This window comes from Pinus tabuliformis, chromosome X (genome assembly GCF_031772625.1).
Source record: "Pinus tabuliformis cultivar Carrire ecotype Pingquan chromosome X, CPIR1, whole genome shotgun sequence".
Taxonomy (NCBI): Eukaryota; Viridiplantae; Streptophyta; class Pinopsida; order Pinales; family Pinaceae; genus Pinus; species Pinus tabuliformis.
The window spans coordinates 437,272,859-437,344,947 of NC_142308.1; the positions used below are offsets into that span (position 1 = coordinate 437,272,859).

General features: G+C 34.6%; 1 protein-coding gene and 2 pseudogenes across 2 annotated transcripts; 2 read left to right on the top strand and 1 right to left on the bottom strand.

The window, feature by feature from the left end:
• The first annotated feature begins 29,297 nt into the window (after nucleotides 1-29,297).
• Nucleotides 29,298-30,848, top strand: LOC149140445 (12-oxophytodienoate reductase 1-like; annotated as a pseudogene). Its single transcript, XR_016264398.1, has 3 exons — nucleotides 29,298-29,476; nucleotides 29,768-29,947; nucleotides 30,147-30,848. The product of XR_016264398.1 is annotated as a 12-oxophytodienoate reductase 1-like (transcript).
• A 1,942-nt stretch (nucleotides 30,849-32,790) lies between these two features.
• Nucleotides 32,791-33,489, top strand: LOC149140446 (alcohol dehydrogenase 1-like). The gene is made up of 2 exons (XM_089449834.1): nucleotides 32,791-33,053; nucleotides 33,200-33,489. Exons 1-2 carry the CDS (start codon nucleotides 33,024-33,026, stop codon nucleotides 33,413-33,415), a joined length of 246 nt encoding a protein of 81 aa, XP_089305960.1. The 5' UTR covers nucleotides 32,791-33,023; the 3' UTR covers nucleotides 33,416-33,489.
• A 30,835-nt stretch (nucleotides 33,490-64,324) lies between these two features.
• Nucleotides 64,325-65,550, bottom strand: LOC149140447 (S-adenosylmethionine synthase 1-like; annotated as a pseudogene).
• Nucleotides 65,551-72,089: the final 6,539 nt, after the last annotated feature.

Here is a 72,089-nt window from a genome sequence, read left to right on the forward strand (position 1 = left end):
TGATGGTAAGGAATTCATCAAGATTGGGTTCAAATGGTGATGGTGGATGAAGACAATAGTTTGTTTCTTATAAGTGAGTAAATATGAAGTGGCAATCACAAATGCCAGAGGAAGGGCATAATGTTGCCATATAAATCATACACATTGTATTGAAATAGGTGATTGTTATAAATATAATTGTATCACTGGTTTGGCCATATTTTGATTCTTTAACATTTTATATTTGTTTTGATTAAATTTGAAATTACAAGTTTGAGTTGTGTAATTTATACAATTTAGGTATTCTAGTGGTTTTTAGGGTGCTTGATACATTTATACAGTAAAAAAGCTTATTTTAAACAACCAAAAATTATAATCTCACATATAAGTGTATCACCGAGATTCTAACATAAAAACCCAAAAACACAAAATAATTAGAAAACATGGTTGATTTGTGTTTATGATCTCATGTTGTTGCAGTCCTTGCTAAAACCTATGCAACTTCGGTAATAATATTATTGGGACATGTGCTTCTACGTAGAGCATTTGTTTGTAATAACTGTACAAGATGATACAAGTGATATTGCATTCCATTTGGATGTACATCAATTGGATGTTTGTATGCTTTATTTATTATAAATTAGTTTACTAGCACAACCACACTAGTAAATGTGGTTGATATATGCCTATTGGTATCATATTTATAAGTCAATTGACGTATACAAGGTGAAAAATGTCACATGTCAACCACATTTACTAATGTTGTTATGTCAGTTGACAACCAATATGTGTGGGGTGAATTCATTAACCATGGTTGAAGAGGGTTGATAAGTTATCATGGTTGACAAGTTTGACCAATTTTGAAGAGGGTTGATCGAGGTTCGTCATGGTCAAATATTAATGTGACGATGTACTAATGTTACATGAATCTAACAATGTTACATTGTTAGAATAATGTTGACCATGGTTGATGTTACATTAACGTTAATGTTAATTATACATTAATGTTACAAAAATGGTTACATTAATGGCTGAAGTTGGTTGATGGGGTTGCCCATTTTTGGTCAAGGCAGATTGTGATTGAGCTTAGTTGACCATGATTGACAATGATTACTATGGTTGACTAGGGATTAAGAGGAAATATTATGGTTGACCTTGGTCTAGCATGATTGACTGTTATTACTTTGTTACATTAATGTTGACTATGGTTGATGCTACATTAATGTTAATCTTCATGTTACCAAAATGGTTACTATGGTGATTGAAGTGGGTTGATGAGGTTGACCATGGTTCAAGAGGGTCGGCCATTGTTGGTCAAGGTAGACCATGGTTGACATCAATTGAACATGATTAACAATTACCATGGTTGACCATGATTAACAATAATTACCATGGTTGACTAAGGATTAAGAGGAAAGATTATGGTTTAACTTGGTTTACCATAATTGACCATGGTTGATATTGTTGGCTAAGGTTGAAGAGTGTTGATTGTGGATGAACATGGCTAATTGAGTTGGATAATGGTCAACCATAAAATATAACAAGGTATTTACATTATACATTAATCTGACAATTGTAACATTATTACAATAATGTTGACCATGTTTAGCCCTTATCAACCATGGCTAACCATGGTTTAAAGTTACATTAATGTTACTGTTACAAAAATGGTTGAAGAGGGTTGACAAGATTGATGATGAGTGAAGAGGATTGACCAGTGTTGATCAAGGTAGTCGATGGTTGATTGAGATTGACCTTGCTTAATTATGGTTGGTTATGATTACCATGGTTGACTAAGGATAAAGAGGAAATATTATAATTGACCCTAGTTGATTATGATTAATTATGGTTGACCTTAGCTAGCCATTGTAAACCATGGTTGACCTTGATTACCATGATTGACTAAGGATGAGGAGGATATATTTTGGTGGAGTAAACATGACCATGGACGACTGTGTTGACCATGGTTGGCCATCGATGGGTATGGTTGGAACACATTTTCCATGATTCACTATGGATGAGCATGCCCATCATGGTTGATCATTGTTTAGCTAGTTTGACCATGCTTGAACGTGGTCGACTAAAGTAGAACTTAGTGACCATGTTTGACCAAGATTGAGCTTGCTTGACTATGGTTGAACTTGTTAGAGAAAGGTTGACTATGGTTAACTATGGGTGATTGTGGGAGCATGTTTGACTATGATTGTATATGGTTAACCATGGATGAACATGTTGACCAAGTTTGACAATGGAATAATATGGGTGGCTTTTACGTTATCCCTTAGTTGCATTACCTGCTTGTGTGAGGCAATTCATTACTAGCATTATGCCATTCATTATGTTGTTCATGTCTAACATGTTTTAAGTGGAGTATGGGACCATGGGGACCACTTGAAGGGTTGTTAAGTAAGTGGATCAATGCAATTAATGTTATGAGAAGATGATGCTAACATAGATCATTGACAAGGGTGAGGTCAATTCTAGGCCCACCCAAAGGTTACCAAAGAATTCTATCAACATGATAATTGTCATAAGAGGATTATTTTGAGATAGGTCTTTCATAATGGTAAGGTCTAGTTGAGCACATATCATTTATTGCTACCGAAGTATTATATTGTATTGACAAAATTCTCATTTATTTTTATTTTTATTTTTATTTTTGAAGTTATGTAGGAATTCATTGCTATGACATAGAGAATATGGTTTTGTAGGGTGTCAAGAGAAAATGAGTGTCAAGTGTTGTAGCTCTTTGAAATATTTGAGGGTTTCCAATAATGGTATTTGGCCAATATTTGACAATTCTAACTAAGGAGAATAAATTACACCTTTAGGCATACTACATGATTCCCTAGTACTATGCAAAAGTGATTCACTTGAGTGTTTTGCTTGACACATTGTAGCAACAAGACAATTGAAAATTGGATGTAAAGATGACTTTGGATGTGCCAAGGGAGCTTTTGATACACTTATGGAAACATGAAACATTAAAAACATATATAGAATCTATCTCATGCAATCACAATGACCAAGTCCCAACAACATGAGTGCCCACCACAGGGACTTCACTTGTATTCACAACATGTTTTCTTCCAAACTATAGTTTTAATTACTAAACAATAAATTGTTGTGTTTAATGATGCTTGAACATGTCTCTAGCATAAAAATAATTTCTCTAAAAATTAGGTGTGTGATGCAAAATAAAGTATTTTGATACCACTTGTGGTGTACCTTCATATCTAAAGTAGAAAATCTACAAAAAAAAAAAAAAAAACAAAACAAAACGAGAGTATTGAAGTGGTAGTAATAAGAAAACATGTATTAATATCTTGAATAACAAACAATGTTCACTTGCCTCTTTGATAAAGAAATATTCAATTGAATAGAGCTCCAAATAATATTAATCATTTGACACTTGATTATATAGATTCACCTTAAATTTATTTATAACACATTTTAACTACCTATTGGAACATATTTAATACATATTTCCACTATACATTAAATAATGGATTATTCCCTTAACTAAAGGAGTTAGGGTGGGACCCTAAAAACATTGTCCTCCTGAAAAGGAGCCCCTTCAACCTTGATAGGTAGCTTAAAACTATCAAAGGCTTTTACCAACTATAGGATGTTTGTAAATGAAAATAAAACAAAGGGTAATTATTATTAAAGTGAAACAAATCAGATACTCAAATTTTGTTTATCATAATAATAACTTGGAAGAGATCCATTTTCATAAGTATCTTGGAATTGATTTCATCACAAGTTGTATTGAAACTACAATGTTTAGAAAATAATCAATGAAGGTTGGAAACCCTATTTCCATCTTGAGAACAATTGTAAAGATACATTATTTTGGTTTTAGGAAAATAAGAAGGTCCTACTCAATACCCTTGCTACCCTAGTGATTTTATGTGATTGTGAGGTTTGCTCTAGGTTCCCACCAATAAGACTAAGACTATGATTAGGCACTTAATGTAGAAGCACAACATAATAAATTTCAAGAATGAGAGGCTTATTATCATTGCTTCAACCATTAGTAAAAGTTTCCTTGGGCTCAAAATAAATTGGAGTATAGATGTAGTTTCCTAGCTAGTGGAGGAGTCCTCTAAGATAACAACATTGCTAAGGGAATTATCATAAATAATTTTAAATAGAACGTGGAATGATAAGGAGTCTTACATATCAACTATAGTTAATTCAATGATTACCCTCAAACTAAGATAGGTCAAATTTTATAATAGATTTCTAGGCCAATGATCAAATTTGACTAAGTGATTAATCATCACTAACTTATCTATCCATGCTAGCTCTATGGAATCTAATTAATGTCACTATTGTTGTTGGCTGCAAAACATTAGTGATCAACATTGACTAGGTCGTTGATCAAATTTGACCAATCACTCTTTATCCAATTATTGGATCAACATCAACAATTTCCACTTGATAATAATCAATATGCCACATTAGCTCCCATGAATTAGTTTGTGAATGCCTAAGTATCCTTCTGTTGTTTCACTTTACTGCTTGTTGCACATTCCTACTTAACTAATTCACATTTGTGCTAAATTACATTCAACATGCTCAAAATTTTCAGTACATTTTGTAAAAGTTTATATGACTTTAAAATATGAAATACAAAAGTATAAGCTCACAAAAAGGATGGCCTAAGGGGTTATTTCAATCCATTATCACCAAAGAATTGAAGTAATTTTGTATCAACAAGTGTTTGATTTGAATCATTTGGGTTAGGCACACTAGTATATATTAATGAATTTAGGCTAGGGATTTTATCCATGAATATGGCTAATCATCACTTGGGTTTCCCTTCAAGGTTTTTCTTGAAGGTTATAAAAAGGGAATCACAAAATGTTTGCAAATTCCAAGTCATTGTCTTCCCTTTTTAAACTGCAATATCCCAAATAAACCGATGGAAGACCCTTTTTACCTTTAGGTTTCTCGTATAAGTAAGTTTGTGACTTTGTAGACTACTCACTAATGTAAAGAAGTAAAATCCATTGGCTACAATATTTATATCTAGGCAGAGTAGTGCTCTCAATCTCTTAGTGGTTGATGATTGGGGTTTTTTGTAGCTATTAGCATTATTGTGGTAAATGTGCTATTTTTTCCCCCATTAAGCTCTCTTCTCACCCATTCTTCATTGTTGTTGCAAAATTCCTCTTCAACCATGCTAGATCCTTGGTCTTCATCAATTTAGTCCTTTAGATATCCTCTTCTATTCTAGCTCTCTTAACACCTTTAACTCCTAGATCACTTTGAGATGATTCATAAGAGCTAGGTATCCTTGTCTTTCCTTGAAGGTTGTAACCATTCAAGGAGACATTATGAATTTCCCCAATATTCCATATGTTCATTGAAGCTCTTGTTGTTGCCATAATTGTGGCAAAGGATGTAACTAAGTAGTAAATATTCTAGAAAGAAAATGGATTGATGTACAAACTCAATGAAATTTGGCCAAATCTTGTAGATCTATAAAAATGGATTCCCTACACTTAGAAGTTATAGATCAAGGAAGAAAAATATATTTACCCTTTTTTAATGGATTCTTCATATTTATGAAGTTGAGGATAGAGATTGCATCTTGAATTATAGTATGGGGCTTTGGGGACTTTAATATTCTGAGAAATCGTTAAGGAAACAATTAAGTTTTCTTATTAGATTGATTTTTATTTTTCTTGGTCATTACTTGTGATTATCTATTACTTCTTTTAGGATTATTTAGTTCTACTCATCAAGATAATTTCCAAACAATGAAGACCATGCAAAAAATAAAGAGACACTAGAGATAGGCTCCAAGCTAGGGCAAAACCCCTCCAAAGGGGAAAACCAAAACGAACTTCTATTCTTATAGAAACAACTTCAAAGGAGACTTACAAGACCCAAGACCCAAGAAAGAATACCTTTACCAAGATCAATCCGACCACCAACACTTTCTTTCAAGATAACATAATGCCATCAATGCCAAAAGAGGAAGATTCTTTTAGAGTAGGAGTTTTTCAGCCTTCAAACAATGATTGTATTATTCCTACACTTCTTAGACTTGTAGTCTTCCTACATATTTCAGACCTATAGTCATTATGCACCTACCCGACCTGTGGAAATCCTAGTGATCACAAAAATTCTCATGAGAGAGATGATCTAAAGTGGAAGGCGTTCTTCTCTTCTTCACTGACCTTCTACTATTCTCCAAGACCTTTGCACTTGTTTCTTGCTGCATATTATATCAAATATTATTCTCCCAAGTGTATGTATTCAAAGGGTTTAAGTCCTTCTCTTTTATAGTCTTTGCATGGGCTAGTAGGGCCTCTCTAGGTCAACTTGAACATGGCAGGCCGATTTGATCTTGGCGTCTTTCTAGGCCATTCTAAACAATAAAATAATATTTTATTTCTTGTTACATGTTCGCAATGGGGTCTTTTACATATTGACTTCGAATTTGACTCAAGACAAAATCCCTAGAACACACAATGGGTGCTTTGACCTAGGACCAAAATACTTTGAGCATTAAACCCATGATTTAAATAAATATTATTATTTTACAAAAAAGACCTTTCTTTTGACAAGTAAAATAATAATTGCATCATGTCATGAGCCAAATACAATTATGAATATCGATATTAGTTACATTCTTAAACACAACCTCTTAACTAGGGAGGTATTCAAAATTGACAAACGGTACAATGACAATACTCACTTTGAAAAGTTATCATAAGAAGAGTATCAACATACCCAATGCTAGGGATACCAAAACTGCCAAGGTATCCAACACATCAAATATCCAAGTTTCAATGACACTATTTCAAGGATCCATCAACTTAAGGATCCAAGTGTCATTTCCGAGACACTTATACAAAGATCTAAGACACTATCAGGGACTAAGGTGTCATCAAAGCAACATGCCACTATATGTACCATCAGGCTACAACCCTAGTATCAATCCAACTGGATATAAATACCATCTAGGCCTTCATGCCAAGACACCAACCCTTTATAGTCTTTGCATGGGCTATTAGGGCCTCTCTAGGTCGACTTGAACATGGTAGGCTAACTTGATCTTAGGGTCTTTCTAGGCCATTCTAAACAATAAAATAATATTTTATTTCTTGTTACAAGTGCCCAATGGGGTCTTTTACATATTGAATTCGAATTTGACTCATGAAAAAATCCCTAGAGCACACAATGGGTCCTTTGACCTAGGACCCAAATACTTTGAGCATGAAACCCATGATTTAAATAAATATTATTATTTTACAAAAAAAAAAAAAATTCTTTCTTTTGACAATTACAATAATAATTACATCATTTCATGAGCCAAATACAATTATGAAGACCGATATTAGTTAAATTCTTCAACACTCCCTCTTAACTAGGGAGGTATTCAAAATTGACCAACGGTACAATGGCAATACTCACTTTGAAAAGTTATCATAAGAAGAGTATCAACATACCAAATTATAGGGATACCAAAACTGCCAAGGTATCCAACACATCAAAGATCCAAATTTAAATGACACTATTTCAAGTATCCATCAACTTAAGGATCCAAGTGTCATTTCCAAGACACTAATACAAAGATCTAAGACACTATGAGGAACTAATGTGTCATCAAAGCAACATGCCACTATATGTACCATTAGGCTACAACCCTAGTATCAATTCAACTGTACATAAATACTATCTATTCCTTCATGCCAAGACACCAACCCTTAGTGGTTTAGGTATCATCAAGGTCAAACACAACAACGAATCCCTACATGATGAAGATACCCTCCCACACTGATATCTAGACATCTTCAAGGCCAATCTATAATTGAGATCTCAACACCAAATAGGGTAAGGTGTCCTCCCAAGTACCATCATATAAGAAACTTATGGTACTCATGTCTCCCTCTCAACCAAATCAAAGATATCCATCGATCCAAACATGCTTCAAATTTCTTAGGAAGAGATCAACACATCAACTACCTGTTCATTCACCTGAACATATTGTAGCTTCGCGATCCTGATCACTTTCAATATATTGGTTCTTATTATAAATATGCTAAATAAAATCCAGCATCTTCAACCATTATGATGTTTCTTAGGTCATCACAATATCCAAATAAATCTCAATACAAGCTTCCTTTTCCAATTTTTCAAAAAACACCAAATCCAACCTCAACACTTCTCAAATATTTGTTCACAAATAATCAAACAAGAATAACCATCAATATTGCTTTATCCATTCTTCGATCTCCTTCTTTCCTTCATAAAAGAAATACATCCAAGATCCTTCTCAACTAGGGAGGTAAGTCCATAGTCAACCACTTTATTCTTTTATCTACACAAGTACTTTATTTTGCATCATCATATCATTGGAGAACTTCAATCTTTCAAAAAATAATTCTTCATATGACAAAAAAGTCACCTTTCAATCAACAATGTAAACTTCAATTTCATCGAGGTTCTTATAGCTCCCTCTTTCCATCATGCTCATTACAAGGTCATCATCAAACATGAGGCAAGCTTACAACTTTACAACCTCTTGCAAACTATGTGCCTGCAAATCTCAACAACAAGTATAACCAAGCACAAATATATATGTACAAGAGAATGAAATCAATTTTATCAAACTAGGGTTATCATGTTATCATAAAGAGAGCATCTATGGTTATCAAAACTTTGAATAAGAACTTAAACTTTAAATATCCAAAACCTAAACCTAGTTAGCGAAAGAAATCAACTAGGGTTACACTTTTCATGCCCTAGATTCTTACAAAAACCTTTGCTACAGTTTTGTGACAAACCCTAGATACGATAATTAAAACTTTAATATTTAAAGAAATTAGATATCAACAACTAAACCAAGTTAGGGTTTCAATCACAACAGAAACATTTACACCTAGGGTTTCATTTTCATACCCTAAGATATTATATCAAATTCTACAAGGGTTTTGTCATAAATCCTAATTAATCAAACCCTAAAAAGCTAGGGCTTTATCATATGTCTTAGATACCATCAACAAACCCTAAAATGCTAGGGTTTTATAGTGAACCCTAAAGGTTTAGGGTTTTACCAAAGTGAACAAAAGAAATATAACACGACAAGGGTTAATTTAATTTAGAGATCAAACACCTTAGTACAATAAGAATTTTTATAATTCTATAGAGAAACCTTAGACATGAGAGAGCTATTAATTTAAAGACTAAATGATCACACCTTCTTGTTGCACATATTTATACATACCTAGAGTTGCTTCTTTCACAAACCTTGTAGGGCTTCCTTTTGAAAGGCTCCCTCTGCATCAAAGCTTCCTTCATGACTCAAGTATTTTAGAGTCTCCCTATGAATCTAGCCATAATCCTTTTATTTTATCTACAATATTTAGAATATATCTTCCAAGGAAAATATAAGGAAAATGACTATATTCTAGCAACAATGATAAAGCGAGATATATAAAGAAATCCTAATACTTATATTTAGTGAGAAGGTGGAAGCTTCCTCTTGAAGGGATTCCTCTTGCATAATATCAACATTTCTTTATGTAACCGCAACATTTACTTGACAAGTACCACCAAAGGTATACAAGTACAATAATAAATTAGGGATTTTATGGAATCTTTAGAAAGGAAGAATTCCTAGGGTTTTCAGATCCAAACCTTAAGTCTCATGATTTTATCTTACAAAATATCAATCTAGGGTTTCAAATCCAATTCTATACTTAATAAGGTTTCCAATTTCTCCCTAGACTACTTAAAAACCCTAGAGACCAAAACTTAGGGTTTTTATGATGGAAAATAATAAGGTTAGGGGTTTTCTTTAGGGTTTTCAAATATCAACTAGGGATTACAAAAAATTAGATGCCAACAACCTCCAATAATATGAAGATTACATACTCTAAAAGAAATCTCAAAATCCTAATCCGATTGATACCTTAAATGAATAAAGAAAGTATACATACCTCATGAATTACATACCTTAGTCCTCCAAGATTACAAGATGTTTGCTATAAAGGATTCTTCAAGATGTCATGATCTTATTGCTACCTTTAAGAGAGAAAACTTCCAACTATGTCGAAGCCAAAGGAAACCTTCGAAGGTATTGTAATTTCCATTGATGTTATGATTCTTCCAATGAAAGTGCCAACTCAAGATGTTCCTCTTCAAGGTGAAAAGATGCTTGCTTGTAAAAAACAATAGGTCTTATAATTCTGCCTAACTCCTTGCTCCATGTCACACAAAATTCTTCTTTGATGTGCCATAATTTGTAGGAGAGAGGGGTTGTTGTTATGCTTGGTGATTATTGATATATATAATCATCACCAAGGCTAATAACAACCCATCTCTCCCACAAATTATGGAACATCAAAGAAGAATTTTGTGTGACATGGAGCAAGGAGTTGGGCAGAATTATAAGAACTATTTTTTTTTACAAGCAAGCATCTTTTCACCTTGAAGAGGAACATCTTGAGTTGGCACTGCCATTGGAAGAATCATGACATCAATGGAAATTACAATACCTTCGAAGGAAACCTTTGGCTTCCAACTATATATATCTCAAATTTTCTGAAAATGACTGTGGCCCTCTTAGGGTTACTCTAGGCTTAGACCAGACCTTCCAAGTAGGCTTAAAATGCCTCTATATAGTTCGGTATTGTTTCCTTTTCAAATCAGTTTCTTGCTGGTTGTTAGGGCTTTATATTTTTTTTTTCTTTCACAAAAGATATCTTAAACTTGTAATCTGGTTACACTTATAAGAGTGCACAAAACCTTACTATGATTTCAGGATACTTAGACAATGCTCAGAACTTGAGTCTATTTTTCAAGATACTCGGTCTTGACTAGGCTTGTTACTTAGTTTCTTGGACCCTTGAAAAGGTGACACAAATACTCCTTCAAACTTTTCGATCTTCTAGCCTAGGTTTATCACCTAATTTCAGAGGTAGAGTGGCTCATAAATATTCTTCATACTCAGATTTCAAGGAAAATGTATATAATGTCTTTTGGATAGGCTTCAAACCCTTAGTCTTATAAACAATAATGATCCTTTCGCTGCCTATTCCACTGACCTTAGCTCTTATACCATGTTGAGAAATCGTTAAGTAATTTAGTTTTATTATTAGATTAATTTCTCCTTTTCTTGACAATTACTTATGATTCTTTTAGGATTTTTGTGTTCTTATCATTAAGATAATTACCAAACAATGAGTATCACACACAAAAGTGAGAGACACTAGAGATAGGATACAAGCCAGGGAAAAACCCTTTGAAAGGGGAAAATCGAAACGAACTTCTCTTCTTATAGAAACAACTTCAAATGGTACTTCCAAGACCCAAGACCCAAGACCCAAGAACAAATACCTTTAGGAAGATCAAGCCAACCACCAACAATTTCTTTCAAGACAAGATAATGCCATCAATGCCAAGAAAGGAAGATTCTTTTACAGTAGGATTTTTTTGGCCTTCAATCATTGATTGTAATCTTCCTGCAATTCCTAGACCTGTAGTCTTACTGCATCTTCAAACCCGTAGTATTTTTGTACCTCTTGGACCTGTGGAAATCCTAGTGGTCACAAAAACTTCACATGAGGGTGTTGATCCAAGGTGTAAGATGTCCTTGTCTTCTTTGTTGAACTTCTGCTTATTCTCCAAGACCTTTGCACTTGTTTCTAGCCACATATAAAATTAGATATTATTCTCCCAAGTGTATGTCTTCAAAGGGTCGACGTCATTCTCTTTTATAGTCTTTGCATGGGCTAGTAGGGCCTCTTTAGGTCAACTTGAACATGACATGATGAATTGATATTGGGTCTTTCTAGACCATTCTAAACAATAAAATAATATTTTCTTTCTTGTTACAAGTGCCCAATGGGGTCTTTTACATATTGACTTTGACTTTGACTCAAGAAAAAATCCTTAGAGAACACAATGGGTGCTTTGACCTAGGACCCAAATACTTTGAGCATGAAACACATGCTTTAAATAAATATTTTTATTTTACAAAAAAATTATTTCTTTGCTAAGTACAATAATAATTACATCATTTCATGAGCCAAATACAATTATGAAGGCCGATACCAGTTACATTCTTCAACATACTTGAATACCTACACTCCAACCTTTGAACCCTCTTTAGTATCTCTCTCTAAGGCATTTGTGTACATAATATTTCCTATCCTCCCTTTACATTTTTTAGGACATGACTCATTAAATGATATTGGAAGTGCTTTAGGAAAATCTCATTTTAAAAGGCGAGGAGAGAAAATGCCAATATATTCACCACATACATGTGCATATGAACTTAGCCTAACTTGGTTGTTTACCTATAGGACCATTATTGTGATTCGACCATTTAGTGTAGATATGGACTTTTAACAAGTGTATTTCTATAGAAATCAATCTTATATCCAAAGTCTATACTTGGACCCAAAATTTGAATAGTGAAGCCACTTTTGGAAGTAGGGCTTCCCTTGAAATAGGGCAGATTTCTACCAAATATACTAAAATATCAAAGATAGGGAAATCAACAAATATCATTATAAACCCACTTGGTGGGATGGAGTAAGGAAGAACATAATTTGATCAACAAGGAGTCTATAGTGTCCTCACAAATCTATCCAAACAATACTCTATCCTTTTGTGGCACCTCAAGTCTCCTCTAATTACTTGACATTCTCCCCAATCAATACAGTCTTAAAAATGAATAAAAAAATGTTCAGAAATTCTAACTCATTACCTTCCCTTTTTAAAATTCAATATCCCAAATAAACCAATGGAAGAACTTTTTTACCTCTATGTTTACCTTATAAATAAGTTTGTGATTTTGTAAACTAGTCTCTAATGTAAATAAGTATAATCTATTGGCTACAATATTTATATCCATGTGGAGTAGTTTTGTCAATCTTTTTGTGGGTGATGATTGGGTTTTCTTGTATCTATTAAAATTAATGTAGAAAATGTCCTAATTTTCTCATCCATTAATATCTCCTCCCCTATTCTTCATTGTTGTTGCAAAATTCCTCTTTGACCATGCTAGATATTTCTCTTCATCAATTTAGTCCTTTAGCTTGATGATATCCTCTTATATTCTAGTTGTCTTGACACCTTTAGCTCCTATATCACTTTGAGATGCTTCATCATCCAGAATAGCTAGGTCTCATTGTCTCTCATTGAAGGATGCAACCATTCAAGGAGACATTATGGATTCCCCCAATACTCCATATGTTTAATGAAGCTTTTGCTGTTGTCATAATCATGCAAAGGATGTAGCTAAATAACGAATACTCTAGAAAATAAATGCATTGATTTACAAACTCAATGACATTTGGCCAAATATTGCATATCTTCACCAATGGATTCCCTACACTTGGAAGTTGTAAATCAAAGAAGAAGCATATATTTACCCTTGTGCCAAAGGATCCTTCATAGTAGAATTTGATGAAGTTGAGGATAAGGATTGGATCTTGAATTCATGTATGGGGATTTAGGGAAACTCCACTCTTTACTTCAAGCCCTAGATCCAAACTTTCAACCCTGGTTAGACTCTCTCTCTAAGGCACTTGTATACATAAGATTTCCTAGCGTCCCTTTAAATTTTTGCGGATATGACTCATTAAGTAATATTAGAAATGCTTTAGAAAAAAATATTTTAAAAGGTGAGGAGAGGAATCACCAATAGATTCACCACATTGTGCATATGTACTTAGCCTAGCTTGTTTATTTACCTATAGGGTTGTTATTATGCTTCGACCAACTAGTGTAGATATAGAATTTAACACGTGTATTTCTATAGAAATCAATTTTGTATCCAAAGGCTATACTTAAACCCAGAAATTTGATTGTGAATAAGTCACTTTTGGAAGTAGGTCTTCCTATGAAATAGGGCACATTTCTACCCAATATACTAAAATATCAAAGGTAGGGAAATCAAAGCAATATCATCACAAACCCACTTGATGGGATGGAGAAAGGAAGCACACAATTTGATCAACAAAGAGTCTCTAATGTCCTCATAGACCCCCTCTCCAAAACCATCCCAAACAATACTCTGCACTTCTATGGCACCTCAAGTCTTCTCTAATTACTTGACATTCTACCCAATTAACAAAGTCTAAAAGAGGAATCGAAAAATGTTTACAAATTCTAACTCATTGTATTCCCATTTTAAAGTGAAATATCCCAAATAAACCAATGGAAGACCCTCTTTACCTCGAGATTTCTCCTATAAATAAATTTATGAATTTGTAGACTACTCACTATAAATGTAAAGAAGTATTTGGCTATAATATCCAAGTGGAGTGATGACCGGGTTTCTTGTATCTATTAACATTATTGTAGAAAATGTTCTATTTTTATCCTCCATTCAACTCTCTTCTCCCCCATTCTTCATTGTTGTTGCACAATTTCTTTTTGACCATGGCAAATCCTTGCTCTTCATCAATTTAGTACTTTAGTTTGATGATATCCTCTTTTGTTCTAGTTCTCTTGCCACCTTTAGCTTCTAGATCACTTTGAGATGCTTCATCATCCAAAAAATCTAGGTCTCCTTGTCTCTCCTTGAAGGATGTAACCATTCAAGAAGACCTTATGGATTTCCCCAATATTCCATATGTTCATTGAAGCTCTTATTGTTGCCATAATTGTCCAAAGGATGTAGTTGAATAGTGAATATTCTAGAAAGAAAATGGAATGATTTACAAACTCAATGGAATTTGAAAAAATCTTTTAGATATTCACCAATGGATTCCCTACACTTGGAAGCTATAAATCAATAAAGAAGCATATATTTACCTTTGTGCCAAGGGATTATTCATAGTAGAATTTGATGAAGTTGAGGATAGAGATTGAATCTTGAATTCTAGTATGGGGCTTTGGAGAAACTCCACTCTTCACTTGAAGTCATGGACTCCAAACTTTGAACTCTCTTTAGACTCTCTCTTTCTAAGGCACTTGTCTACTTAAGATTTCCTAGCCCGCATTTACATTTTTGGGGATATGACTCATTAGTGATATTAGAAATGCTTTAGGAAATCTTCATTTTAAAAAGTGAGGAGAGAAAATACCAGCAAATTCACCACATATATGTGCATATGTACTTAACCTATCTTGGTTGTTTACCTATAAGACCCTTATTGTGCTTTTACCAACGAATGTACATATGGACTTTAACAATGGTATTTATATAGAAATCAATCTTGTATCCAAAGATTATACTTGGACCCAAAAGTTGAACTATGAATAAGTCATATTTGAAAGTAGGGATTCCTCTAAAATATGGCACATTTCTACCCAATATACTAAAATATCAAAGATAGGGCAATCAAAGAAATATCATCACAAATCCACATGGTGGAATGGAGAAAGGAAGCACATAATTTGATCAATAAGGAGTCTCGTGTCCTCATAGACCCCCTCTTCAAAACCATCCCAAACAATAATCTCTCCTTTTGTGGGACCTTAAATCTCCTCTAATTACTTGGAATTCTCCACATTTAGCAAAGTCGGACTTGCCCTTGTAGGAGAAAGTGGAGTCTCCCTGAACACCCCCATGACATTGGTGAGCTTGGCCAACTAGGTCAAGGAAGAAATAGCAATTTAGAAGAAAAAACTCTCAAATCCCTTCACACAAAGCCAAAAGTGAACACTATAAAGAGAAAGGAAAGCAAAACCAATCACAATGGTCTAAAATTTAAAAGAGATACACTGAAGTTGTTAAAAAAGATAAACACATTCTAACTTTGTGAAAAACAATAACAAACAAATGAATTGAAATCTATTTTAATCCTATATTATTTATATAATTTTATTTACAATCATCATCATCAGCTAAAAACATTTTATTAACACATCAACATTTTTTAATACCACCACCCATTAATATCGTATAATTAAAAAATAATACAATTATAATTTAAACTCATTCTCAGAAACGTTAATTATTAAACTCATTTTCAAGAACATTAATTATTAAAAACTTTATTATCTCCACACTTATTACGTTAATAATTAAGTACTTTATTATCCCTACAATTACATATTACATTAATTAATACTACACCGACGTTAGTGATGCATACTGATTATGAATTTCATTAATTACATGCAGCTTTATCGCGCAGGATACATATGTGGCGGCAGCGTAAACAGTAATGGTCAATTATTACAATACTTCCCACAAAAGGTTCGGGGTACTGTAGAGTACCGCCTTTTATTTGCGTTATTGCTGCTGTTGATCGAACCCCTGACCTGCGATGTGGCATTTATAATTTCTACCACTGCACTACAGGGGACGGATCATACAAAACCTTTCCATTTTTTCAAATAAATAAATACGCAAAATACAAATTTTTCACCTAGCGTGTTACTTGATGTTGGAACGTAGTTTATATATATCAATGTCATAAGAAATGATTTTGTAAAAAGTCATAATATTACAGTCATGTTGTGGATTGTCAACATTTCATGGAAGGTGTTTGACATTGTTGTGAAGTTATTTTCAATTATTTATAAGTTACGTTTTATTTTCGAGATATGTTTTATTATCAAGATATGTTTTTAGGGTGAAATTGGAGTGAGGTTATTGAAAGTTAATGAAAGAGATTTTTTGGAATTTTTGGCTTTCTTTAGTTGGAAACATAGAATGAGGGTCTTGATTTAAGTCTTCTAACACATCTATATTTCCCATATCTACAGGGTTCAAAACTGTGAAGTCGACAAATTCTCAAAAGCTGGATGCAGTGTGGCGCCAAACAATATTCTCTTCTAGTCTTTTAATAATGGCATGTTGCAGGGGTCTGGTCATATTTTGCTCTAAACATCTGTTTTCTCGTGATGCTCTGTATTTTTGTCTTTGATCTCAACATTTTTTTTTTTGAGATGATGTCTGATGCAATTTTTTTTATGTAAGTATATATGAACCACTCATAGAACCTGAGGTCTAACTAATATATGTAACTCTTGTTCTCTCCCTCTGATGACATTGAAGTCTTATTTCTTGAACGATGTACTTTTTTTCAAATCAATGAAAGCGTTTTTTCTGTTTTGAAAAAAATGAAAAAGAAAATAAGTTGGGAAATACTAAAGGAAAAATAAAAACATTTTCATAAAAATATTAATTGGGTTTCGCAATGTACAAATTAAAATGAAATTTATTTTCCATTTTATTGTAATTGTGAAAGTAAGAGAAAACATTGAAATGAAAAGAATGATATCCCTTTATTAAGAAGTTGCATCTTCATAATTTTTGGTTAACTAAAGTCTATGTACATTAATCATCATTGAAATCATATTCTTCATTATAAATAATAAATGGGAGAGGTCGATGATAAATAGCATTCTAAATTCTAATTTTCTCCCATATAAATATCATTATAAATATGTTTAAGAGAGTTGATATTGTATGAATTACACAAGACAAAATATTGGAGGCTATAAGGTCGGTCTCAATTTCTTTATCTTTATGACATATATACGTAATAAAATTCACTAGTTGCACAAAAAGAGCTTTAAACACACAAAATTCATTATGAGTGTCTCACCACATGTATCCATTCTTTTCTTTTTTATTTGTTGACTCATTCTCATTTGTCCTTGTTTTTCTGGGCATAAAGAAAATGTTGTTTGGAGTATCATGAATATGCTTTATTTTGGACTTCTTGTAATTTTCTAGGGCATTGCATTATAAGTTGCATTGTTATCAAGAAAATTTAGAATTTTGTTTGGATCTATGTTTTTATTTAATTATTTTGGTAAATAAGTGGACATTTACAAGCATTTGAATAGTCAAGAATTTCAATTTTTGATTGGTTTAGTAAGTTACAGTACTTCAATACAAGATTCATTTCCCTTTTTTTGTTAAATAAATGAACATTGAGTGCATTGAAGCATTATGTGTAATTTTTTGGAGATTGATGATGACATTCTTATAGTTGTTTCCATTTCATATACTATTGGTCCTATTTGTCTCAAAAGATGATTTTTTTATGCATCACCTTCATCAAGTTGTGTTGGTGTCTTTCCCTGTCAAAGAAAAATTCAACCTCCCAAGGCTTGTTTCTCAGATTCCTTTATTGTTATTATTATACAAGCACTACTCTTGTTTTCACTCACTCAGATATTCAAATAACTTATATATATATATATATATATATATATATATATATATATATATAAGCTATCATCACATGCACTTCTTAATGGACCAAGTGTTTCAAAAGAAAAATAAAATAAAAATATCATAAAATAATAATTTTTCAAAATTTATTCGATTATACTCATTCATTCGCATATCATTAGGAGACACATTTGTGAATTCAATATGAAAAACAAAGAGGATATGGTCTAGATATTGAGAAAGCTATAAAACGATTTCATGCATTTAAGTATGATAACGAGAATAAGAAAACATTTGAGAATTTTCTATTGCTTGTCTAAAAGCTTTAGAACCACAAATGAATGCTATCCAAAAAATAGCTCTTTACAAAAGGCAAAAATAATTTTACATAATTTAAATTTTAAATAAAGTTAAGTGCCTAAATCACTTCACATAATCCTGATACTTAATGCAAATGTGAAGGAATTCTTCCCTAAGGGACTGGGATTGGGCTCCCATGTACCAATTAATGTAAAGGTACCTAGAAGAGAAAAAAACTACAGTCAAGGATCGATTTTAGAAACATATAACACAATTCATAAAGTTGGATGATCAAAAACTAGGAAGAAAGTGGGGAGTTGATTCAAAACTAAATAAATAACACTCAACAAGTTATAAAATGATGACAAGTGGAATGAAATCTCTCTTTCTCTCTCCCTCTGATTATGATTTTCTCCCTTTATAAACTTGTCTTTATCTTTGCAACTACTTGATAGTTAGGGTTTTCTTCTTTGTTTTAACTAAATAGCCATCCATATTTAGAAATATGAATTTAGGGATTTGTTCTCCAATCTATGCCCTGCTTTATATATTCCATATTTCCATTTTCATAAATAATTTTCAAAAATAATTTGGCGATAGTCTTGAAATTTGTCACGACTATTATTTTGATTTTCCGAGTTGATATCCATAGTTTTAGCCATATATAATACTTTCAACATGTTTTTCATTCTCCTATCTTTCTAATGAGTTCACGTTTTCCCAAAACAGACTTCGAAAACTCAAGTTATGGCCTTTGGAAATCCATGACTCAACTATCATTGTTTTCATGAAGTAACTCATCAACCATTAATTTAATTCACATAAATCTTGGCCTGTTTTATAAAACCACTTTACTCATCTCACATTTGTGAAGAGATTTATAGTGCTTTATGAATAAATGGACTTCTGTAATAGAAATAGACACATAATGTTACATGGCTTAGGCATAATGTGAGTTTTGGTTACCACCTCATTATCTAATTACCGCACAAACTTATTGCACAACCATATATATCTAATTAATTTCTTCCAAATGTTACCTCATAATAAGTCCAATTAAATATCCTGTATAATAAAAAAAAATATATACAAAAAAATATGATATGCAAAACCTTCCATTCATTAGAAAAAATCTATTAACACATCATATATTCGCTCTGCCAAAATATTTTAAAGTGTTACCTCATATCGTATCCAACTGAGTGTCGTGTCATAAAGAGATATGTACCAAAAATATGGTATGCAAAACCTTCCTTTCATTAGAAAAAATCTATTAACACATTATATTTTCCTTGTACCAAACTATTTTCATCGAGTGATGCAAGTTTCTATCTCTATTCCATTATAAACATTGAGTAATTTAATAATAATCTAGATTCTATTTTAAAACCATACAAGTCTGTTCATTTTATTTTTTATAATACCTATATTATTATGAATAGACAGTCTATTATACTACCTTGAGGGTTGATTTCTTTACTCATGTAAAGGATCTTGAGGCCAATTCCTCACATTGATTGCTTTGATTACATCCTTCCATTGAAGTTCTTGTTTAAATAGGTATATCCCCAAAAAAATAGAACGGCAGGGGAGTTTCAAGAAAAATTAAATAAACTATAAAGTATGGAATGTGTAAAAAATTATTAGAATATATTTATGTATAATTTATATTATTTTTTATTAAATATAAATTTTATTATAAGTTATTTAATTTAATTTTGATGATGTATTAGTTTGTTTTTATAAATTTTCTTTCTTTTATTTATAGTTTAATATAAGAATTCAATTTTTATTATTTATTATTATTATTTAAATTATTTATTTGTAAATTAATTGGTTGAGGTTACTCTTTAATAACTTCTATTTCTATTAATTATTAATTTTTTGTTATTTTGTTTTATTTCTTTTTCATTTAATCTTTTGATTTTTCTATTATTTCCATTTTCATAAATTATAATTTTTCTACTTTTTAAATTTAAAATGACTTATTATTTTATATGCATACGTTATTCTCTGCGCCTGATATGCATATGCTACTTTTGCTCTTGATATGCATATGCTGCTCCATTGCACCCATGTATAACGTTGTCCCGACTACTTTGGTAAGGTTGGTACGAGGCACAAGTTGAGGAACCATTATGATTGTCCTATCGTTAATATTGACAAGCTGTGGTCTTTGGTACCCAAGGACGTCAAGGCCAAGGCCACCCTCGACAGTGCTCCTTTAATAGATGTCACTCAGTTTGTTGTTTTTTTAAGGCCAAGCTTACTTCTAAGCTGGCTAAGAAGAAGATCAAGGAGGTAGGTGGGGCAGTCATGCTGACCACCTGATTGGAGTTTTAGGGTTTTTGCCTTTGATTTCAGATTTTTTACCTATTTTGGTATTATTTCAACTGCATTTCCATAATACCTCTTTCTTCATATATCAGAATCAGATTTGTTTTTTAGGAGTAAAATTTTGCAGCAGAAGTATTTTTTCCACAGTACACAGATTTTACAATGCATTCAATCATATCTATTGTGGGAGTAGTTCTCACTGGCAAGAAGAACTATCCTGAGTGGTCCCGGAAGATAAAACACACCCTCATTTTCAATGAGTTGTGGAAAGGAGTGTGTGTTGGAGACGGAGACAAAGAGCGAGAACAACCTACCTCAGACAAGGAGTTAGCCATTTGGGAAAATAAGAATAGCAAGGCCTATGCATTGATTGCAACATCAGTAAATGAAGAGGTGAATCACCATATTTCGCCATTTTCAAATGCTTTCGAAGCCTTACAAAAACTGAAGGAACTCTATGACTCACACTCTGCACTTGAAGTTTTTCAACTCATGATTAAACTCCTCACCCTTGAATTACAAAATAATGATCCTCTTGCTCTTGCATTAGAAATAAAATCTATAATGCATGATATCAAAGTCACTAATGTTGAACTGGATATTCCTCTGATAGCTTTTCTCAAGGCACTTTATCCCACTTACTCAAATTATCTTGAGTCATTGCAAGCAAATGGAAACCTCAAAGATATTACCTTTGACTCCCTTGTGAAAAAAATTGCTGAAAGAGAGAAATCTTTTGGCAAGAAGACAACTCCTGAGTCTTCTGAAGAGGCTATGTGCCTTGCTCATAGAGAAAAGAATCTTGCTCAAGATTCTTCCAAAGGAAAAGGCGGTCGAAGAGGAAGAGGAAGAAATTTCAGAGGCAGGGGGGCATACACTCTCAAGGAGAAAAGTCAAATTTGCACTACATACGTTGCAAAAGAGATGGATCACGTGATTCATCCACATGCAAGTTACCTTGGGATAGAATTCAGCAGGAAAGAAACCAACCAAAAGGTAAAACTAATGACAAAGACAAAGGTAAATCACCTGAATCCACTCACTATGTTGTGGCACACTGTAATATTGGAGTAAATGAAGACTTATTTAATGCTTCACTTGCTTCTTGGAAAAATGATTGGTTGCTTGATTCAGGAGCAACTTGCCACATGAATTTTAGAAGAGATTTTTTTGAAGAATTTACTGACAATGTTGATGGAGCAGTATACTTTGTAGACAAATCAAAACTCAAGCCATCAGGGCTTGGCACAATCAGGCTTAAATTTCCTGGTCTTCCAGACTTTCTTCTGCATCATGTTCTATATCTCCCACAACTGAGGAGAAACTTGTTGTCCTTGGTCCACATCTGCCAGCAAGGACACTCCATTCATATGTTTGATGGCAAGCTTGAGGTGAGAAAAGCTTCAGACCACTCACTTGTCATGACGGGGATAGAAGAAGAAAGGCTTCTCAAGCTGCAGGGTACCTCTGCTCATGCACAAAATTTCTCATACAATTCTAATTATGAAGAAGGTACATTTCCATCAAGTTTATTATGGGATGCTATATGTGGACACTTGAACTATGACAACCTCCGCTTGTTGAACAAAAATGGTGTTATTGGTTTGCCTACAATTCCTAGAAAACTTAAACAATGTGATGCTTTCATTCTAGGAAAGCATAGCAAACAATCTTTTCATGACTCACATTCAAGAGCACATAGAAAACTTGAACTCATTCATTTAGATTTATGTGGTCCAATGCATGTTCCTTCTGCAAATGGAAATAAATATATGATGCCATTTATTGATGACTACACCAAAATGTGTTGGGCTTATTTATTGAAGAACAAATCTGATGCTTTTCAAACATTCAAGAACTTTCATGCATGGATTGAAAATGATGCACAATCTCATATTTTCTCTATTCGCACTGATAATGGAAAAGAATACACTTCAAATGAATTTGAAAACTATCTTTGCCAACATGGGATCAAACATCAAACAACTATGCCTTATAATCCCCAACAGAACGGAGTAGGTGAAAGAATGAATATGACAATCTTAAATATGGTGCGCTCCATGATGTTTTTCAAAAATGTAAAATTGATGTTTTGGGCTGATGCAGTTCTATGTGATGTATATGTAAAGAATAGATGTCTATCTAATGCTATTAGAAACAAGACTCCTTATGAAATGTGGTATGGGCACATTCCTTTGGCAAAGCATCTCAGGGTCTTTGGTTCCACGTGTTATGCCTTGATACCAAAGGTACATAGAAACAAACTTGGTGCAAGAAGTCGTAAGTGTATCTTCCTAGGGTATTCAAACATCTCCAAAGCATACCATCTCTATGATGAAGTCAATAAAAAGTTTGTTGTATCTAGAGATGTAATCTTTCTTGAATCATCCAAAACTGACAATGTTGTTAAGCGGAAACTTGATCGCTTGGATAGATTCGCAAATGCAAAATAATTTCAAGAATTTGATAATCAGATTCCACATCTTGAAGGGGGGTTCCTATACTAGATCAACCTATGGAATCTTCTTCTGAATCACTCTCTCCCTCGCATGAAACTCCAACAACGGATGATACTTTGAGTGATGTGATTGACAGAATTGGGAGACTAAATCTTGATTCAGTCCCAACTCAATCAACGGAGCAGCGTGGACCATCTGAGAAAGGTCCCCCAAAATGGCTGACAAAGACACTTGAAAGTGTTCATCCTGATGAGGTTGGAAAGACAGGAACTATAAATTCAAACCGGAAAAATGGAGGTGATGTAGATGACTCTGATTCACCTGTTGATATGGATGTTTCTTATGGTTTTGAATTGAATTTGTCTACATATTTTGAACCAACTTCCTTCAAAGAAGCTGCTTCTCATGATGAATGGAAAGAAGCGATGCAAAAGGAGTATGATGCTCTGATAAAGAATGGCACTTGGAAGCTGTTTGATCCCCCATTGAGAACCAAACCAATTGGCCGCAAGTGGGTCTACAAGAACAAGTATAAAGTCGATGGCTCACTTGACAAGCACAAAGCCAGGCTTGTGGCAAAATGTTTTGCACAGAAGGAAGGGGTCGATTATGAGGAGACTTTTGCCCCCACAGAAAAATGGGCTACCATTCGGACACTCTTTTCCCTAGTAGCTCAGAACGGTTGGAAAGTCCATCAAATGGATGTAAAAACTGCGTTCTTAAGTGGAGATCTAAAAGAGAATGTTTTTATGTCCCAGCCTGACGGATTTGCTGTGAAAGGACATGAACATAAAGTATGCAAACTTGCGAAATCCTTGTATGGCTTCAAACAAGCACCGCGAGCTTGGTATGAAAAGCTAACTGAGCATCTTCTGAAACTCAATTTCAAACATTATGATCTTGATGATGCAACTTTGTTTGTCAAGAAGGTTGGAAAAATAGTTGTATATCTTGTGGTATATGTAGATGATCTTTTGATGACAGGGAACAATGAAAGCTACATTGCATCCAGAAAGAGGGAATTGAGAAAGGTTTTCAAATGACTGATTTGGGCTATGTTCATTACTATCTTGGTATTGAAGTAACTCAACATCCAAAGTCCATATTCCTTTCTCAAAATAAGTACATTGGAGATCTGTTGAACAGGTTTGGCATGACTGAATGCAATCCTTTGACTACTCCAATGGAACAAAACTTAAAGCTCACATCCATTGAAGGAAAAGAATTTGACGATGCAACAAAGTATAGACAGCTTGTAGGAAGTCTCAACTACCTAACTACTACCAGACTAGACATTTCGTTTGTTGTTGGAATCCTCTCCAGGTTTATGAGAAAGCCTTACGAGGGACATTGGTCTGCTGTAAAAAGAGTTATAAGGTACTTGAAGGGAACTCAAGACTTTAGAATCAAATATACACCGGTGGGCGACTTCAGTTTGATTGGATACTCTGATTCAGACTTCGATGGAGACAAAGAAACTGGGGTATCTACTTATTGGAAAGTTATCGTGTTAAACGATCATCTCTTAGGGATTTACACTTTATTCTTCTTCTGGGAAAGCCCTAGTTTAAACCATATGAAAACAATACCTTCCCACCCACACTTATTGGAATGTTATCGTGTTACATAATCATCTCTTAGGGATTTAAACTCTATTCTGCTTCTTGGAAAGTTATCGTGTTAAATGATCATCTCTCAGGGATTTACACTTTATTCTCCTCCATTGTTAATTCACATTTAAGTGTTTTACTTTATTTGGAAGAAATGAAAGATGAGTTATTTAATGATAATGAGTTTCTCATACTATCTCATGGATAGTATGATGATGTCATGACATGTGCCAATCCATCCTTTTACATTATAGTCCTAGCATCAAAGATTCACATGGAAATGGTACAAATATTATAGCTAGTGAATTCACTCTGCTCATAGTCAAAAGTCGTCTAGGCCATCTAAGGTCATCAACACAATGAGGCTTTAGGGAGGCAAAAATTCTCAATAATTTGGAAGAATAGAGAGTGGTGATGACGTTTGCTCCCTGTCCCAACCATGAATAATAGAAGACAACCTATTTAACAAGCTAATGATGAATGGGATTAGTGCAATTGAGAGTTTGACTACTGCACTCTCTAATCTCTATATAAAGGAGGGGAATCCGTCATTGGAATCCTTATGTAAAGAAAGGGAATCCGACTACCAATTTATGGAGTTGTAAAGAGTGAAAAGCAGTGTGCGGTCGTCAAAGGTTCACTAAAATTGGAGGACAAGATTGTGGTCACGCCGTTGCCTTAGAAATAAGTCTCTACTGGGGACACCTTTAAAATGGCTGGGACAGTTTAGATGACTGTATGGGCCAACAGTAAGAAAATGGGGACACTGGCATATTTGCATTATAATCGATCTTCCACTCATTAGTCTTGCCAAAACATGATTATAGCAGTCAATTTTCCCTTGATCGATGATAGTTTTTATTTTTAAGTGTTTTGCCATGTGCATATAATTGTGGATGTATTAGTGTTTATATCATTATTGAGTGAATCATTAATAAATATAAATAAATAAATTTGAGTTTAATAAAATCAGATGTATTTATATTTATGAATATAAAATTTGTGTAATTATATATGTATCTAATTTATAAGAAAAAGTTGTACATCATGGAAGGTAGGAGGTATTTTAAAATTGTTTTTAACTCAATTCAAAATTTTCACTTCTCATTTAAATGAGGCTGGCATAAGGATGTTTAGCCTTGGCTAGACCATTTGGAGGTAAAAGAGGAGATCATCTTGAATAATAAGGACACTACTAAAATATTATTATTTTCAAATTTAAGGATAAGTTGTGGGAGGATAAAGAGTTAGAAGGAAAAATGAAGTTGGAGTATTATAATGAGGTGATCAATCCCAATCTCAAAAACCAAAATTATCTTTTTGTCTTGACCAATGCCTAGACGAAAATGAACATGGCTAATATTAGAACTAATTCTCATCACTAATATTAGAACTAATTCTCATGAGCTTCAAAGTGAGATTGAGCGTTGGTATACTCCCAAGGCACCTTGGGATGAAAGACTTTGCCACCTTTGCAATACTAAGAGGGTTAAAGATGAAAAGCTCTTTCTCTTAGATTTTCTAGTCTTACCCACATCCATTCTAATTTTTTAAATCTTTCCCACACTATCAGCCTTCTTAACTTATTATGTCGGCAAAACTACGGTGATCTAGATACCATGAATGTCTATTAATCTCTTACTTTGTTAAGGTTAGATAGAACATTATGGTCTTAGTGGATGTTAATCAAATTGTGGATATTTTTTTGTTTATATTATGATTTAATAAATTATTAATTGATTTGGTGAATATATAACCTATTCAATAAACGTTGTTTGACATTTGGGTTAAGTCATATAAATTAAATGACTAGGAAACATTGATAATCACTAATCTATAATAAGCATCAAAAACTTATTTCATTATACATATCATGTTCTTGAAATTAAAAAATTATAAAAACTAACTAAATTATATTATTATTATTGATTATAAAAAAGAATTAATATAAAATGTGAACATATTTAGAAAAAAATGGAAAATATTTTTAACCATGAAGAATTTTTCTTGCTTTGCCATAGAGATTTTTAATTTGTAAATAGGCTTTGTTACGCTATCATAGACCAATATCATTGTTTATCAATACCACATGTACAAAAAACCATAACTCACTTCATATGACATTTATGCATATCAGATTTTTTTAATTAATCAATTTAATTAAAAAGGGAAAATGACATAACTACTTTGGAGATAAATTTCAACCTTTGATTTGTGTATATACTATGAATATTCTAGAATATTATGTGAAGGTTAAATCCCTACTATCCACCTAATAATTATTGATAATCAAATTAAATATATGAAAGCTCTATTCCAAAACAAACCTTTGTATCACGATTATGGGCAATTATTGTACTAGTGCAATCAATAAATTAAGATTCTTGATCATTGTTATACTGGTACAATCATATAAATTAAAATAACAGTCTAAGTAATGGACCAAATGATTTGGGAATTTGACAAAACAATTTATAAATTAAGATTCTTGATCATTGTTATATCAGTACAATCATATAAATTAAAATAGCAGTCTAAGTAATGGACCAAATGATTTGGGAATTTGACAAAACAATTTCTACCAAAATTGTGATTTATTGTTGTTTAAAATGCATTTTTGAACACATAAATGGATTGACACCCTTAAAAACCCAGGAGACACTTACAATTTGTAGATTAAACAAATTAAACTTAGGATTCTTAAAAATATCTACCCAATTTTGGGCGAAATTAACTAAAAAAGTATCTGACATTTAGTTTATTAGTTAGACTTAACATCAATTAAATTTTTAGTAAATCACTATAAGCATCAAAACACTTATAACCTCGTGATACATTTTATAGTGCAAAACATCAAAAATCATACAAAATTAGCTAAATTATAACTTATTTTAAATTAATAATAATAATAATAAAATTAATATCGAATTAAACATATACATATCTTAAAAAACATGCAACAAAATTTTTAAATATGGAGATTTACCCTATTTATCATGAATAGATTTTGTTACAATATTATGGCTCAATACCATGGCCTACTAATACTACATGTTTAAAAAAACTTATATTTATATATTACACATTTATATAACATTTTTCAAATAATCAATTTAATTAAAAAAATAGAAGCATATAACTATTTTAATATAAATTTCTTATTATTAAAAATATTTTAAAATATTAATTAGAAGTTAAAAGTCTCTCATTTATTTAATAATTATTGAAAATCAAATAATTAAAAAAAATATAGGCGAAAATATAAATTATTTTGCAAAGCACCCCATAAATTATAAAAATGGTTAATGTCAAACTCGAACAACTTTTGCAACCCAAAGCTGATAATTAGGAGGTATTTTTTTTTACTAATCATAAACTAATCCGCCGTACTCCAAATACTGCGGCCCCAAGGTGCCGCGACGAATCGTAAGGACCAGGAAAGTACCAAACTTCGACTTTAAATTTAAGTAGTCCGCACATTTTTGAGAAATCTCATTTCAAATATTAAAGTGATAAGTTTCGGTTAATAGTGTAAGTGTTTTTATTTTTATTTTCACTTCAAAATATATATATATATATATATATATATATATATTTAAACAATTGAAAAACCTAAAACTGTATGTCGACCTGATTTGGCTATAACTAGCTATTAAATTGGACTTTGATAATTGATATTCTCATTCCGATAACTTTATTGTTCTCTTCAGTGTTGCACTAAATATTTAGTCTCCTATGTTGATGGTAAGGAATTCAACAAAATTGGGTTCAAATGGTGATGGTGGATGAAGACCATCGTTTGTTTCTTATAAGTGAGAGTAAATACTAAGTGGCAATCACAAATGCTAGAGGAAGGGTACAATGTTGCCATATAAATTATACACATTGTATTGAAATAACTGGTTGTTATAAATATAATTGCATTAATGATTTGGCCATACTCTTATTTTTTAACATTTTTAGGCCGATAGGCCTTCCCTTTGGAACAGACTTTCGTCGTCCCTTTTTCTCCCGTGCTGACACGTGGACAGTAATGCCATCGATGGGTTTCTCCCTTCCCTTTGTCTCCCGTGCTTCTTTTCTTTGAGAGATTAACCCCTGGCATTCTTTAGACGAGAATGTACATCTAACATCTGTGCACAGTTTTTTTAGGGCCGCTCTCTACTGACATCTGTGCACATTTCGTGATATTCGTCACGCTTTTCCTCCTTCAGTTACTCGTCATGGCCTTCATCCTTCAGTTACGGGCGGAACATGGCCTTCATTTCTGTTATGGGCGGAGGGTTGTTATCGGCGGAGAGCTCGAGAACCATCGTCCTCATTGTTACAAGTAAACGAGTCTATGTTGTTACAGGTAAACGCTTTGCTGATATCTCCTTCACTGTCTACTGTGAGATTGTCCTGAGACTTACGGGAACTCTATGGTTATCCCCAGACCTGCGTTATCCCAATACGTATCTTGTTAACTGGGATCTCTCTTGGTAATCGAAAAATATAACGATTTAAACCCCAAATGATGATGACCATGATGAGGTGTGTAACTAACAGGTACCCAGATGCGCCTGGAATTTGGACCGAGGAGCAGGTGCAAGCCTGGAAACCCATTGTCAATGGCGTCCATGAGAAAGGGGGCATTTTCTTCTGTCAGATTTGGCACACTGGAAGGGCTTCCCATGTGGGTAAGTATCTATGCTCTGCATTACATTGCTATCCATTAATTCCTTTCATGTACCCACTTGACAGATCTGTGTGGAGTGAGTTCTGTTGATTTGTTTCCAAAGCATGATTCCCACTATATTAATAATAGCACTGTATGTTGGGGTTCATTTGGCCATGGCATCTCATAATGAAAATTGGGTAGCGACAACTCTTAATTCTTGCCCTAATAAATTTGCATTAGATCAGTTTTTTTGAACAATTGCTGTCAGTTTCTTTGAATAGAAATGGCTGAGTGGGTCTATGAAATGCAGATTATCAACCCAATGGCCAGGCTCCCATTTCATCAACAGATAGAAAAATATCGGGACAGATTTTGTTACCCAACGGCAAAGATGTTGCAAATTATTCCACTCCTCGAGCTCTAAAAACAGAGGAGATTCCTCGGATTATTAATGACTTTCGTCTTGCTGCCAGAAATGCTATTAAAGCAGGTGAATGTTCTTTAATAAATCGCAAATTTGGCATTTAGATATTTGCACACATAGTACACAGGCTGTAGGAAAAATCTTTATCCAAGAAAGAATTCGAATATTTTCTTAATAGGTCACAGGGCTGTTTTCTTCCTCGGAAGGCAAATAAATAGGGAAGTGTGGTATTTTTCCATTCATAGTTTTGATGACATTGTGGCAGGTTTTGATGGTGTGGAAATTCATGGTGCTCATGGATACCTTCTTGATCAATTTATGAAAGACAGCATTAATAACAGAGCAGATCAGTATGGTGGGACACTTGAGAACCGGTGCAGGTTTCCTCTGGAGGTTGTTGAAGCAGTGGCAAATGAAATTGGAGCAGAGCGAGTGGGAATACGGCTCTCTCCATTTGCACAATATCTAGAATCCAGTGACTAAGATCCTGAGGCGCTGGTGCTTTACATGGCCGAAGCCTTAAATAAATACAATATCCTGTATGCCCACTATGTAGAGCCCAGACTGGTAACTTCATTTGAACCTGTTGCAACAAACAAGAGTCTGCTTCTAATGAGGAAGGCGTTCAAGGGGTCATTCTTGGTTGCAGGGGGTTATGACAGAGAAGATGGAAATGCAGCAATTGCAAGCAGCAAGGCTGATCTTGTAGTTTACGGTCGAATTTTTCTGGCCAACCCAGATTTGCCTAGAAGATTCGAGTTAAATGCCCCTCTCAACAAATACAACAGGAACACTTTTTACATACCTGATCCTGTAGTTGGCTACACAGACTATCCATTCCTGGAGTGAACTTTCCATGGATATAAACTTCAATCACATCCTCCAAAAGAAACCCCACCCTCATTGCTATTATTTAGGTTAGAGAGGGGCTCTTCAATACAATTCTGAAAACCCATCTGTATTTTCAGTACTGGTTTCCTTCTCATTCATGTGGTATATTGATATCTACCTTCAGTAGTTATTTCTAGATGAAGATATTTAGCTATTGTACTTTTATTTTTTTAAATAAATATTTTTGATACAAAATTTGTAAGTGTTTATTATTTGTTTCTTTCATGTTGAAATCTATATTGAGTAATGCTGTTCTAATATGGACGGTTTTTAGTTATTGTTTTTTTTCAAATAAATTAGGTTGATATAAAATTTTCCAGTAGTTGTTGCAAACTTTTCATCTCAAAATCAAAATGTGAATATCTAATAAGCATCAAATTCAAATTATACAGGGAGAGATAGATTTGAATAGCTATATACTTTATCCATTAAAAAAATCATATAAATAATATTAGTACCAAACTCTGTTGTTTTGTTCTCGTTTTGTTAAGATCTATTTATGCAATTCATGGAATTACAGTGTTTAAATTTCTCTTCATAATTTACAGTGGTTATATTCTCCACAGAGTTTTGTATGGCTGTGAATGTAATCAGTAAATAGGTTGGGCGTTTTCCTTTTCCTTGTAGTATACATATATGCATTTTGGTATTTTATGGCTAAACACTTGGTTTGAAATAGTTCTGCAACCAAATCTTGCATGTACGGCATGTAAATAATTCCATTTCTGAAATCACAAAGGAATCTTGTCTGTGCAACGAATATGCATACAGTTTTTAGACTAGATCAAGAGCCTACTACGGACCAATACCCTACTTTTACGTTCTACCATTTTAGTTTACACACGCATTAATCAAATCAGCTGAAGTATTCCCTCTGGCATTGGACAATTGTGGACTCTCAACAAGTTTCTGACCAGTCACAACAATATATCAGGGACTATCCTAGTGGAACTTACTAACTTATCCTCACTGTCGTGGCTTTCTCTTTATCACAATATGTTGCATGGGGAGCTTCCAAGAACGATAATATCATGGAAAGGTCTTTCTCAGCTTAACCTTGCCAACAACAAGATCACATGATCAATTACTGCGTCACTTGGGTTGTTGCCTGTTCTTAACAGCCTTAACCTCTCAAACAATTTGCTTTCAGGGGAAATACCCCTTGAATTAGATAACCTCAAGTTGAGCTTTCTTAATGTGTCTGGCAACCACTTGTCTGGCTCTGTCCCTGTTGGTTACAATAATCTGGCATATAGACATAGGGTATTGATTTCGGTTATTGTTGTGGCCTAAGAGTAATCTTTATCTATATGCATTTTCATTCTGTAATATGGGACTCTTATGCAGGCCCACGGTTTTCTGATTGTTGTTACTTTTGTGATAATGAGCAGACGTTAATGTCCAGTGTAAAGATAATGGTTTCTTTGACTGGAATTGTTGTGTAAAATTCTTCTCTGTTGTGGAATCAGGGATGGGTGCTACTTTGAACGCAGGCAAACCCAAGAAGGGTTCGATAGTAGCAGTATTTGGCCTGGGGGCTGTTGGGCTTGCTGTAAGTACTAATAACAAGTGCCCTCTTTATGTTCCACTGTATGCATATTAGTATATGTTGCAGTTTTAAAGTCCTCAAACCTTTTTCTAGGGACTATTCTGTTCACTTCCCCTACCTGCATTTTCATTGGGACCAATATGATGAGGGTAGAGTTTAATTATATGTTAGCCTTCTGACCCGAGTTTAACTACGCAGGCTTGTGAAGGTGCAAGAATTGCAGGAGCTGCTCGAATAATTTGAATCGATTTCAATAATGAGAGATATGAACGAGGTAATTGTATATTTCCCACTTCCATTATTGGAAAATCTGTGTACATATGTTGATATGTTGACTTGTAGAATTGCCTTTTTAACCCTTTCTTGTAATCTTTCCTTTCTCAGCAAAACAATTTGGAGTAACGAAATTTATAAACCCTAAAGAGTACGAAAAACCTATTCAGCAGGTACGTTGACTGCCCAAAATGATCATCAAACTCTCTCCCAGATCAGAGTATTGGTTGCTTTTGACTAGTGTGGTACTTTAGTACTTAGGTGGGGGAGATTTTAAGTTTTCGCATGGAGTGCACTCATTCACCATCCATTCAAAGCAGTGTAGACTCTTAATTTCCAAACACTTATAAAAAATGTTTACAGGTAATTGTGGAAAAAACTGATGGAGGGGTGGACTGCAGCGTCGAATGCACAGGGAGTATTGAGGCCATGGTTCAAGCTTTGGAATGCTGCCACGATGTACTAGCTCTTGGTTTCCTTTGGTTTAAGATACATCAATCATTTCAATTCTAAGCTGTAGCTTTAAAGTTTAAACTGATTGCTTCGATTTAATTAAGAAAATGCAGGCAATGCATATGTTTGATATCAGAGTTCTGTTTTTGCAGGGTTGGGGTGTAGCCGTTTTAACAGGGGTCCCTCGTTCAGACGCAATCTTTAAAACGAATCCTGTAAACTTTCTGAGCGAGAAAACGTTGAAAGGAACCTTCTTTGGAAATTATAAGCCTCGTACTGATTTGCCAGGCCTTGTAGAGATGTATTTGAATGGGGTAAGGCTTCATAACATAGTTGTAACAGCTTATTCAAACCATAATTGTAGATAATACTGTGTGGTCATATTTCCCAGTTGTTTTTTTTTTTGTCCGTACCATGACGGGAGCAATCTATGCTTATCATATCTAATTAGAGTTATAATTACGGTTTTAATCTTTCCTTCCTTGATTGTTAAATTTGCAGGAGCTTGAACTAGATAAATTTGTTACAGACAAGGTTTCTTTTGCTGACATCAACAAGGTATTTGATCACATGCTTAAAGGAGAGGGTCTGAGAACTGTAATTAAAGTCATCCAGGATTAGTGACAAATATGAACACAGTTGGAATATCTCCAATGTTATGAAGGCATGCTAAACTATTTCAAACTGTTATGTGATTAATGTCGTGGATTTTATGTGTAACTATGGTATGCAATTAAAGTCCTGAAAGCATGTAAACAGTTATAAAAATTTTAGGGTAAGTATGATGTTTAAGTTTTGACACTGCTTCCAAAACAGCCATCCAAAAGGTCATTACTATAATAGCTTGATTAGAAATAGATTGAATGAGAAGGTCCAGATGGGGTATTCAATCATCTCCATCCATCTGTTCTGCATCCTTAGTGCTTACTTGAACAATATATCAGCCTTCATATTTATCCCTTGCAGACATGCTGAAAAGATAATGACATGGAATTTTTCCTTGCTTCTCTGATTCCGTCCAATGATGGGCCAGCTGCAAATTTTCCTGATTGAAATTTCCATTTGACCTCTCTGCAATGTGTTTGGAATCTCTTATCACCTGTAGACAATTTAAACCTTTCTCTATTGCTATTTTCAGAATCTACCAAAAAGCATAAAGTTCTGCTCTGTTGTTTGATCCATCTCCTACAGCTCTGCTTTGAAACTGATCTCGTAATTGTCTCTTAAAGTAATGCCTCATGATCCACAATAGCTGGGATTACCTTGACAAGCCTCGTTGAAATATCTCCACACTATTGTTATATATATATATATATATATATAGATATATATATATATATATATATATATATAGATATATATATATATATATATATATATATATATATATATATATATTCAATCAATTAGTTTTGAGTATTTGCTTTCTAGATTGTTACCGTGACAAATCTAGGGTAATCCCTGACAAATTATGCTTGGGGCTATAATTGTGGAGCCATTGAGTGCAGAATTGATGCGTAGATCCTGTGGCAAGAGAGATCTGAACTGTGCAGGGCGATTGAAGTAGGAAAAGTGTCCAGGTTACAGATGTAGCGGCGAAGAGTGGCCAACAATGGGGTGGCACTAAAACTACTTATGTGATAGATACGGAAGAAGAAACTCATCACAATTTCGAAAGTATTCATATTTGCAATTTAAAATGTAAATTCTTCTGATTCCTTTTTCAAGAAAACAGTGGTAATTTATAGATTGTGTTTCTTTGTTTACATTAATGATAAAAGATCCAGACGAAATTCCCTGAAGGCTTGTTCTTTTTCAGGGTTTGAGTGAAAAATGTCGCTGCGTATGTATCCTACTTATGGAAAAGGGTATAAACAGTTTTGGGGCAGCAAAGATTTCTCCAGAGAAAATTCCAAGAAACTGAAATCATTTTAATTGAATTTGAAATTGTAGAAACCTTGAACCCCTTTCTTGGTTTGAAATCAAAGTTGAAGATGATTGGTCTGAGTAGAAGGAAAACGAGTGTATGGGAGTATGGGAGTGTAGAAGGAAAAATATCTGGAGACACAGATTATGTGAGGAAGCAAAACACAAAGATGGTCTAAAACTATTGTTAGAATTGGATATCAAAGAAACCTGTTAACCTATTGCGAATGAGTGATGCATAAGCAGTGTTAAGTGGGGGCAATTGGTGTGTGACCAATGTTCTGTGTGAACTGGCGATCATTGGGAGTTGTTATCTGGAGACACAGATTAAAGTATAACTGAAAATTTTGGTTGAGACTATTTCCATTTTTGGAAAGCCAAATTGTAAAATGCCCTTTAAAGGAAGGATGTGTAGGGATTGCAGAAATTTCCAGAATCAAATTCTTGATGTAAATTTTTAAAAATTCATCTTATATTAAAGGTTTCTAATTTTTTTGAGAGCGCTCTTTCTTCTTTTTAAACCCCTTAAAGGTGGGGTGGGGATGTAAGATATATATTTTATTTGTAGAAATTCAGACAAGTAAATAGAACATTTAAAATATTTGCACTGTTTTGCCTCTTAAAATGCTTGAAAATGAAAGTTTGAATTGTAGCTTGGACAGAGCATAGATTAATAAGTGCTAAAAGCTTGCTTTGAGGGCCAGAGAAATACATATTGTTTTGAATGGTGGGTTTGCCAAAATGGAATCTAAAACCACTATATTTGAGGACTTAAGTATGTAAAACAAAATACTTTGAAAAATACAATACATGAATTTAAAATCGGTTTCAAAATTTTAATAATGTTAATGTTTTAGTTCTACTGTCAACCAATAATGTAAGTGATTTGTTTTAACATTTGCAAATCACAAATTTCTCCACTTTTCATTTACCATGTACAACGTTGTAATTTACTTTTCATTTAGAAAAAAAATCGTCTATTGAACCTATTTAGCTTTAAGTATGAACGCGTTCTACACTTACTATATTAATATGAATGGTTTGGTTTTGGTTTTGTTCTTCTAATATCAAATGTACTGGTACAGGATGGTCAACGTGGTTATTGCCTTCGTCACTACTTACCTTTATATATGCTTGACTATCTATAGAACTTTCTTCCTTTCACTAATCCTAAGGATGGTCAACGTGGTTATTGCCTTCGTCACTACTTGCCTTTATATATGCTTGACTATCTATAGAACTTTCTTCCTTTCACTAATCCTATCGGCCTCTCTTTGTACCTTTTGGGACAATTGCTAGTATATTTGTTTTTGTCAAATTTGAAATTACAAGTTTGAGTTGTGTAATTTATACAATTTAGGTATTCTAGAGGTTTTTAGGGTGCTGAATACATTTATAAAGTAAAAAAAACTTATTTTAAACAACCAAAAATTATAATCTCACATACAATTGTATCACCCAGATTCCAACCTCAAAACCCCAAAACACAAAATAATTAGAGAACATGGTTGATTTGTGTTTATGATCTCATGTTGTTGCAGTCCTTGCTAAAACCTATGCAACTTCGGTAACAATATTCTTGGGACATGTGCTTCTATGTAGACCATTTGTTTGTAATGACTATACAAGATGATACAAGTGATATTGCATTCCATTTGGATGTACATCAATTGGATGTTTGTATACTTTATTTATTATAAATTAGTTTACTAGCACAACCACACTAGTAAATGTGGTTGATATATGCCTATCGGTATCATATTTATAAGCCAATTGACGTATACAAGGTGAAAAATGTCACATGTCAACCACATTTACTAATGTTGTTATGTCAGTTGACAACCAATATGTGTGGGGCGAATTCATTAACCATGGTTGAAGAGGGTTGATAAGTTTAATCATGGTTGACAAGGTTGACCAATTTTGAAGAGGGTTGATCGAGGTTGGCCATGGTCAACTATTAATGTGACGATGTATTCATGTTACATGAATCTAACAATGTTACATTGTTAGATTAATGTTGACCATGATTGATGTTTTTTTTTCTCCATAAGACTGCGCTAATTTATATTACAAAAAACCAAAATTACATCCAATTTTACAAAAGGGCCGTGGCCTCGCATCTCCGAAGAGATTTTCCCATGATTAGCCATTCAGAGCAACACTGGTGCAAAAAGGGACCAGTTTCTTCCTTCCGACATAACCAACATTTAAATCGACACAACAGGCTTTTGAGCCAACACAGTGGACATATAACTTGACACGATGGACCCATAACTTGACATAGTTGACACGTAGACTGACATTGTAGACACATAAACCTTCACGGTGGACATTGACCCCATAACAGACAAACAAAGTAAGCAGAAAGAGATGGACCGAGAGTAGCGTTCCTGGCCGTGAGAACAGAGAGGCTTCTGAGCTAATCCTCATCAGTAGTGTGAGGCTCATCCGTCGCTAAACCTTTGAGCTTCTTATCTTCCTCCGCGTCTGGGCGCATCATCCTCTGAGCCGGCTCACTGGGGCCGGCCTCTTCAGCTTGAGTGGGTCGCCTCATATCAACTCTGGGAACCTGCATATCCACCCTTGGCACTGTCAGGTCGTCCCTTGGCCCCCGGAGGTCGCTGCAATGCTCCACAGTGACTGAAACGATGAGCGTATTATTCTCCAGCGTGCAGGGGATGCGATATCTGACGGCTGGATGCTCCCTGTGACCGCAATCCAGGATTTCTCCCCTGCCTCTTTCATTTCTACGGCCAACTGTTCTGCTCGGACTTCTGTTCTGCTCAGAAGTAATTTCCACTGAGGAGGAGGGCGAAATGGCGGGCCTCTGAGTAGCAGAGCGACCCCTAGAACCGCCGCGTCGACTGCTCATCCTGAGCCTCTCAATTGGCATCCTTCGACTGCCTCCCGTAACAGTTTCCCTCTGAGAAAGCTTACACCTTGCCAGAGAATGTTCTGTCTCTGCCAGAATTTGCTCAAGCCGCTTGGAAGAATGCGGGAATGCAACATGGGGTTCGAACTTATTGAGCTCCATTCTCCCTGTCCGATGCTGCGCATTGAATGGCGCCTGAACCAGACTTGACATCCCAAGAAAATCTCCTTCCGCATTGAATGGCGCTTGAGCCAGACTTAACCTCCCGATGGCTTCACCCTCCGTCACAGTAAATGCATCAGCGTGCTGGTATATGGTGGCTCGTCCGGGCTGACAGCTGCCCATGTGACGAGCCACCTGCCGCTCATACGTCAAAGACACCCGCATCCGGGGGACCATGATTGATGTTACATTAACGTTAATGTTAATTATACATTAATGTTACAAAAATGGTTACATTAATGGCTGAAGTTGGTTGATGGGGTTGCCCATTTTTGGTCAAGGCAGATTGTGATTGACCTTAGTTGACCATGATTGACAATGATTACTATGGCTGACTAGGGATTAAGAGGAAATATTATGGTTGACCTTGGTCTATCATGATTGACTGTTATTACTTTGTTACATTAATGTTGACCATGGTTGATGCTAAATTAATGTTAATCTTCATTTGACTTAGTTACCGGAGAATCCACAGTAAGAACCATTTTCTGCCAACGTTTCAAATCCCAACCGGGATCCATCATTAGGACAACTTGAATGTTTGATAGAAGAGGAGCTTAATTGAGAGATTAAATAGTAATGAGGAGAGTAAATTAAGATGAATGTCGGCTCTCTTTTTTGAATAATAATAATTTTTTTTTTTTTTGAGATGTTGGCTCTCTTTTTAATGATGAGTTAATTAATTGATTTAAATTAATATAAATTATCATAATTAAAAATTAATATTAATATTAATTTTAATTAATTAATTTTAATGTTTTAATAATTAGTTACTTTTAATTTAATATGATAATTATTATTAATATTAATTGTAATTATTATTATTACAATAATGGTACTCGTTGGATGATAATTATTATTATTATTAATTGTAATTATTATCTTCTCAAAAGTATGCATAATGGGTACTCGTTGGATGCAGAATTTAAATCCGCATCCAATGAATGTCTACACTTGAAATTTGAGTAAACTTATAAGGAGATAAGCCAAAAATACAATGAAAAAAATAGTTTTCTTCTTTTCCCTCCAAAATTCATAACTATTATTTTATTATTTTTCCTTAGGAGGCCACTTTTAAGTTGAAATTTCCTATAATGCTAGTGCTTTGGTGAATATATCTTCTATATCTTCTCAAGTAGGACAATGTGTTAGATGAATAACTTTGGCCTCTATATAATGTTGAATCAAGTGATACTTCGTGTTGATGTGCTTGCTTTGATCATGAAACTTTGGATTCTTGGCCAACTGAATTGCAAAAGAATTATCGACAAATAAAGGAGTTGAATCTTTCTGCTTCTCCTGCAAGTCTTCAAGTATCTTGTGAAGCCAAATGATTTATTTTGTGGCTTGAGCTGCTGCAACATATTCAGCTTTAGTGGTAGAATCAGGAGGTACATATTCCTTGTGTGACCTCCAACAATGGTTGTTGATCCAAGGTTCATCAAATAACCAAAGGTAGATACCCCATTCTCTTTATCACCATCAAAGTTTGAGTCTAAATATGCAGTGAGTTGGAAATCTGCAACTTTGGAGTATTTGATGCCAAAAGTTTGAGTGCCCTTCAAGTATTTCAACACTCTCTTTGTTGCATTCCAATGACCTTTATAGGGTTTATGCATGAACCTAGAAAGTATCCCTACAACAAAATTAATGTAAGGTCTAGTAGTGGTTAAAAAAATTAAACTTCCAACAAGTTGCATGTACTATGTTGGATCATCAAATGCACTTCCTTCAGTAAAAGTAAGTTTCAAATTATGCTCCATAGGTGTAGAAACAAGATTACAATCCTGCATCCAAAATCTGTTCAAAATCTATCCAACATACTTCTTCTGAGAAATAAAAATATGCTTGGGTTGTTGATCAACTTCAATTCCTAAATAATAATGAAACAAACCTAAATCTGACATGTCAAAATTTTTCTACAGCTCCCTTTTAATAGACGTTATATAATAATTATCATTGTTCCCTATAATCATCAAATCATTAACATAGACAACTAGATATACAACATATTTTCCAATATTCTTGACAAATAAAGTTGCATCATATAGGTTAAAATTTTTGTAATTCAGCTTAAGGAGGTGTTCAGTTAATTTTTCATACTAAGCATTAGATGCTTGTTTCAGTCCATATAATTCCTTTACCAATTTTCATACCTTATTTTCTTTGTCTTTGACAACAAAACCCTCAGGCTGAAACATGTAGACATCCTCTTTCAAATATCCATTCAAAAATGTTGTTTTCACATCCATATGATGTATCTTCCATCCTTTTTGTGTTGCAAGAGAAAACAAAGTTCTGATTGTGCCCCATTTTGTTGTAGGAGAAAAAGTCTTTGTATAATCAACACCTTCCTTCTAATCATAGCCTTTAGGTACACGTCTGGCATTGTATTTTTCAAGTGAACCATGTCCTTTATACTTGAATTTATTGACCCATTTACAACCAATAGGTTCGATGCTAGTAGGAGGATCCACCAACCTCCATGTGCTATTTTTTTATAAGGGCATCATATTATTTCTTCATTGCATCCTTCCATTCATCACAATTGGCAGCTTCTTCAAAATAAATAGGTTCACTAATTGTGGAATAATTATATTCACAATCATGAGAAACATCACTTTTAGGAGAGTTTCGTGTCTCATAATCATCATATTTGCTTGGAATTTTGCGAATGCGAGTGGATCTTCTCAAGATCGTTGAAGTGGTTGTGAGGGTTGCTCATCTTGAAGTACATGTTCTTCATGAACACTTTCTGACTATACAGAAACAACATTATCTTCCAATTTTTCCTCAGTGGAAAGACCTTCATGAATTAAAGATGGAAAACCCACAGATTGATTCAGAATGGGAACCCCCCCTTTAGTATGTGGAACTATATTTTCAGATTCAAAATAAAATTTCTTGGATGTAAATTTCTTTAAGTGAGCAAGTTGTCAATCAATAGCGGAGAAATATTTTGCATATTCTAAAAAAATGACATCTCTAGAAAGAATAATTTTTTTGTTTTCTTCATCATATAACTTGTATGCTTTTGAAGTACTTAAATATCCCAGAAAAATACACTTTTGACTTTTGGCATCTAATTTGTTTCTTTAATGCTTCGGAATAAGTGCATAACAAGTAGATCCAAAAACTTTAAAATGTTGAACTGTTGGTAACCTGTTGTACCAAAGTGAATATGGTGATTTGTTGTTGATGACAGAAGGACATCTATTTTTAATGTAGGCTGCACAAAGTACTTCTTCTCTGCAAAACATTATGGAAAACCCACATACTGATCTAGAATGGGAACCCCCCCTTCAATATGTGGAACTGTATTTTCATATTCAAAATAAAATTTCTTGGATGTAAATTTCTCTAAGTGAGCAAGTTGTCGATCAACAATGGAGAAATATTTTGCGGATTATAAAAAATGACATCTCTGGAAAGAATAAATTTTATGTTTTCTTCATCATATAATCTATATGCTTTTGAAGTACTGGAATAACCCAGAAAAATACACTTTCAACTTCTAGCATTTAATTTGTTTCTTTGATGCTTAGGAGTAAGTGCATATCAAGTAGATCCAAAAACTTTAAAATGATGAACTGCTGGTAACCTGTTGTACCAAAGTTCATATGGTAATTTGTTGTTGATGATAGAAGAAGGACATCTATTTTTAATGTAGGCTGAACAGAGTACCGTTTCTCCCCAAAACGTTAACTTTACATTTTTGAAAAACATCATTGATCTAACCATGTTAAGCAAAGTCCTATTCATCCTTTCTACGACACCATTTTGTTGTGGATTATATGAAATAATAGTTTGGTGTTTGATGTCGTTATCTCTTAAATATTTTTCAAAATATTTAGAAGTATATTCACCTCCACTATCTATCCGTAATGTACCAATATTCTGTTGAATTTCATTTTTAACCATAATATGAATGTTTTAAACATATCAAAAACTTGTGACTTTTCTTTCAAAAGATAAACCCAACACATCCTCAAATAGTCATCAATAAAGGTGAGTATATATTTATTTCCATTGACAGTTGGTAAAGGCATAGGTCCACATAAATCTCAATGTATGAGACATCATTTTCTGGAATATCTAGAAACAAAACTATGAAATGGTTGTTTAAAATGTTTTCCCAAAATGCAAGCATCACATGGTGAGAGCTTTCTTGGAATAGTAGGGAGACCTTTAATGCCTTTCTCTTTCATAATTCTAATGATGTTATAGTTGATGTGACCAAATCATGTATGCCATAATAAAATAGAAGGCAAAAGATTATTTTACTGCACTAATAGAGCTGAATTTGTAGCAAATTGTGTAGTAGATAGAGTACTATTTAATTTCAACAGTGTACCTATTTCAACACTAGTCATAATTACTGAATTATCACTTGCTCTACGGATTTCAATAATGCTATCAAAAATATGGATTGAATGTCCCTGCTGTCTTATATGAATGAGAGACATTAAGTTCCTCTGAAATTGTGGTATATAAAAAACATCCTTTAAAACATAATTTGCTAAATGTGAAATATTTAATCTAATTGATCCAATTCCTGGTGGTTTAACTTCAGATTTATCAGCAAAATATACAACACCATCAACATTATCACTGAAACTTTCAAAAGGATCTTTCTGGAATGTCATATGACAGTTAACACCTGAATCTAAAATCCAACTATCTTCCCATGAAGAAAATGCAATATTAAAAACATTATCAATGTTGAAATTGCAGTGAGCAACTATATAATGAGAAAATTCATTTGTTTTACTTTTGTTAGAAGGTGGTTTCTTTGTCTTGTCATTACTTGGCTCTTTCTTTTCATTATTAATCTTCTCCCAAGGAACCCTGCAATTAACTAAACTATGACCATTTTTCCACATCTATACCATCTAATATTTGGTTTATTAGATTGAAAATTCTTCAATGTCTGGTCATTTTGTTGTCCATCACCTTGATTGTTGTTATTGTTGCCCCCCCGCCTCTAAATTTTCTTCTTCCTTGACCTCTAGGATTCTTGCCACCTTTGGTAGATTCACCTTGTGATTTATGTTCCTTTTGTGCATGGCACAAGGTTTCTATATTTGAATTAGAAACTAACTCTTTCTTCCCAAACTCCTTTTCTCATTTTGCAATTTTATTCACTAGTTTATCAAAAGTAATGTCCTTTAGTTTTCCACTAGCTTGGAGAGATTCCAAGTAGTGAGAATATGCAGGGTGTAGGGCCTTGATGAAGGCAATTAATTGTAAGTCTACTTTAACACTTGTGGCTTCTATGTCATGGAAAATAGCTTTAATTTTAGAAGCTAATCTCATTAGATCATTGTCCTTCATGTCCAAATTAAATAACTTCAATAACAACTGAATAATCTCTAATTCTGAATGTGAATCATAGATTTCCTTTAAAATGTCTAATGCTTCATATTTTGTCTTACAGGAATGAATGCATATGATTACCTCTTCTAAGAATGATGTTGTAATCATAACATAGGATTTATTGTTCTTGACTTCGCAGATGGCACGTTGTTTTTCATCATTTGGAGGTTCTGGTGCAATTTCTTTATCATCTCTGTCCTTTTTGCCTTGGCAAACATCTTGCCACAAATCATTAAAAATCAATGCACTCTTGATTTTTGTTATCCATTCTAATTAATTTTCTTTCCTAGAAAGGACAACTCCAACTAACAAAATTATGGAAGTAATCTCTAAAAAAAAAAATAATAATTCTGATGAACTGCAAAAAATTGTATGAAAATATATCACCATCCGTAAAATAAATAATAATAATAATAATAATAATAATAATAATAAATAAAAATAAAAAATAAAAAATAAAAAATTGAAAGTACCCTAGTATTTTGATCAACGGTCCATGGGAAAAACCTTCGCAACAACAATTTAATGAATATCAAGTAAAGCTCCATTAGTTAACAATGATACAAACGTTAAAATTTTACGTCAAATAACAAATTTTGTAACCAGATATTGGTGGGAACAATCAAATGAAATGAATGTTGATGCCAATTCAATCAGCAGTCTAGATCGGGTTTGATGGATCCAATGGTGTACGACGACACAAAATTTGTCGTATGTTAGCAATACGAGTGGTCCCGGGGACGGTTTCAAGAAAATGGATGATTGATTAATCAACAGCTCCAATTAATTATGGGGGCACTCTCCCAGGTTTCAAAATCCACCAACAGTGATGTTGTAAATCGCCTGACACACGGTCAACCCACTCATTAATTCGCTGCACCATCCACGTCGCCAAGGCACACAATCACATATCATTGACATGCCAATGGAGTTTAAAATAGGCTCAATGGATCATTACTCTGACGCTTCTAAACCTCGTCGCTCTGATACCACTATATAGGCCCATTGAACTCCGCAATGAACCATTATTTTATTAACTGAAATCATTCAACATTTATACAAACAAAGGAAAGTTACCAGATCACAACCGACTAGTAGTTTTGCTAACTATAAAACAAAGATATCTAAACTAATAATGTACAATATCCTGAAGGATTAGTTAACAATAAATTTTATATATGGTGCATGGGTAGCTATAAGTTCGTGTATAATTGAGCTATCAAATTTATACAACCTGTATTATCACAATGACAATATTTTTCGGTGCAATAATAATTGTGCTTCATGCAGGTTATTTGACCATCTTGCCTCCAACATGCACCATTATACGTCTCCACAATGTTGTTAGGATCACAAAATATTGAGAGAAGTGGTGGTGTCTAAAGACATCGTTGCTTAGACAAATTAACATGGAGTTTTTTCGCCTTTAAATAGACTACATTAGAGATAAATACCATGGACAAAACCATGGATTCTCAGAAAGACCCAAAGGTCAAAGCCAATAACTTGACACTCAAGTTTACTCGAACCTAACTATATCAAATATTAATAATTATTTTTAAATTTATTAATGATTATTTTTAAATTTAAATATTATTTTAAATAATTTGAACAAATGAAATAATATTACATTACATAATATTTTACACCACTACTATAATAAATTATAGAACCTCTCTCAACACAATAATTTATATAATTCAAAATTAAAAACACATTTAAAAACTAATAATAATAATATAAGTTCATATAGACAATCCTCTAAATACCTAATCCACCCCACCTAGAAAAAAATAATAATAATTAATTAATTAATTAACAACATAAAATGATATTATTGAACCGAGAGGCTCATTCTACAACCCAATATGATGTGTAACTCTGTCTGTTCGTCATCAAAGTTGAAATTTTGCTCATGTTGTCCCAAATAAAAGTTCTAAAAAAAAAAAAATTAAATAACTATACAAAATATTTAAATAATGTTGGTTCATAAAAAAAATTGCACATGAAGAAATTGGATCCCTCTCAGCTCATGTTAGATTTGTATTTCAGATGGATCTATGCTGATATCTAGAACATGCCAACCCTCTAAGTTATTCACAAGTTCTGAATTTTGTAATGATACACATGTATCTTCATACTCCAAAATTAATAAAAAAAATTGGTTGAGTGATTTGGAGTTTTATTGTGCCATTGAGAGTTTAATTTTTATTTGCATGAGAAATGTTTGAAGAAATGTCTCTACCATTTGGAGTTTTATTGTGCCATTGAGGGTTTAATATTTATTTGCATGAGAAATGTTTGAAGAAATGTCTCTACCATAACAATCTTGTTGTTCAAGCTGAGCCATTTTATTATAATTCAGTGGGGTACAACAAAGTATGGAGTGACTGCACTTGGGCTTGCCAAAGGCAAGCTAAACAAGTCCCACTGTAATATTCTTAAGGGAGGATTAATGCACACAAAAAGTTTACACACATAACTGAACACCCATAAATTTTCCAAAAATTGAGCCAAGCTGAGCCATTTTATTATGGATTGACTGCACTTGGGCTTGCCAAAGGCAAGCTAAACAAGTCCCAAGTGAAGAAAACAATGCCCTGTATGATGTGAAGACAATTCTCCTTCAAACTCTGCATTGACTTTGGAAAAATGAATGGTTGACTTTGGAAAATTGAATTGTTCGTTGAGCCTAGAGGCTCATTCTACAACCCAATATGATGTGTAACCATGTGTCATCAAAGTTGAAATTTTGCTCATATCCGCCCAAATAAAAATTTTAAAAAATTAAATAACTATACAAAATATTTAAATAATGTCGATCCATAAAAAAATTTACACTGAAGAAATTGGATCCCTCTCAACTCATGTTAAATCCATATTTCCAATAAATCTATCCTAATTTATATAAACAATACATCATAAAATAATATTATTTATATAAACAATATACCATTACAAGTTTTATCACTATCTATTCTAAAATATATTTCTTTATCACTACCTATACTAAAATATATTTCTTAACCTATAATAACTTTACCTACAAAATTTACATAGTGATTTACAATCATAACATATGAATGGCACCTTAAAATTTTTATTTTTATATCATAATTAAAATTAGTTTTCAAAATAATTCGAAACAAACTTCAAAAGTTATATTATGCCAGGGAACAAATCAATTATCACAAATTTAAAATTTTCCAAAAATATTATATTTACCAATATACCATTTACACCTTTGCCATCTTTACCATACATACATTCTTGAACATAACTTCAAACCCTTATTTCAGTCAAATGCGGCTCACCACAGCTTTCTTCCCAGAAAAGGGGTAGCCTGAATGTCTGCAAAGCCGCCCGCAATGTGCGCTATCCTCACAATCACTAATGAATTTCAGGCTATGTAAAAAATCTCCTCCATCCCACTGTATGCATAGGATACACACGGCTTCAATTGCAGCGGTAAGCCAAATGGTTGGCTGCTCTACAAACAATTACTCTCTTCACCTACTTGGCGAAGGATTGTTGGAACTTGCTCTGATATCACTCTTAAAGATAGAGCAGCAAATCACACGGTTGGATAAGTTAAATACTCCAATAATTTAGACAAATAGTACACAATAAAGTTGTTGGTTTATAAATTGGAATTTATTAAAATTTGAATTGATTAAGAATGGAAACTTGGAAAATGATTTTGGGATGTTGTTAGGATCACAAAACACTTAGTTTTTAAGTGGTGGTGTCACTGTGTGGTGTTTAAAGATATTATTAATGGGATTCTATTTTTCACTGAGACAAATTAACATGGAGTTTTTGGGTTTTTAAATAGGTTATATTACGGAAAGAAAGAAAGAAAATTATTTTAACGTCCATGAAGCTAAAGATAGTCTATGGGATAGATTGTTTCTTCATTTACTTGATGTATTCAACGTTTTTTCTTGTGAAGCCTCACAATAAATGCTCCCATCTTCTCGACAAACCCCTCCCTAAATAGATTATCCCAAGAGCTAGCTGCCAGCATATCTGCATAACTTTCCCTGTTGTCTTTGAAGGCTTCACATTCTAAAATGAAATGCTTTTCCATTTCCACTTTTCTAGAAGAACAAAAAATGCATTGTGATGACCCCGCAGAATGTAAATATTGGAATTTTACGGTGGTAAAAGACAGAATTGGAAGACTGTTTTTTTTAAAAACAAAAATTTTAATCATATTATTTTATCATTTTGAATTAAATATATATTAAAAAGAAATATATACTTCTTGAAATGCTGGCAACTTCTGAAAGGAAGATGTGAAGAGGGAATCAGTTGTGAAAACTGCACAAAACTACCTTCCCTAACTGGAAAGGCCTCCAAGGAAATGGGAAGAGAGAGACAAAAATTCTGTGCTATAAGGACAGACAGAAAAAATAAATAAATAAATAAATAAATAAAAATAAAAAATAAAAAATGGTTAAGTCTGGTAAGGACCAAATAACCAGACACAAGTTGCATGTATCTTGTTGAGGGCTTTGGGCCTGCAAAATAGCTCGGGGGGAGATTCCAGTCTTGGCGACGGATCTCATGGTTGGGTGGTCAAGAGCAACAAAGGATACAGGTGAACTTTTGTAACGCATCTACAGCCCAGGCGGACCAGGTAAGTAGAAGCTTCTGGAGAAATTATTTCAATGGTGAATATACTTCCATGATGTTAATGTCAACTGAAAGTTACAGTAGCCTAAGTATAGTAGAAAAGTTGTGAAATTATTTGAAATATACATTTCCTTTATCGTTATTATACATGCTGTAATGTTATCTGCTCAAAACAAATATTACAGTAATTCTGCTATGGTTATTGGTACTTCAAAACACAAAAACAGAGGTCAAATATCCCTGTATAGAATACTGAGGAATTAATTTACATATTTAAAGGAAATAAATAAGTTTTCGTTGACCATGAGTCTGTTCATCTTAGCAGAGAGTAAAATAGTGGGTCCCGAGCTGGGGATTACCAGAACTGTGGTAGGAAAAACCCCCTGGAACTAATAACCTTAACGGCTACAGTGTGAATGTTCATTAAAGAAATTCAGAAGACCAGACGAGATTACATCATGTATGACAGTTTGCACAAACTGTAGAACAAACATATATATAACATAAGCAAAACAAAAAAAAAATACACAGAGACAGAGATAATGAATAGACAGTAAAGGCGTGAGAAATCTTAAGGAAGGTTCGAGAAAGCCACGAACCAGACCCTAACAGTATCGTTAGATAATAAACAACAAAGTTGCAAAACGCATGTTTCACCATAGTCAAGGTAGCAAAGTGCGACAGCGGTAAGGAAATCTACCGTCGAAAACAACTGCACATTTATTTTCAATAATAAACAAAACCCTTCTATCATAATCATTACATTTCGATAGTAAGGTACCCTAGCAGTTCGAAGAAGCACAATAGTCGAAGCAGAACAAAAAGCCTACATTTGTTTCTTTAAAGACAATGGCAATTCCGCCGTATCATAGAATCATGAGAACATGTATATATATGACAGTAATGATATTATAAAACACATGAATTACTTCAGAAAGGCGAGTTTAGTCTGTTATTAACTTTCCAGAGAAACCCCGAAAATAAATTTACATTTACAGAGTCGAGCAATCATTCCAGAGAACGACGAACTCGAAATATAACATTATTATTCATTGAAAAAAAAACAGAGAGGTTCCATATTCCACGACCCGGTCTAACTAGTAGTCTTTACTACTCTGTTACCAAATAATTACAACTGGGTAATGGTTTATAAATTACAAAAGAAAGGAAACCGAGATAATTTAACTGCGGGGACTGCCAAGGCACCTCCCGCTTGAAGGAACTGACTGTTCCTCACAATCCCAACAGGGCAAGCCGAGACAACGGAGTCTGAGATTATGAAAAAAAACCATGAGTAGCCTCGGAGGCAAGCCTCAAGGACCCTGTCCTGGGTAACTCTGGTCAAGATATGGAAATCTGAAAACCAGTAAAAGGAAAACGAGTATGTATAAATCTCGAAGCCGCAACAGTCGAAAGGGAAAACCCCAAACATCGCACCTAGGAATCAATCGAGCATGAAATTGCTTACCTACTATGCGGCGATGAAGGTTGGGTTGCCGAGGGCCCAACATCCTGCATATTGGAAGATTTCATTACCGTAGCAACCACCTTCAAGCACCAGAGAAATACGAGAACTATTAATACACATATAAAATCAATGGAGAAGCCTGTAGAAAAGAATACCATAATAGGAGAATCAGAAATTCAACTGTAACAAAATGCCATCACCTGCGTGGGTTAATCCCGGGAGAATGAATAAGTAACTCTTGTGTAGCGGATGAACCTCGGTGGAGGAGTGAATGGAAAATATCCCCTGTGCGCGAAGAATACAAGCCAAACCTGGGAGCGGCGCCAGGTCCAAATGAACTGGGTGAAGACTCAAACCGCTTAATACGAACCCTAAAACCCTCCGACAAACCTCCACCCTCAGATCTAGATCGATTGATCCACTCCGTTGAAATGAGGCGGGAACCAAAGGCGCGAGGAATGAGGGTACGGGACCCTGTCTGTTCACATGGTCGAGCAGGAAAGGCAGGCCAGTTGTACAGTGGAGCATTAAACAACTGTCCTTAAAACTTAATACAGTTCAATAACTCATCGCCGGATTGTTACTCCGGTCACAACGTAAACATGCCAGCGCCTTATCCGGTTGCCAAGTATCATATCCGATGCATACATCCCAAAAACATTAATACTGACATTCGATTAGATTGTCGTTGGTTCGAACATTCCTTAATGAGGTTAATAGTCCGAGTAGACTGGATGACATGGCAGAGTGTGTGCGAATTAAGGAATATGGTAAGTTGAGTAGGTAGAGATTAAAAAAATAAAAATAAAAATTATTTATATATATATGTTAAGGGTAGGATCGTGACAAATTGGTACCAGAGCGAGGTTACAATACTATGACCTCTGGGAGAATATGTAAACAAGCAATGTACAGTTAACCATCTTATTGTATTTGTAAGAAGGACAACTAATATGACTAACTCCTCTTCTGGTTCTATTTCTTAGGTTGAGACAAAAGAAAACAACAACAAATAGACAATAGGCAGTAATCGTGATTATGCAGAGAGCTGGCAGCGCTCCGCATAGATCGATAGCAGGTCAGGAACCTGCAGTAAATCCTAGGGATAACCCAGAGCTATGGGTATAGCTTGGCGAGGAGACACGTAGCACGAACCTTGCAATCCTAGAGATGGTCCAGGAACTGAAGAATGAGATGGCACGATTACAAGAGGATAATGCACGACTGACGGTGGAACAAGAAAGAATTTTGAAGAGTTTGTCTGACAGGCAGAACCCACCACTAGCTAATCCGAGCGCGAAACAACAGAGGATGACAGAAGAACGAAACTATCAAACAGAGCCTGAAAAATCAGAAGAGGGGGAGGACCACTCTGACAATGCATCCGAACAGCAGACTTCAAAACGTCAAAGAGTGGAGCTACAGGGAGAATTTCGAAAAATTAAACCCCCACACTTTGATGGGGAGTAGGAAGAAGCGGCTGAAGCATGGCTAATTAACATGAACAAATATTTTCAGTTGTATGAATATGACCACAACCTGAAGGCACGATTGGCCATCTTTCAGTTACAAGGTAAAGCAACCCTATGGTGGGAGGAAGTTAAGATCGTCAAGGGGGTAAGCGAACGGACCATAACATGGGAGAAGTTTCAGAAATACTTCAAAGAAAGATATCTAACCGAGCGCTTCTATGATGAAAAAGCAAGGGAATTCCACGATTTACGGTTGGGACAACAGACTATGGATGAGTTTATCAACTGTTTTACCTCCCTATTTCGCTATGTTCCCTATATTAAAGAAGAAAAAGCCAAGGTGAAAAGATTTGTTAGTAGTTTACCTCTATACATACGAGAAAGGATTGAGTTTGACAATCCTAGGACGATGGATGAAGCTATCCGCAAGGCTAGAATCTGCTACCAGCAGAATAAACAGAAAGGAGATGCTCCAAACAAAAGATGGAATGAAAAAAGAGGTAATAAAATAGTTGGGAACAGTAAAGGAAGTCGCAGCAGTGGAGGTAATGGAATTAGTAAAGGGCAGAACAACAGAACTATACAAAGAGGTTCACTCAGGTCCAAGCCAATTAGTGAATCTAGAGTGAGTGAACAGCCTGTCAGGCTGGAGGGCGAAGGAATGGCCAGACCCCCAGTTCAATGCTGGGGTTGTGGAGGACCACACTACGTCAAAAATTGCCCGCAGCGGAAGGGAACTGATCAGATATCTCAGATCCATGAGGCATCGACCGTTGGCGATGTGGGACATAGCGTACCAAGGATTAACGCAGCCCTGGACGACCGTCAGGCGAAATACCAGCCGACCATGGTGGAATTTGAAGGTAAAATTTCAGATCTTTCCATAGCTGTTCTAATTGATCCAGGAGCTACTTTAAGTTATATTAGCCCAAAGATAGTAGAACAATGTAAGCTACAACCTGAAAAATTCAAGAATCCATGGCTGGTACAACTAGCTACGGGGGCCAAGAGACGAGTCTTGGCAAAAATTAATAACTGCCCTTTAACCATAGCGGGACAGCCAATAGTGGCAGATTTGAATGTGCTTCCTCTTGGTTCATATGATGTTCTGATCGGGATGGATTGGCTAGAAAAGCATTGGTCACTAGTAAACTGCAAAACGAAAACCATTTATTACAAAGATGACTTTGGAGAGAAGCAGGAAATGCAAGGAATTAAGCGCCCAGTGCAGATCCAGCCGATCACTGCATCCCAACTAGCTAAATGTATCAGAAAAAGATGTCAAATTTATGCCATTCAGGTAGGCTATGCAAATTCAAAGGATAAAACAACCACGCTGGAAAACATTCCCGTAATACAAGAATTTGCGGATGTTTTTCCAGAGGAGATACCCGGGCTACCACCTAAAAGGGATATAGACTTTACCATCGAATTGACACCAGGGGCAGCACGAGTGTCGCGGACACCTTATAGAATGAGCGTACCTGAATTGACAGAATTAAAAATGCAACTATAAGAGCTGCTAGACAAAAATTATATTCGCCCCAGTGTATCTCCATGGGGAGCTCCAGTGTTATTTGTCAAGAAAAAAGACGGAACTCTTCGAATGTGTATAGATTATCGTCAGCTGAACAAGCTCACAATCAAAAATAAATATCCTTTACCTTAGATTGATGAACTTTTCGATCAAGTGAAGGGTGCAATAGTGTTCTCTAAGATCGATTTGCAATCAGGTTACCACCAGATTAGGATTAAGGAGGAAGATATCGCTAAAACAACTTTCAGAACACGGTATGGGCACTACGAGTTTGTAGTGCTACCTTTTGGGTTGACCAACGCACCCGCCACCTTTATGCGTTTAATGAACAACGTGTTTCATCGATTCTTGGATAAATTTGTGCTGATATTCATCGATGATATTCTGATATACTCTCGTTCTAAGGAGGAGCATGAGGAGCATCTTAGGTTAGTACTACAAACTCTCCGAGAACACCAACTGTATGCTAAGTTCAGCAAGTGTGATTTCTTCAAGGAGGAAATACAGTATTTAGGCCATATAATCACAAAAGAGGGGATTGCAGTGGACCCTGAAAAGATAAGGACCATAATGGAATGGCCCGTACCAAAGGATGTGGCAGACATCAGGTCCTTTATGGGGTTAGCCGGTTATTATAGAAGATTCATGGAAGGTTTTTCAAGGGTAGCATACCCTATCACCTCCTTACAGAAAAAAGGAAGGGCATTCAAATGGACCCCATAGTGTCAGCGAAGCTTTGAGCAACTTAAGCATTTACTCACCACAGCACCCATCTTGAGTATAGCTGATCCTGATAAGGATTACGTGGTATGTACTGATGCAAGTAAGGAGGGTGTGGGCGGTGTGTTAATGCAAGAAGGAAGAGTGATCGCTTACGAATCAAGAAAGCTAAAGGAGCATGAGCAGAAATATTCTGCCTACGATTTAGAATTAGCAGTCGTCATACACGCACTAAAAATGTGGCGGCATTATCTCATGGGGAGAAAATTTCTGTTGCTAACAGACCACCACAGTCTGACAAATTACTTCAGCCAGCCTACCTTAAATACGAGGCAAGCCCGCTGGGTAGATTTTTTAAGCGGATTTGATTTTGATATTAAGCATTTGAAAGGGAAGGAGAACCGCGTGGCCGACGCGTTAAGTCGGAAGGTGCAATGTTTGTATGAAATTTCGTCCAGTAAATGGAAGAATCCCTTGGATGAAATGATAAAAACAGCAGCAGATCAAGATGCTGAATACCAGCAAATAAAACAGCAGGTACAACAATTTTCCAGCGGAAAAAATCAGCAGGGATATGAATTAGATGATGCTGGAATGCTGCATTATAAAAGAGGTTGTATGTACCTAATAAAAATAGTCTTAAAAATCTGATTTTGGATGAGTTTCACATCAGCCACTATGCAGGACATCCGGGGTACCAAAAAATGATCACCGCACTTCGAAAAGAATACCATTGGCCAGGAATGAAAAAGAATGTAGCTGAATACTTAGCACGGTGTTTGGAGTGTCAACAGATTAAAGCAGAGCATCTACACCCAGCGGGGTTATTACAACCTTTACCCATTCCGGAATGGAAATGGGAATCTATTTCTATGGATTTCATAACAGGATTGCCTCGGACAAAGAAGAACAATGATTCTATTATGGTAGTGGTAGACAAATTGAGTAAGGCAGCACACTTTATACCCGTGCAGTCTACTTACAGGGCTATGCAAATTGCCCACATTTTTATGGAGAATGTGTTTAAACTGCATGGACTTCCGAAGACAATAATATCTGACCGTGATGTAAAATTCACGTCAACCTTTTGGAGAGCATTGTTTACAGAACTGGGAACATAGCTCAATTTCAGCACAACCTATCATCCCCGGACCGACGATCAAACAGAGCGAGTGAACCAAGTGGTGGAGGACATGTTAAGAGCATGCGTAATGCAGAAACCAACCCAGTGGGAGGAATATTTACATTTGGTTGAATTCGCATATAATAACGGGTATCACACGTCAACGCAAATGAGCCCCGTTGAGGTCTTGTACGGGCGGAAATGTTGTACACCCTCAAGCTGGGGTGGACCTGAGGACAAATTAAGATTGGGCCAGAAATGCTCAAAGAAATGGAGGACATGGTGAAAAGGGTACGTGCTAATTTAAAGGCTGCCCAGGACAGACAAAAGAGCTTTGCTGATCGGAAAAGAAGGTTCAAAGAATACCAGGTCAGTAACCATGTTTATGTGAGGATCCAAGCCAGAAAGAGTACCCTGCAATGGAGCGGTTTTTCCAAGCTTGCACCCCGTTATTTTGGACCTTTCCAGGTCTTGGCAAGAGTTGGGCCGGTAGCTTACCAACTCGCTCTGCCAAGCCATATTAGAATCCACAATGTCTTCCATGTTTCTATACTAAAAAAATACATTTATGACCCTAAACATGTGATCAAATGGCAGGATATACGGGTAAGAACTAAATCCGGTTGATTTAATTAAAAATTTATTCCAGAAAGAAAAATGACTGGAAATGTTGTTGATTGCAGGTCGAACCGGAAGGCGAGGTTCTGGTCAAGCCGCTGAGCATCCTCGACCGGAGAGAAGTGCAACTGCGGAAGCGATCTATTACCCAATTTAAAGTGCAGTGGCAGCACTATGGGCTTGATGAGGCCACTTGGGAAGATGAAGAGCTCATAAAAAGGGCTTACCTAGAATTGTTTGTGAAAATTGGACATCGGGACGATGTCCAATCTCAGGAGGGGGAGATGTGATGACCCCGGAGAATGTAAATATTGAAATTTTACTTTGGTAAACGACAGAATTGGAAGACTGTTTTTTTAAAACAAAAACTTTAATCATATTATTTTATTATTTTGAATTAAATATATATTAAAAAGAAATATATACTTCTTGAAATGTTGGCAACTTCTGAAAGGAAGATGGGAAGAGGGAATCAGTTGTGAAAATTGCACAAAACTACCTTCCCTAACTGGAAAGGCCTCCAGGGAAAAGGGAAGGGAGAGACAAAAATTCTGTGCTGTAAGGACAGACAAAAAAAAAATAAATTGGTTAAGTCTGGTAAGGACCAGATAACCAGGCACAAGTTGCATGTATCTTGTTGAGGGCTTTGGGCCTGCAAGATAGCTCGGGGGGAGATTCCAGTCTTGGCGACGGATCTCATGGTTGGGTGGTCAAGAGCAACAAAGGATACAGGTGAACTTTTGTAATGCATCTACAGCCCAGGCGGACCAGGTAAGTAGAAGCTTCTGGAGAAATTATTTCAATGGTGAATATACTTCCAAGATGTTAGTGTCAACTAAAAGTTACAGTAGCCTAAGTACAGTAGAAAAGCTGTGAAATTATTTGAAATATACATTTCTTTTATCGTTATTATACATGCTGTAATGTTATTTGCTCAAAACAAATATTACATTAATTCTGCTATGGTTATTGGTACTTCAAAACACAAAAACAGAGGTCAAATATCCCTGTATAGAATACTGAGGAATTAATTTACATATTTAAAGGAAATAAATAAGTTTTCGTTGACCATGAGTCTGTTCATCTTAGCAGAGAGTAAAATAGCGGGCCCCGAGCCGGGGATTACCAGAACTGTGGTAGGAAAAACCCCCTGGAACTAATAACCTTAATGGCTACAGTGTGAATGTTCATTAAAGAAATTCAGAAGACCAGACGAGATTACATCATGTATGACAGTTTGCACAAATTGTAGAACAAACATATATGAACATAAGCAAAACAAAAAAAAATACACAGAGACAGAGATAACGGATAGACAGTAAATGCGTGAGAAATCTTAAGGAAGGTTCGAGAAAGCCACGAACCAGACCCTAACAGTATCATTAGTTAATAAACAACGAAGTTGCAAGACGCATGTTTCACCATAGTCAAGGTAGCAAAGTGCGACAGCGGTAAGGAAATCTACCGTCGAAAACAACTGCACATTTATTTTCAATAATAAACAACACCCTTCTATCATAATCATTACATTTCGATAGTAAGGTACCCTAGCAGTTCTAAGAAGCACAATAGTCGAAGCAGAACAGAAAGCCTACATTTGTTTCTTTAAAGACAATGGCAGTTCCGCCGTATCATAGAATCATGAGAACATGTATATATATGACAGTAATGATATTATAAAACACATGAATTACTTCAGAAAGGCGAGTTTAGTCTGCTATTAACTTTCTGGAGAAACCCCAGAAATAAATTTACATTTACAGAGTCGAGCAATCATTCCAGAGAACGACGAACTCGAAATATAACATTATTATTCATTGAAAAAAAAACAGAGAGGTTCCATATTCCACGACCCGGTCTAACTAGTAGTCTTTACTACTCTGTTACCAAATAATTACAACTGGGGCCAGATACTACCACAAGGAGAATATCTGGAGAAAGCTTCCAAGTCCAGCCACAGAGCAACCTTAATGGTTTATAAATTACAAAAGAAAGGAAACCGAGATAATTTAACTACGGGGACTGCCAAGGCACCTCCCGCTTGAAGGAACTGACTGTTCCTCACAATCCCAACAGGGCAAGCCGAGACAACGAAGTCTGAGATTATGAAAAAAAAACCATGAGTAGCCTCGGAGGCAAGCCTCAAGGACCCTGTCCTGGGTAACTCCGGTCAAGATATGGAAATCTGAAAACCAGTAAAAGGAAAGCGAGTATGTATAAATCTCGAAGCCGCAACAGTCGAAAGGGAAAACCCCAAACATCGCACCCAGGAATCAATCGAGCATGAAATTGATTACCTTCTATGCGGCGATGAAGGTTGGGTTGCCGAGGGCCCAACGTCCTGCATATTGGAAGATTTCATTACCGTAGCAACCACCTTCAAGCACCAAAGAAATACGAGAACTATTAATACACATATAAAATCAATGGAGAAGCCTGTAGAAAAGAATATCATAATAGGAGAATCAGAAATTCAACTGTAACAAAATGCCATCACCTGCGTGGGTTAATCCCGGGAGAACGAATAAGTAACTCCTGTGTAGCGGATGAACCTCGGTGGAGGAGTGAATGGAAAATATCCCCTATGCGCGAAGAAGACAAGCCAAACCTGGGAGCGGTGCCAGGTCCAAATGAACTGGGTGAAGACTCAAACCACTTAATACGAACCCTAAAACCCTCCGGAAAACCTCCACCCTCAGATCTAGATCGATTGATCCACTCCGTTGAAATGAGGCGGGAACCAAAGGCGCGAGGAATGAGGGTACGGTATCGTGCCTGTTCACATGGTCGAGCAGGAAAGGCAGGCCAGTTGTACAGTGGAGCATTAAACAGCTGTCCTTAAAACTTAATACAGTTCAACAACTCATCGCCGGATTATTACTCTGGTCACAACGTAAACATGCCAGCGCCTTATCCGGTTGCCAAGTATCATATCCGATGCATACATCCCAAAAACATTAATACTGACATTCGATTAGATTGTCGTTGGTTCGAACATTCCTTAATGAGGTTAATAGTCCGAGTAGACTGGATGACATGGCAGAGTGTTTGCGAATTAAGGAATATGGTAAGTTGAGTAGGTAGAGATTAAAAATAAAAATAAAAAATTTATTTATATATATATGTTAAGGGTAGGATCGTGACATGCATACTCTTTCCTCCCACACTTCTTTTGGCTTTTTCCAGCACCCTGTTTCACACCGGAGTTGATGAGAATTAGTCCTTTACTGAACAATAAGAATTTTGGCTCTCCAAGAGATATTGGCCTCCATGTATGCTTTTGGTTGATGACTATGAGTGGGATTAAACACTTCAATATAATATTTTTTCTTTCTTCCTAGCTCCTTATCCCATGTACCCTTGTGGAACTTATCCATGACAAAAACTTTTATCTCTTTGATGTTTATGGGACATGTGTTCAAGCAAATACCCCATTTACTAAACCATTTGTTATAGGAGCAGCCCTTGTTTCACTTAACAAGATAGCATAAGGAACTACACAAAAACCATTGATAAAACCATTAACTAGGGGTAACTTGATACTCAAGTTTACTAAAACCTAACCATATCAATCATTAACTATTATTTTTAAATTTAAATGTTATTTAAATAATTTGACCGAGTCAACATAACATTACATTACACTAGCGAAGATACAACTTGAGTGGGCATAATGGTTAAAGCATGTGTTTCCTTCTAAAAGGTCATAGGTTCAAGAGTGGATAGAGTATGTATGCCTTCATAAACTTAGTAGTCAAATAGCATTTAGTAATCAAACGACTATGAATATTTCTTCTTCCATAAAAATATGATTTTTCTCATTAATCACAAACTCAAAAATTGTATAACTCCCATAATTAGGCCGATAGGCCTTCCCTTTGAAAGAGACTTTCGTCGTCCCTTTCATTCTGAGGATGACACCTGGTATTTAGGTCGATAGCAGCATTTTTCGTTTTCGTCTACTTTTGCCTTGTATCTTGACACCTGTCACTTCATATGGTCGTCCGATGAGACAAATCTACAGCATGCAAAGGTTTTGAAGTTTGTTCCACTTGTGTTATGTCATGGTTTTCAGTTGCGGGCGAAATTACCTCTGTTCCACTTGTGTTGCGTCATGGTTTTCAGTTACACAGTTACATGCAGAATGGTAGGCATTTTAGTTACCGAGCTGAACTCGGACTTGAGGAAGCTTGCACTGAACATGATTGTCTTCATTTTTTTCATGATGGGTTTCACTCCCTAGCCTCTCGAGGTTGCTGACTGTTCCAGAGCTCACGCAGCAGATGCAGGACTCTAAGAACATGACTTGAGGAAGCTTGCACTGAACATGATTGTCTTCATTTTTTCATGATGGGTTTCACTCCCTAGCCTCTCCAGGTTGCTGACTGTTCCAGAGCTCACGCAGCAGATGCGGGACTCTAAGAACATGATATGCAAGGAAACCATGCCATGAGCTTTGTTCGTCGAGTGCAGTAGAAAGGAGAAGAGCGTAAGGTGATTGAGGTATGTGTTTTGTCTTGCCTGAGGTAGGATGGAATTTGAGAGGGAAAAATAAGGTCCTAGGAGGGGCCTATACCTCCAGGCTGTTCTGGTTCTGAAAGGGACGTCACTTTCTTGGTTTGTTTAGTTCATTTTATTTCCACCTATACAGTCGGGCAAGCAGGCGTGGGTATAGCCAGCAAGACCCTATATTCTTCAGCCGGGCGAGTAGAGACTGGATTATATATTTCAACAAGCTAGCTGGACTTGGATTGTATAGAGCAAGTTAGGTGAGATCAGGTAGGTTATTCACTTTCATCAACATTTACTACCACCTACACCGATCATTCATTAAAATTTAAAACATATGGGAGCGTTGACATACCGGCGGGATTTGGAAGAATTCGGGACCGGGCTGATGAAGGAAACGGAAACTTTAAAGGATCTGGCGACCCGGGCAGTAAAGTCTTTGCAGAAAGAAGAAACCGTCCGTACAGAGGAAGGCGGGTCGAAGGTTTCAAAATTTTCCGGTGTGAAAAATGCAGAGCAACCTAGGGTTAGGAAGGGTTCTCCATTAAATATAGGAGAATCCAGTGTTAAGGTTTCGAATTGTTCCAAGTCTGATAGAGTGAAAAATGATGCTGAAGATGAGGACGCGTGGGGCAATGCCGCTGAAGATTCGAGTGGTATTGATCCTGTAAAAAAACAGAGTGCAGCAGTAAATTCTCAGGTCCAGGGTTCGAGGGTTGTTGATATTCAGAAGATTATGAGCGCTGCTGCAGAAGATGATGAGGATCTGAGTTGGGATTTAGATGAAGATGCGGATGATGCTAAATCCTCTGAAAATCATTAGAGTTCACCATGTTATGCTTACAGGTTATTCTGTTGTGTTTTAGGTTTTTGATGTTGGATCATTTCTAACTTTGTAGCAATTTCTATTTGCTATAGCTCTGTGGATTATGTATATATTGAATGCTGCAGGAAACTCCCGTTTGCTACCCAAAGTCCATTGAATATTGCCATAAATAGCTGCCTACATATGGCCTGTAAATTTATTAGAAGCAGTCCACCCATTGCATTATATTCCCAAAATATGAAAGCAAATAATATTGTTATTGCTGCTGTTCGTTTCAATAAGGCTGATGGTGGATGTGTTGATTTCAGGCCCTTTATTGGTTTAATCCTGGCCATTTACGTGGGATATCATCTATGTTATTGACTTTTTTGAGAAAAGTGTGAAATTGATTGCCATAATTCTTGAAAATATGCTGCATTGGAACATAGGAAGAATTCTCTGTCGATTTGCTTTTACCAGGGAAATCGGCTTACCGATGGGCAACAACAAATTGACCCGCTTCAGCAACGATCAAAGAGGGTGATCACTTTGCAACAATCAAAGGGGGGAAATTTAGTAAAACATATTTCCATAAAGGCTCTCGCAATGCGCAAGATACTGAAAACGTATGGCAAGGTCGATCTATATGGACATTAATAACAAGAATTGGTTAATTTTTTTCTGTATAATTTTCAATACTAATGATTAATCTCAAGGCAAAATACTCTGATACAGGAGTTCATGTTCTCCTTCCTCCATCTCTACTTTATACTTTATCGTACAGGGTTAGCTTTTTTGTTTTGTTATTTGTAGTTTTACTAGATGAGATTTTTATTTTATGTATTTTTTTTTCATTTTGAGAGATGCTTCAGGTATCTCCTAGGTATGAGGTTAAACTTCAACTGGGATTATGTCTGGACTCAAGTAGGGGCTACATGACTAGGTCTACATGCTACTCGTAAGCACATGATTCCACTGTAATAATTTAGGTGATGATATACAAAGGATATTGGTTTATGTGCAGATACTATCTATGTTGAAACTGCCTTTTTGAACTACCTTTTTGGTCCTTTTGTAAGGCCGTAAATTGTTTTTGATCGGAAAAAAACGAATGCAGTGCCCACCTGTACTAAGTCTGTGCAAAACCAAACACCTTTGGTAAATGAAGCTCCACAAAAGCCAAAGGCAGTTTCTTCTAAATCCAGAAAATGGAAGTGAGGAAAATACACAGTATTCATGAGCCACATTACCTCTGAAATTCAAGAGAACTGACAAGTGGGCACTTCCTCCAAAACCTTCTTTTGTGGCTGCAGTATAGAGTCTGAAAATTTGGTGGTTAAAGCTTGTAACCTTTCTCACTTGGATCAAGTCATTGGCATGGCTCCCTACTCCATATTAGATACTTTTGAAATGTCGTTGAAACTATGTTGGCCAACCCCAGATTGTCTAACCTTATTGAATGCCATAACTCTTGCAGAATCCAAACCATGATCCTCAACCAAATATTGATGTTTCTGCAAACTAGGTTTGTCACATCAATATGTCTGAGCACAGTAATGGGGAAAACAAGGATTAAAAACGTTTTTCCTAAATTTGTATGCCTATACTTGTGAAATCCGTGATCTACTAATAGCTAGGTAGCATTTGCAAGCAAATTGAGAGATACACCTATATCATTATTCTCCTGGCTTGCAGTGTTTCGAATTCCTGAACCAAGATTGGATCTACTTAAATTTGATCGACTTCTACTTTTGTTATCATATATATATGAATACTTCTATCATAAAACTGAGTGTTTGCAAGAGGTTGCATAGATTTCAGGGAGCCCATCTATTAAAATAAGAGTAGAATGGGTACGCAGTAAAGAGATAATTTTGATAAACAACATTTCACACATTGAAGGTCGAGATAGAAAGAGAGATTAGCGTTTACCTCAAAGGAATGTAAAGATATAATGAATTCATTTCTGCCCTTGAATTATTGGTAGGGAACAAGTGTTACAGGCCACCTAAATTGGCCTGTAAAAGATTTGGGACCTTGGTTGAAGAATCGATTTGTGGAGAAGAATGAGCATTACTGACTTATAATCAAGTTGGGGAAACATCCATTTTTGAAATTTGATAAACTAGAATACTACTTAGTCCATTTCCTTACTTGAAGTCTAATGTGGGTGTCAAGCATATTTGGAAATGAAGCATAGTTCTTGCTGTCTATACCTTATGACATCCCTAGAGGCCTTGATATCGTCTTATCGAACTCACAAATTTATGTAAATGATGAATTGGGCTGCAAGCAAAGTATTCATGTCTAGAAACTTGTCTAGAAACGTCAGAATTGGGCTGATCTTCGGACTGACCGAAATGTCAAGTTCAGGTAACCATTATTGTTATAGAAGTTGTAGACTTAGAACAAGAATGACATGTGGAAAAGTAGGAATATGAAAAGAAACAAGAAGACCCCTCATGTCTACCTATGCAAGGTCTCAAACACCATGCCCATCTTTGTAAGTATTTCTACCATGCCCATCTTTGTAAGTATTTCTTTGACTTTAAATTCGTGTTGTAGCTAAGGAAGTTTAATCTATGCTTGTGCTTTCAATAGTCCTAGAAAATAAAGGGAGAAGTGGGCTTCCACCTTTAAAATAATTATTTTTAAAGAAACAATGCCCTCATGTTGTGGATCTATGAACTTTGCTAAAAATGGATAAGGACTAGGCATGGAAGTTATATGTTCCAGGGTACATGTAGGACTTAGCATGGTTGTTACATCTGCCAGGGTATTGTTCTTGTAGCCAAATGAATTGTGAGCACTATGTGGTATTGTTCTTGTAGCCAAATGAATTGTGAGCACTATGTGTAATAGATTGAATTCCAATAGCTGATATGTATGGTGTGAAGAACGAAGATGTGCTATATATATTTCATTGATGGAAGACTTTAAGTGTTGTTTCTGTCCTTTTGAAATTTCCAGGAAATATATTAAAAGAAAAACAAAAAAATAATACAATGTACACATTTTACTATGCCTTTTCATTTCTTTATTTATAATTTTTTCCTAACATACTCGTGGGAATTCTATTTAAAGTATTACTCGTGGGAATTCTATTTAAAGTATTTCACAATGATGGGAAACAATTAATTTATTAAACAGAATTCTAAGAAAGGGTTGAGATGGAATATACTGGATGACGCTTGCAAAGTTTTCAAACAAATGCCAGAACGAGATGTTTGTTCTTGGACTACCATGATTGCAACTTATGCAAGGCATGGACTTGCTGAGGAGGCATTGAGATTGTTTCAATTAGTGAAATACAAAATACAACTACCTACACTTTAAGCAGCGGTTGTGAACTCAAATGCCCAAATAACTGCTTTGTAAATGTCCAAAATTGAACAGTGATCACAAATTACAATTATCAGTTTCTTAAGTAGCCATGGTCTTAAATACCCAAATAGCTGCTCTTAATTGTTCAAAAGTGCAGAGTGTTTGCAGTGTCGCTATCAATGAAGGAAGAAGGTGATGAGATATTTATCCCCAAAGCATGTAACCAAGCTCTTCGAATCTTCCATACGTCTAAGAGGGAAAATTAGGTGTTTTCATCACCATTACGGGATGTATTGTGGAGTGGGGATAGATTCCCATCTTTTGCTACTGTTACCAACTATGTGTTGAAATTTCAGTATGTATTTCATGTGGTTTTCTAGATTTAAGCAATATTTGAAATGTCCGTTAAATTTGCCTCTTCTGGTTGATTTTTAATGGAAGATTGAACGTTTATGTAACTCCTCTGGTTGATTTTTAATGGAAGATTGAATGTTTATGAAACTCTAATTTTCTTGTTGCTTAGGACCTCCACCTGGAAATTGAAAACGCTGTTGGTCACATGAGTACAACGATGAGTAATTGTTTTCTTTCCAACTGATTCTACAAATTAGTGTTCAGAGTCCAACAAGTTGAGCACATTTAAATCAGAGTCTAATGAGCACATTAAATCATGAATGGTTTCAAGGTTACCAGATTCTTACTCCAGAGTTGCAAGCTTTCTCCCACTTAAGGACCTTTACAGTCTCCCAAGTGAAATTAGGATCATCCCAACCCAAATGGCCATATGCAGCTATTTTTTGGAACCTCATATTGCCTCCCCGTCTTAGGTCAAGATTGATAGAAATCATGCTAGGGCAGAAGTCAAAATTTTCCTTGATCAACTGCAGGATTTCAGTATATAGAATCTATCCAATTCCATATGTGTCAACAAATACAGAGAGTGGCTCAGGCACACCAATGGAATATGAAACCTGCACAAGGCAGCAGCGTTCTAGCCCGGCAGCAACAACACTCTTGGCAACTTGTCTAACAATGTAGCCACCACTACAATCCACCTTGGTGGGACCCCTTCCAGAAAAGGCTCCTCCATCATGAGCACCCCAACCACCATATGTATCAATAATAATTTTCCTCCCAGTGAGTCCAACATCCCCATGGAGTCCTCCAATTACAAAACGCCTAGATGGGTTGAAATGGAATATTGTATTTTCATCTAGATATTGAGAAAGAACAATCGGCTTAATGACATACTCCTTGAGATCAACTACAATCTGATCATTGATAACAGTTCCATCATGTTGAGTAGAGATGTGAACAGTGTGAACTCTTAACAGGACCATTTACCCTCCCTCATTTTTATACTCAACAATAATTTGGGTCTTTCCATCTGGTATCAACCAGGGGCAGGTTCTATTATTTCTTACTTCAGTCAACTGTGCTCCCAGCTTTGTTGCCAGCACATGATTGAGAAGCATCAACACCGGGGTCTCAAATTGTAGCATACCCAAACATGTGGCCCTTATCTCCTGCACAAATCTCTTTAGGATTCTTAGTAAGATGGCCATGGACACCCTGTGCAATGTCGGGGCTTTTTTGTTCAATGTTCACCAGGACCTTGCAATTATCTGCACGCAAGCCAACATCCATTGACATGAATTGAATTCCTCTATAGGTGTTCCCCTCACTATCTTCTTATAGTCTATATTAGCTTTAGTTGTGATTTCTCCAAATATCATAACCATATTTGTCTTTGTGCAAATCTCACATGCAACCTTGCCTTCAGGATCTTGCTCCAAGCAAGAATCCAAGATGGCTTCAGAAACCTGATCACAAAAGCTTGTCAGGGTGTCCCTCATTGACAAAATCTGATGTGAAGAGAAAGGTGTCCATCTAAAAAATACAGGCACATAAAAAAATCAGTAGGCAAGAGAAAATATGACCAAACACTTGACTTAACATGCAAGAATCACCATTTAATATAAACTGTTAAACAACACATAGTTAGCCAGAAAACTGAAAATTGACTGTGGAGTGAGAACAACTAGTATTACATAAGTGCAGAAGTGTATATGCAAAATATTTTATGCAATATGTTGATTGCATGGATATCTTTCTTATCACTAGAAAATATTACTAGAGACAAACATTCCTATGGAGAAGTTGTTGCAGACCAAATGGTTGGAGGATACTGTGATTTACTACAATTCTAAATGAAACTTATTGAAAAACATGTTGATTCTTTGGGTAAATTTTTGGCCAAAGCCCAACCAGTCCAGCACCATTTCAATGCATTTTGATTCTTCAGATATTGTCTTTGATAAGGATGCAAGAACAAAAGATGCGCTAATAAAAGGGGTTTTGAATTGGATCCATTTCCTAGGAGATATGAAACTAGGTTTAAACAGGGCTGTAAAGGAATTAAAGGGCTTCAAGAACTTGTACATAGCAGGCAAGGTGAAAGTAGTTAATTGGCATAGATATATGCTGCTAAGCATGTCAGTACCCCTCAAAAGTGTTTATAGTAGAGTCATCTAGCTTATAAGATGCTTCCTTTGCAAAAAGGAGGATGGATATAAAGGACCCCTCGGCATAAGTAAGGAAAGTATGTCAGCAATGTTTTTTCCAAATGTGAGAATACAAATACAGAGTATTTTATTTTATTTACAGAAATCACCCCATTTCTGGTCCAGCAAGTTGTATACTCCAGAGACATGTTGGTTCAGGGATTCTCAAAGTCCATACAACAATGCGCTGAGAATGTATTTGTGGTAAACTCCGACATATTTACAGATTTAGATCTAATTAATGTAGAAAAAATAAGATCCAGCGTGCTAACCTTTCGAATAAATAGAAACAACCAAGGAAACCTAAAGAAAAACCTAGCCTCAACAGAAGCAGCTTGAGGGATTTAAAAAAAGACAATTAGGGAAAAGTGCAAAAAAATAATTATTTGTGATGTATTGGACAGAGAAGAATTTGTTTCAGCAGGTTGGCAATGGTTGAAACTTCATATAAACATGATGTCCCTAAAAACCTTCCCCAAAATGAGCTCAAATGTTCAAAAATATTAAGTATTCATCTGATTAGTTCGTGTCCCGAAAAGGGAAAAAAAAACAAACAAACAAAAGGTTCATTAAAAAGAGATCTTCGCTGAAATGGTACCTTAGCTTAAGACGTAGATGAATGGTATCCCCTCTTTTCTCCTCCTGTGCATAAGGGCCAACAGATGAACAAGAGAGTGCACTGATAGAAGTAGAGGATCACTTTCTGCTTTTATCGTCATCACTTGTAGCATGAGTTCAATGAATCTGGATGGAATTTGTTGCTACGGGAAACAAGGAAAGGGTCCCTCTGGTAGCAGAGTGGGTTTTCCTCCAATATTGCCACTCCTCCAACCATTCTTTGCACCTCATTCAGAATCGAACTCGCTCCACTCCTCCAACCATTCTTTGCACCTCATTCAGAATCAAACTCGCTCTAGGGATTTTAGGGATTTTAGGCATACACATAGAAGAGAAATAATACACAGAAGAAAAAATAACTGAATGGGAAACTGAAACAAATACATAGCAAGAACACAACAATAGTGTTGAATGCTAGAGTGTTTTTCTTATTCAGTCTTGACAGAGAAAAATCTAAAAACAAAATTACACAACAATAGGACTTGAATTCTGTCGGAGATCGACAGAAAATTTCTGCCTCAATTTCCATGCTTAAACAACTTTAGAGATCAACCCTAATTTCTTTGCATAAAAGTGCCAGAAATCACTTTGAATCTCTTGCAACATTATGTTGTTAATAACAACAATCTGCACTTGAAAGGGGCCAGAATTGGCAAATAGCTATTTTTTTTTTCACGGAAGAGGTCTGCCACATTTTTTCTCACACATGGAAATATTTATAAGACATATAGTTGGGTACCTGGTTGTCTTGGAGAACTATAAAATGTCTTTAAAGTTTTTTGATAACAGAGAAACCATTTGGATGCTTACGAGGTTCATTGTACGATCCCCTTAAACGTCATTCAAAAATAAAGTTAGTCAAGCTTGATGGCTTAAAACTTAAACGCTGACAGCATTTAGAAATTTCACTTCATTAAGAACTACAACACCTGGATTACTGGTTAAAGATTGGCTCAATCACACTTGTTTTACATCAAGTAAAACAAGAGAATTCATCTGAACTATTGTTGTAAACTTCTTCTATGGCAGTGAGTCATTAAGAGAATTCATTGAGTATTGGTAAGGAACACAGGCTTATTTTTGACATCTGAATTCTCTTAGCAATGAATATAAAACATTATTTTGTTCTTTCTTGTGGCAGATTTTATACAAACTTGTCTAAAGATGACTTCATCATTGTGTATTTTTACATGAACATTTAATGGTATGCTAAGACAAGATTTTAGAATTTTTTGATAGAGATATGAAAAAGGAAATTTTTTCAAAATTGTTTACTGAGGAAATGGGGAAGGGAATTTTTTTCCAATTTAACAATCTTATCGACCTCTCTTTGCACCTTTTGAGGCAATTGCTAGTATATTAAATATTAAAACAAATAAAACAACAAATATAATAATAAAAAATCCCCTCACACTAATAAATTATAAATTATTTATTTAACCATTCACACAAAGCAGAGAAAAATGTGATACAGATCAATCTTACACATATTTAACAAAGGGCTTTACCGCAATACATATCAATCTTAATTCAAAAAGAAAATAATAGGCAAAAAGAAATTCCAAAACTAAAAATGATTCCAATCAAATAATTATTTCACGTACTGCCTTTGTATAAGAATAATGAAATTTGGCCAGTGGTTAAAATTTAAAAGGCCATAATAGCTTCCTCTCTTTCTTCCTGTGCACATGGATGGGCAAACCCTTAACCTATTGCTATGATAGTTTCAAAACTTTATTTTATATAAATATTATAGGAATATTATTAATTAAACAATGGGTTGTAAAAAAATTAAAAAAAAATTATAAATGGTAAATTATTGTTATTATTATTTGAATGGAATTAAATGAACTAAATGTTTAACTAGACAACATAGGGCAAGAGAGGCTCCACTAAAAAAAATTCTATATTTTTTCTAACAAACTTTTTATTAGAGGGTGAAAGTAATATATTATAAAATTTTAATGAGAGTGACTTTTTTTTTTTTAAATAAAAAATAATAATTTTATTAAAAAAAAATTATATTCAAAATCTCGAATCCAAAAAATGTTTTTAGGTAATTTGACTATTTTACTTTAATTTAATTTTAATTATTTATTTATTTTTATTTTCATATAATTTGACATGGCCAAAATGTTAAACAAGATAGGATATTACAACACGACATGACATGACATTATATCTCTACCACATTGGGTTAAGAGAGGTCATACTCTTAGTATGTTTTGTTAAAAAATATTATATAAAAGGAGCCTTGCACCTATTTTTGGGAGAAAGTGGGTTAAACCCTGAGAGATGCAGACCATTTTCATCATCATCTCATATTAAGACTCTTTCCCTATAGAGAGGAAAAACAAAAATAATGGGCAAAAAGAAACTCTAAAGCTGAAAAAGATCCAAATCAAATAAATATTTCACCAACTTGTTTCTATGCCAGAATTGCCTTTGCATAATATTTGTGAAATTTAGCTAGTGGTTAAAATTATAAAGCCATAAAAAACTAGTGAAATGGAGTTGTTTGGTGGATAACTTCCTCTCTTCCTTCCTCTACACATGGTTGCAGGCAAACCCTTGAAATAATGCTATGATAGTTTCAAAACCTTACCTTATATAAATACCATAAGAATATTATGGGCAAAACAATGGGTTATAAAAAGGTAGTTATTTTTCCTCCTTATTATTATTATTATTTTAATGTAATTTTGAGTTAAAACTTTTCACTGGCAGGACAAACACTACCCTCGAGAGCCTAGGCACATAAAATATTTTTTCCTTTAATAAAAGAGAAATTTTTTTATTAGAGGGTGAAAATATTATATTTTAAAAGTTTAGATAAAGTAATTATTAATTTTTTAAATATAAAAAATGAATAATTTTATTAAAAAATAAAAAATATTATATTCAAAATATGGAGCCCAAACACCGCCTATGCACAAATTAAGTATTTTATTTTAATTATTTAATTATTTAATTTGATTTATGTTTTTATTTTTATGTAATTTTACTAATTGACTATTTTATTTTAATTTTGCTTTAATTATTTATTTAATTTATGTTTTTATTTTTATGTAATTTGATTAATTGACTATTTATTGTAATTTTACTTTAATTATTTAATTTTATTTATGTTTTCATTTTGATGTAATTTGACTAAGTCAAAATGTTAAACAATACAGGACATGGTAGGGCATTACAATATTTCCCGGCCCAATAATATTTTAGTGATGATGAACCACACTTTGGTTTGAAACGCGTTAGCCAAAAAAATTATCTCATGTGATTTCTACTGAAAGAATTTGTTTAATTCATTCTGGATAACAGAAGCTTGAATACAGAAACATCACTACCACTTAAGCACCTCTCAATACAATAATCTATATAATTCAGAATTTAAATAAAATTAAAAAAATAACAATAATATAGTCATATAAACAATGCTCTAAATACCTAACAACCACCCCAGCATGAAGAAAATAAAAATCATCAACAATTACAGATGATATTATTGAGTCGAGAGGCTCATTCCATCAGTGTGCTCTAAATAGAAAAATAATGTAAGCTATAATAAAAAAATATGCAAAAATGAATATGTTGTAAAATAATTAGAAGTAAAAAAAAATGTGTGAGTAAGATGTTTAAACCTTATACTTTTCAAAAATATTTCAATAGAAGATTTAAATAAACTATTAAGATCTATGTTAACTAATTTGCGTTGATAAAATGTCTCTTTGTACATGTTATGTAAAATATTTTAATGTCAATTATGTATATATTATATATCATTTAAAAAAATATGTATATATCATGACAAATAAAATTTTATGGTTAAAATGTTTATTTGGTTCTTTATATATTTTATATAACATTCAAAAATACAATTTAAACAATAAAAAATTATACATTATATTTTTAATTCTAAAAAAATTTACACATGAAAAAATTTAATCTCTCAACTCATATCAAATATATACTTATAACCATACATCATAAAATAATATTATTTATATATTCAATATATTACTAAAAATTTTATCACTACAAATATTATTTATATATTCAATATATTACTAAAAATTTTATCACTACAAATATTATTTATATATTCAATATATTACTAAAAATTTTATGACTACAAATATTATTTATATATTCAATATATTACTAAAAATTTTATGACTACAAATATTATTTATATATTCAATATATTACTATAAATTTTATGACTACAAATATTATTTATATATTCAATATATTACCGTAAGTTTTATCACTAACTTATTAAAACCTTTCTTATCTCCACAGTTATTTATTAAAAACTCAATTATTTCATTTATAGCGCAGGCGAGTAATATATACAAATTAATAGTCACTTAATTATTACTAGGCCCCAAAAGGTCGGGGTACTATAGAGTACCGCCTGTTGTTTGCATTCGGATGGTGTTGCAGTTGATCGAACTCGTGACCTGCGTCGTGGTATTTATAAATTTCACCACTCCGCTACAGAGCACAGATCAAAGGTAATATTAAATTTTTTAGTATTCAGCATGGTAGTTGATGTTGAAATGAAGTTTATGTATATCAATGTCATAAGAACTGACTTTGTGAACAATCCCAATATTATAGTTACGTTGTGCATTGTCAACATTTCACTGAAAGTTTTTAACAGGCATGGTTTTGATTGTTTAGAAATTAATTCCAATTAAAGATAGGTTTTATATTTTGGTTTTGATTATTTAGAAATTATTTCCAGTTAAAGATAGATTTCATTTTTTTGAGGGCGAAGGTGAGAATTAAGTAGAGGAAATGATAAAGAAAAAATAATTTACTTTTTAAATGTAAATATGAATATGGTTTTCCAATTAATTTTTTTTAATTGTAATTGAGAGAATAAGTACAAACATTGAAATGAAGAGAATGGTATAATATCTTTTTGTTAAGAAGTTGAAAATTTAATTTTTTTGGTTAATTTTAAGTGTATGTAAATTAATTATCATTAAAATCATATTCTTCATTATTATAATAAATTGGAAAGGTTTTTAATAGATTTACATGTAGTTGTTGAACATACACATTCTATTTTCTTCCTATATAAATATTACATATGTTTAACGAGAAAGTTGATATTGTATGCATTATACTAGACAAAATGCATACTAGACAAAATGTTGGAGAATATAAGGTTAGTCACAATCTCCTTACCTTTATAACACATATGTAATACAATCCACTAATTGCATAAAAGAGTTT

What these genes read in the sequence shown, in the direction of transcription:
- LOC149140446 (XM_089449834.1), top strand. Translation starts at nt 33,024, where the DNA reads ATGGTTCAAGCTTTGGAATGCTGCCACGAT. An exon ending in CTTTGGAATGCTGCCACGAT is followed by an intron (nt 33,054 to 33,199) that starts GTACTAGCTCTT and finishes CTGTTTTTGCAG; the next exon opens with GGTTGGGGTGTAGCCGTTTT.